Source organism: Daphnia magna, linkage group LG5 (genome assembly GCF_020631705.1).
Source record: "Daphnia magna isolate NIES linkage group LG5, ASM2063170v1.1, whole genome shotgun sequence".
Taxonomy (NCBI): domain Eukaryota; kingdom Metazoa; phylum Arthropoda; class Branchiopoda; order Diplostraca; family Daphniidae; genus Daphnia; species Daphnia magna.
Genome location: NC_059186.1, coordinates 3731016 through 3803104, shown reverse-complemented (window position 1 = coordinate 3803104; position 72089 = coordinate 3731016). Strand labels below are relative to the sequence as shown.

The 72089-nt window shown below is 40.4% G+C and overlaps 5 protein-coding genes and 2 pseudogenes across 5 annotated transcripts; 4 read left to right on the top strand and 3 right to left on the bottom strand.

Annotated features, from left to right (window-relative positions):
* Positions 1 to 22931: 22931 nt before the first annotated feature.
* LOC123472604 lies at positions 22932 to 23938 on the top strand (annotated as a pseudogene).
* Positions 23939 to 23950: 12 nt separating this feature from the next.
* Positions 23951 to 25774, top strand: LOC123472603. Its single transcript, XM_045174465.1, has one exon. It carries the CDS (start codon positions 23951 to 23953, stop codon positions 25772 to 25774), a length of 1824 nt encoding a protein of 607 aa, XP_045030400.1.
* Positions 25775 to 25828: 54 nt separating this feature from the next.
* Positions 25829 to 27038, top strand: LOC123472602. Its single transcript, XM_045174464.1, has 2 exons — positions 25829 to 26242; positions 26313 to 27038. The coding sequence occupies exons 1-2, from the start codon at positions 25829 to 25831 to the stop codon at positions 27036 to 27038; spliced, it is 1140 nt and encodes a 379-aa protein (XP_045030399.1).
* Positions 27039 to 41773: 14735 nt separating this feature from the next.
* LOC116936052 lies at positions 41774 to 44803 on the bottom strand. The gene is made up of 3 exons (XM_032943267.2): positions 44389 to 44803; positions 42581 to 44343; positions 41774 to 42535 (listed from the first exon to the last, which is right to left on the bottom strand). Exons 1-3 carry the CDS (start codon positions 44801 to 44803, stop codon positions 41774 to 41776), a joined length of 2940 nt encoding a protein of 979 aa, XP_032799158.2.
* A 4796-nt stretch (positions 44804 to 49599) lies between these two features.
* Positions 49600 to 51556, bottom strand: LOC123472367. Its single transcript, XM_045173766.1, has 7 exons — positions 51489 to 51556; positions 51032 to 51382; positions 50848 to 50965; positions 50670 to 50761; positions 50383 to 50611; positions 50134 to 50316; positions 49600 to 50075 (listed from the first exon to the last, which is right to left on the bottom strand). The coding sequence occupies exons 2-7, from the start codon at positions 51365 to 51367 to the stop codon at positions 49639 to 49641; spliced, it is 1395 nt and encodes a 464-aa protein (XP_045029701.1). The 5' UTR covers positions 51368 to 51382; positions 51489 to 51556; the 3' UTR covers positions 49600 to 49638.
* Positions 51557 to 51642: 86 nt separating this feature from the next.
* On the bottom strand, positions 51643 to 53249 carry LOC123472601. The gene is made up of 5 exons (XM_045174463.1): positions 52821 to 53249; positions 52400 to 52753; positions 52227 to 52337; positions 51920 to 52158; positions 51643 to 51855 (listed from the first exon to the last, which is right to left on the bottom strand). The coding sequence occupies exons 2-5, from the start codon at positions 52713 to 52715 to the stop codon at positions 51643 to 51645; spliced, it is 879 nt and encodes a 292-aa protein (XP_045030398.1). The 5' UTR covers positions 52716 to 52753; positions 52821 to 53249.
* A 3223-nt stretch (positions 53250 to 56472) lies between these two features.
* On the top strand, positions 56473 to 59105 carry LOC123472314 (annotated as a pseudogene).
* The last annotated feature ends 12984 nt before the right edge of the window (positions 59106 to 72089 follow it).

Sequence of the window (72089 nt, the reverse complement as noted above, 5' to 3'; positions counted from 1 at the left end):
ATGAGTTTTTACTTCTATATGTAAACTGCATGGAATATACTTGTATTCAATGTGAATACACTGTTATACCATGAGTTTTTACTTCTATATGTAAACTGCATTGAATATACTTGTATTCAATGTAAATACACTGTTATACCATGAGTTTTTACTTCTAAATGTAAACAGCATCAAATATACTTGTATTCAATGTGAATACACTGTTATACCATGAGTTTTTACTTCTATATGTAAACAGCATCAAATATACTTGTATTCAATGTGAATACACTGTTATACCATGAGTTTTTACTTCTATACGTAAACTGCAAGCATGAAATATACTTGTATTCAATGTGAATACACTGTTATACCATGAGTTTTTACTTCTATACGTAAACTGCATGGAATATACTTGTATTCAATGTGAATACACTGTTATACCATGAGTTTTTACTTCTATATGTAAACTGCATGGAATATACTTGTATTCAATGTGAATACACTGTTATACCATGAGTTTTTACTTCTATATGTAAACAGCATCAAATATACTTGTATTCAATGTGAATACACTGTTATACCATGAGTTTTTACTTCTATAGGTAAACAGCATCAAATATACTTGTATTCAATGTGAATACACTGTTATACCATGAGTTTTTACTTCTTTATGTAAACAGCATCAAATATACTTGTATTCAATGTGAATACACTGTTATACCATGAGTTTTTAATTCTATACGTAAACTGCATGGAATATACTTGTATTCAATGTGAATACACTGTTATACCATGAGTTTTTACTTCTATACGTAAACTGCATAAAATATACTTGTATTTAATGTGAATACACTGTTATATCATGAGTTTTTACTTCAATATGTAAACTGCATGGAATATACTTGTATTCAATGTGAATACACTGTTATACCATGAGTTTTTACTTCTATATGTAAACAGCATCAAATATACTTGTATTCAATGTGAATACACTGTTATACCATGAGTTTTTACTTCTATACGTAAACTGCAAGGAATATACTTGTATTTAATGTGAATACACTGTTATACCATGAGTTTTTATTTCTATATGTAAACTGCTTGGAATATACTTGTATTCAATGTGAATACACTGTTATACCATGAGTTTTTACTTCTATATGTAAACTGCATGGAATATACTTGTATTCAATGTGAATACACTGTTATACACCATGAGTTTTTACTTCTATATGTAAACTGCATGGAATATACTTGTATTCAATGTGAATACACTGTTATACCATGAGTTTTTACTTCTATATGTAAACTGCATCAAATATACTTGTATTCAATGTGAATACACTGTTATACCATGAGTTTTTACTTCTATATGTAAACAGCATCAAATATACTTGTTTTCAATGTGAATACACTGTTATACCATGAGTTTTTACTTCTATATGTAAACTGCATGGAATATACTTGTATTCAATGTGAATACACTGTTATACCATTAGTTTTTACTTCTATACGTAAACTGCATGGAATATACTTGTATTCAATGTGAATACACTGTTATACCATGAGTTTTTATTTCTATATGTAAACTGCATGGAATATACTTGTATTCAATGTGAATACACTGTTATACCACGAGTTTTTACTTCTATATGTAAACAGCATCAAATATACTTGTATTCAATGTGAATACACTGTTATACCATGAGTTTTTACTTCTATAGGTAAACAGCATCAAATATACTTGTATTCAATGTGAATACACTGTTATACCATGAGTTTTTACTTCTATATGTAAACAGCATCAAATATACTTGTATTCAATGTGAATACACTGTTATACCATGAGTTTTTAATTCTATACGTAAACTGCATGGAATATACTTGTATTCAATGTGAATACACAGTTATACCATGAGTTTTTACTTCTATACGTAAACTGCATAAAATATACTTGTATTTAATGTGAATACACTGTTATATCATGAGTTTTTACTTCAATATGTAAACTGCATGGAATATACTTGTATTCAATGTGAATACACTGTTATACCATGAGTTTTTACTTCTATATGTAAACAGCATCAAATATACTTGTATTCAATGTGAATACACTGTTATACCATGAGTTTTTACTTCTATACGTAAACTGCAAGGAATATACTTGTATTCAATGTGAATACACTGTTATACCATTAGTTTTTATTTCTATATGTAAACTGCATGGAATATACTTGTATTCAATGTGAATACACTGTTATACCATGAGTTTTTACTTCTATATGTAAACTGCATGGAATATACTTGTATTCAATGTGAATACACTGTTATACAATGAGTTTTTACTTCTATATGTAAACTGCATGGAATATACAGTACCCACGCCAGGTATTGGATCACCTCGGTCCAAAAACGGCGTTTTAACCCGCGCGAGATAGGCCTAACGGTGTCTCGCGCGTGAATTTTTTTAAAATACTAAGATTGCTCGTACGAGGTTAATTTTTTTTAATCGGAAAGATAAAGAATTAGTCTTTATCTTTCTGATTTTTAATTTGTAAAAAGTATAGTTGTTATATGGGAAAAAGGATCATTTTGAAATATTGGATCACCCCCGACATGTGTTGCATTCGTTGTCCCTACCCGCGGCTATGCCGTCGGATATGGGAGAGGGTCAAATGGTGAAAAAGGGACCCAAATTACAATCAAGTTTCCCGACGGCATAGCCGCGGGTAGGGACAACGAATGCAGCACATGTCGGGGGTGATCCAATATTTCAAAATGATCCTTTTTCCCATACAACAACTATATTTTTTACAAATTAAAAATCAGAAAGATAAAGACTAGTTCTTTATCTTTCTGATAAAAAAAAATTAACCTCGTACGAGCAATCTTAGTATGTAAAAAAAATTCACGCGCGAGACACCAGGCCTATCTCGCGCGGGTTAAAACGCCTTTTTTGGACCGAGGTGATCCAATACCTGGCGTGGGTACTGTACTTGTATTCAATGTGAATGCACTGTTATACCATGAGTTTTTACTTCTATATGTATACTGCATCAAATATACTTGTATTCAATGTGAATACACTGTTATACCATGAGTTTTTACTTCTATATGTAAACAGCATCAAATATACTCGTTTTCAATGTGAATACACTGTTATACCATGAGTTTTTACTTCTATATGTAAACTGCATGGAATATACTTGTATTCAATGTGAATTCACTGTTATACCATGAGTTTTTACTTCTATATGTAAACTGCATGGAATATACTTGTATTCAATGTAAATACACTGTTATACCATGAGTTTTTACTTCTAAATGTAAACAGCATCAAATATACTTGTATTCAATGTGAATACACTGTTATACCATGAGTTTTTACTTCTATAGGTAAACAGCATCAAATATACTTGTATTCAATGTGAATACACTGTTATACCATGAGTTTTTACTTCTATATGTAAACAGCATCAAATATACTTGTATTCAATGTGAATACACTGTTATACCATGAGTTTTTAATTCTATACGTAAACTGCATGGAATATACTTGTATTCAATGTGAATACACAGTTATACCATGAGTTTTTACTTCTATACGTAAACTGCATAAAATATACTTGTATTTAATGTGAATACACTGTTATATCATGAGTTTTTACTTCAATATGTAAACTGCATGGAATATACTTGTATTCAATGTGAATACACTGTTATACCATGAGTTTTTACTTCTATAAGTAAACTGCATGGAATATACTTGTATTCAATGTGAATACACTGTTATACCATGAGTTTTTATTTCTATATGTAAACTGCATGGAATATACTTGTATTCAATGTGAATACACTGTTATACCATGAGTTTTTACTTCTATATGTAAACTGCATGGAATATACTTGTATTCAATGTGAATACACTGTTATACCATGAGTTTTTACTTCTATATGTAAACTGCATGGAATATACTTGTATTCAATGTGAATACACTGTTATACCATGAGTTTTTACTTCTATATGTAAACTGCATCAAATATACTTGTATTCAATGTGAATACACTGTTATACCATGAATTTTTACTTCTATATGTAAACAGCATCAAATATACTCGTATTCAATGTGAATACACTGTTATACCATGAGTTTTTACTTCTATATGTAAACTGCATGGAATATACTTGTATTCAATGTGAATACACTGTTATACCATGAGTTTTTACTTCTATATGTAAACTGCATGGAATATACTTGTATTCAATGTAAATACACTGTTATACCATGAGTTTTTACTTCTAAATGTAAACAGCATCAAATATACTTGTATTCAATGTGAATACACTGTTATACCATGAGTTTTTACTTCTATAGGTAAACAGCATCAAATATACTTGTATTCAATGTGAATACACTGTTATACCATGAGTTTTTACTTCTATATGTAAACAGCATCAAATATACTTGTATTCAATGTGAATACACTGTTATACCATGAGTTTTTAATTCTATACGTGTAAACTGCATGGAATATACTTGTATTCAATGTGAATACACTGTTATACCATGAGTTTTTACTTCTATACGTAAACTGCATAAAATATACTTGTATTTAATGTGAATACACTGTTATATCATGAGTTTTTACTTCAATATGTAAACTGCATGGAATATACTTGTATTCAATGTGAATACACTGTTATACCATGAGTTTTTACTTCTATATGTAAACAGCATCAAATATACTTGTATTCAATGTGAATACACTGTTATACACATGAGTTTTTACTTCTATACGTAAACTGCAAGGAATATACTTGTATTCAATGTGAATACACTGTTATACCATGAGTTTTTATTCTCTATATGTAAACTGCATGGAATATACTTGTATTCAATGTGAATACACTGTTATACCATGAGTTTTTACTTCTATATGTAAACAGCATCAAATATACTTGTATTCAATGTGAATACACTGTTATACCATGAGTTTTTACTTCTATATGTAAACAGCATCAAATATACTTGTATTCAATGTGAATACACTGTTATACCATGAGTTTTTACTTCTATAGGTAAACAGCATCAAATATACTTGTATTCAATGTGAATACACTGTTATACCATGAGTTTTTACTTCTATATGTAAACAGCATCAAATATACTTGTATTCAATGTGAATACACTGTTATACCATGAGTTTTTACTTCTATATACGTAAACTGCATAAAATATACTTGTATTTAATGTGAATACACTGTTATATCATGAGTTTTTACTTAATATGTAAACTGCATGGAATATACTTGTATTCAATGTGAATACACTGTTATACCATGAGTTTTTACTTCTATATGTAAACAGCATCAAATATACTCGTTTTCAATGTGAATACACTGTTATACCATGAGTTTTTACTTCTATATGTAAACTGCATGGAATATACTTGTATTCAATGTGAATACACTGTTATACCATGAGTTTTTACTTCTATATGTAAACTGCATGGAATATACTTGTATTCAATGTAAATACACTGTTATACCATGAGTTTTTACTTTTAAATGTAAACAGCATCAAATATACTTGTATTCAATGTGAATACACTGTTATACCATGAGTTTTTACTTCTATAGGTAAACAGCATCAAATATACTTGTATTCAATGTGAATACACTGTTATACCATGAGTTTTTACTTCTATAGGTAAACAGCATCAAATATACTTGTATTCAATGTGAATACACTGTTATACCATGAGTTTTTACTTCTTTATGTAAACAGCATCAAATATACTTGTATTCAATGTGAATACACTGTTATACCATGAGTTTTTACTTCTATACGTAAACTGCATAAAATATACTTGTATTTAATGTGAATACACTGTTATATCATGAGTTTTTACTTCAATATGTAAACCGCACAAGGAATATACTTGTATTTAAAGTGAATACACTGTTATACCATGAGTTTTTACTTCTATATGTAAACAGCATAAAATATACTCGTTTTCAATGTGAATACACTGTTATACCATGAGTTTTTACTTCTATATGTAAACTGCATGGAATATACTTGTATTCAATGTGAATACACTGTTATACAATGAGTTTTTACTTCTATATGTAAACTGCATGGAATATACTTGTATTCAATGTGAATACACTGTTATACCATGAGTTTTTACTTCTATATGTATACTGCATCAAATATACTTGTATTCAATGTGAATACACTGTTATACCATGAGTTTTTACTTGTATATGTAAACAGCATCAAATATACTCGTATTCAATGTGAATACACTGTTATACCATGAGTTTTTACTTCTATATGTAAACTGCATGGAATATACTTGTATTCAATGTGAATACACTGTTATACCATGAGTTTTTACTTCTATATGTAAACTGCATGGAATATACTTGTATTCAATGTGAATACACCTGTTATACCATGAGTTTTTAGTTCTATATGTAAACAGCATCAAATATACTTGTATTCAATGTGAATACACTGTTATACCATGAGTTTTTACTTCTATATGTAAACAGCATCAAATATACTGGTATTCAATGTGAATACACTGTTATACCATGAGTTTTTACTTCTATAGGTAAACAGCATCAAATATACTTGTATTCAATGTGAATACACTGTTATACCATGAGTTTTTACTTTACTTTATGTATAACAGCATCAAATATACTTGTATTCAATGTGAATACACTGTTATACCATGAGTTTTAAATTCTATACGTAAACTGCATGGAATATACTTGTATTCAATGTGAATACACTGTTATACCATGAGTTTTTACTTCTATACGTAAACTGCATAAAATATACTTGTATTTAATGTGAATACACTGTTATATCATGAGTTTTTACTTCAATATGTAAATTGCATGGAATATACTTGTATTCAATGTGAATACACTGTTATACCATGAGTTTTTACTTCTATATGTAAACAGCATCAAATATACTTGTATTCAATGTGAATACACTGTTATACCATGAGTTTTTACTTCTATACGTAAACTGCAAGGAATATACTTGTATTCAATGTGAATACACTGTTATACCATTAGTTTTTATTTCTATATGTAAACTGCTTGGAATATACTTGTATTCAATGTAAATACACTGTTATACCATGAGTTTTTACTTCTATATGTAAACTGCATGGAATATACTTGTATTCAATGTGAATACACTGTTATACAATGAGTTTTTACTTCTATATGTAAACTGCATGGAATATACTTGTATTCAATGTGAATGCACTGTTATACCATGAGTTTTTACTTCTATATGTATACTGCATCAAATATACTTGTATTCAATGTGAATACACTGTTATACCATGAGTTTTTACTTCTATATGTAAACTGCATGGAATATACTTGTATTCAATGTGAATACACTGTTATACCATTAGTTTTTACTTCTATACGTAAACTGCATGGAATATACTTGTATTCAATGTGAATGCACTGTTATACCATGAGTTTTTATTTCTATATGTAAACTGCATGGAATATACTTGTATTCAATGTGAATACACTGTTATACCATGAGTTTTTACTTCTATATGTAAACAGCATCAAATATACTCGTTTTCAATGTGAATACACTGTTATGCCATGAGTTTTTACTTCTATATGTAAACTGCATGGAATATACTTGTATTCAATGTGAATTCACTGTTATACCATGAGTTTTTACTTCTATATGTAAACTGCATGGAATATACTTGTATTCAATGTAAATACACTGTTATACCATGAGTTTTTACTTCTAAATGTAAACAGCATCAAATATACTTGTATTCAATGTGAATACACTGTTATACCATGAGTTTTTACTTCTATAGGTAAACAGCATCAAATATACTTGTATTCAATGTGAATACACTGTTATACCATGAGTTTTTACTTCTTTATGTAAACAGCATCAAATATACTTGTATTCAATGTGAATACACTGTTATACCATGAGTTTTTAATTCTATACGAAAACTGCATGGAATATACTTGTATTCAATGTGAATACACAGTTATACCATGAGTTTTTACTTCTATACGTAAACTGCATAAAATATACTTGTATTTAATGTGAATACACTGTTATATCATGAGTTTTTACTTCAATATGTAAACTGCATGGAATATACTTGTATTCAATGTGAATACACTGTTATACCATGAGTTTTTACTTCTATATGTAAACAGCATCAAATATACTTGTATTCAATGTGAATACACTGTTATACAATGAGTTTTTACTTCTATACGTAAACTGCAAGAATATACTTGTATTCAATGTGAATACACTGTTATACCATTAGTTTTTATTTCTATATGTAAACTGCATGGAATATACTTGTATTCAATGTGAATACACTGTTATACCATGAGTTTTTACTTCTATCTGTAAACTGCATGGAATATACTTGTATTCAATGTGAATACACTGTTATACCATGAGTTTTTACTTGTATATGTAAACAGCATCAAATATACTCGTTTTCAATGTGAATACACTGTTATACCATGAGTTTTTACTTCTATATGTAAACTGCATGGAATATACTTGTATTCAATGTGAATACACTGTTATACCATGAGTTTTTACTTCTATATGTAAACTGCATGGAATATACTTGTATTCAATGTAAATACACTGTTATACCATGAGTTTTTACTTCTAAATGTAAACAGCATCAAATATACTTGTATTCAATGTGAATACACTGTTATACCATGAGTTTTTACTTCTATATGTAAACAGCATCAAATATACTTGTATTCAATGTGAATACACTGTTATACCATGAGTTTTTACTTCTATATGTAAACAGCATCAAATATACTTGTATTCAATGTGAATACACTGTTATACCATGAGTTTTTACTTCTATAGGTAAACAGCATCAAATATACTTGTATTCAATGTGAATACACTGTTATACCATGAGTTTTTACTTCTTTATGTAAACAGCATCAAATATACTTGTATTCAATGTGAATACACTGTTATACCATGAGTTTTAATTCTATACGTAAACTGCATGGAATATACTTGTATTCAATGTGAATACACTGTTATACAATGAGTTTTTACTTCTATATGTAAACTGCATGGAATATATTTGTATTCAATGTGAATGCACTGTTATACCATGATTTTTTACTTCTATATGTATACTGCATCAAATATACTTGTATTCAATGTGAATACACTGTTATACCATGAGTTTTTACTTCTATATGTAAACAGCATCAAATATACTTGTTTTCAATGTGAAAACACTGTTACACCATGAGTTTTTACTTCTATATGTAAACTGCATGGAATATACTTGTATTCAATGTGAATACACTGTTATACCATTAGTTTTTACTTCTATACGTAAACTGCATGGAATATACTTGTATTCAATGTGAATACACTGTTATATCATGAGTTTTTATTTCTACTATGGTCTATAAACTGGAGGTCTACGGACTGTCGTCTGCTAGACCGATTTTGACGATTCGTCTGCTAATTTTTTGAAGCAAAAATCCGGGCATCCACTAGAGGCGCTGACTGTCCGCATCAGTCATCAAATTACATTGGTAAGCCCGCGGAAAATAAGAAATTTTGCTTAAACATTTTGGTTTCAACTTAATTTTGTAATACATCTGGATATCTTACACTGTGTAAATCGATACACTGATATTGCACGTTAATAAACATTTTACACAACCAATTTTGACATTTTGCGGTGTTTTTGTTGCTTTTTTCAATTTTTGATTGTGACAGAATGTTGAAAGGGGGCTACTCAATATCGTTGGAAAGAGAAAACCGAGGCTTGTCCCGCCACCGTCTGTTAAGAAAAAGTATAAGTTAGCAGCCGATACAAGCGCTTGAATCCTCATAAGCTCTGCTATTTAGAGGAAGACAACAGAAAACAATTCCGCCTTGGCTTTTTCCATTGAATTGATTTCAGAGGACGAATAATATCGGCAAGAAAAAGAAAAAGAAAACCTGTTCTTCTTCTTCTTCTTGTTTCGCATCAGGAATGCGCGATGCTCTTTGTCGTATGGCGAGGACAGGCCAAAGAGGACGGCCTCGTTATCGTCGATGTAAATGCGCCTGAGCAGAAAGCCCTTGAACAATCACAATTCGCCATTAGATTTCCTGATTCTTGTCTGATTGTTTGTCTTTCGCGCATTCCGCCCTCTGCGTATAAAATAGGCTAATAATTGTTTTGAAAATATGACAAAGTCTATAAATGAGCTGGGTGGGTTAGCGTGTTACGCAAACGCGCACGGAGAGATCAGTACGTCCGTCTGCGCGTTTCCATTGCTGCAATAGGTTGTATAGTTATATTGTCGCATAACAACCAGTTATGCGACGGGGCGCTGGTCCATCGAGCCATTTTTGAGCAGAACGCGCATCTGTGTGTTTATATAAAGAGGTTTATTAGATTCGGGGTATTCTTATCAAGAACCGCGTGCCGTCTATATATAGTAAGGGATATTTCCAGCAACTCTTTGGGCTGTCACACATTCCCAGTCACTATATTGCCGGCCAGCCAAGAAGAAGAAGAAGCAGAAAAAGAAAAACGCAGCGAATTTATCAAGAAAGGGAAAATCGGCTTTGATTCTTGTGTAAGAAGACGAAGACACGGCGAACGTCACCGCTATAGCCGATCGTTATTTAAAGAGAAGAAAGAAATGGTCCTGAAAGTCCATAATAAACATGTTAACACATTTCACACAACATAGTTAACTTGTAGACTTGTCAGAAAATAATTAAAACCAAAAACTTACTTTTCCAAATGATGCACCAGGTCCTAACCATGTCCTAACAATGAATTGTTATGACTGATGCGGACAGTCAGCGCCTCTACCGGATGCCCGAATTTTAGTTTCAAAAATAGCAGACAAAATCTGGAGCAGACGACAGTCCGTAGACCTCCAGTTTATAGACCATGGTTCTACATGTAAACAGAATCAAATATAGTTGTATTCAATGTGAATACACTGTGATCTTATGAATTTATACTTCTACATGTAAACAAAATAAAATATAATTGTATTCAATGTGAATACACTGTGATACCATGAGTTTTACTTCTGTACGTAACCAGGATAAAATATACTTGTATTCGATGTGAATACACTGTGATATTATGAGTTTATACTTCTACATGTAAACAGAATCAAATTGTTGTAAACTAACCGTAAGATAACGATCGTTCGAAAGGCGATGCGACAAAACGATCAAAACCGAACGGGCAGGGCGCAAGAGAAATTTATTAAACTTTAAAACTCAGACGAAAGACAATAAAAAAAATGAGGTGACAAAAAATGGCGACGAGACGCTACCGTTGCAAAATTGTGACTGCCCTTCTTGCCTGACACGTCATTCCCCTTGTAGCAGACGGCCCATTTATCTCCTTACCCATTCCTCTCAGTTCCCTGTTTGCACCCCGAAGCCCTTGCGTAGCCTCATTAGAGGGCGCAAGCGGCCCAAAAGGATTGTCTCTCAAGGGTGTGTAGCAGTAGTTGTGTGTACTGACGTGTAGCTGAACGTCATCTCGTTTCACGTGTGTGAGATCGAAACCTAAGGAAGGGTTGCGGCGTATGCCTGGCCACTTCAGCGTAAGTGTCAATATATTTTGTCCCTAGTCATTTTTGTAGTCTTTTATTATTTAGCTTAGCATAAGTCCCTTTTCCACATTCGGCTTGTTTAACTGAAACCGCTCGCCAGTCGACGAGCCGCTCCATTTACCATCAGAGAAGGACTGATTGCAACATTTGGTGTCAGGAGTTGGGCACGGGCCATTGAATAGTTCTCTTTTCTTTTTTTCATAATCTCTTTGTTTCGTAAAATCATTATTTTTCTGTTAGAACTGCCCGTGCGAAATTCACGTAGTTTTTTTCTCTTTTTTTCTTGTCGCGTCACCAGCCCCCTCCCCAAATTTTTCACATCCCTTTCTTTTTTTTTTGGGTTGAAAACGCCCCCTCCCAACCCCCAACTTTTCACGCGTAAAACCACGTGGCCTGTTGAGGCCTTGGAATAATTCGTGTCATTTTTTGTGTGTGTGTGTGTGTGTATGTGTGGCTTATATAATCTGCGTGATAGCCGCCATTTCTTTTTTTCCTTTCGCGTTAATACGCTTTTTGCTCCGGTATTGAGCAGAGTTGGTATTATTTCGTTTCTTTTGCTCTAGTATTGAGCAGAATCAGTATTGATTCTGTCCTTTTTTGTTTTGTTTTGTTTGTTTGTTTTTTTTCTCTTTCCTCGATAACGCTGTCCAGTTGTCATGTGTCGTAACGACAACCACCACCCGTATCTGTATTTCGTCTATTTATTTTTTTTCTTTTTTTTTTTTTTTTTTTTTTGTATATTTAACTAACATTTGTTAGTAAGTAAGTGTGTGGAGTCCTATCGATAGTTCTTGGGAAATCATATGCCGCCTAAGCGTACAGATTCTTCAGTGCCATTTCAAATAGTAACGCGTTCAACCACCAGGACGGTAGCCACGCCGTTGAAACCTGCACGAGTAGTAGTGCCGACCACACAAGTACCGTCACCGTCCCTGCGTGGTGGCGTGAGTAAGCTCACTTATAATTTACCAGTTTCAGCAACTGCAGTTTCAAGGGTACCAGACATGGCGCTGCCCCAGGATCTAATTGATGCGCTGAGAAATCTCACAACGGCAATAGGCCAAGATCGACTAGCTGCCCAAAATCAGGCGGCAGATCTTTTGAACGCGTTGGACCAACAGCGTCAACAGTCGGCGAACTTGGTGCAACAGCTGGCCAACAATGCAGCAGCCGGACAGAACTAGCAGCAACAGCAAAATCTTCCCCAAGCTCCAGTTTTACCCATTCCACGTATAGCAAATGCGGCTGTCGACTCCATTCCATGCTTTGAAGGTAAGCTGATGGATTTTCCGCAAGATTTTATTGATTTCGTTGATAGGGTAGCCGTGGCCGAGGGTTGGACAGATGCGCAGCTTATTCAAGTAGCAGCAAAGCGTCTGTTGAAAACAGCGTTGGATTGGCATATTCACACAGGCCATACGCATGCAACCTGGGCTGACTGGTCTGGAGCGTTCACCACGAATTTTTCACCACGTTTACATGTTAGTGAATGGCTCAGGTTGGTAGAAGAGAGACGACAGAAAATCGATGAATCAGGTATTGAGTACGCTTTAGATAAGCATAAATTGTTACGTGTTGCCCCAATCCCCCTTAACGAAGAGAAGATGGTAGCTTTTCTAATAGATGGCCTGGCAAGTTGGCAACATGTGGCCGCCATGACAGCGAACCGCCCAGCCAACGTCGCGGAATTTATCCAGCGGATTCGTGCTTTGGAGACCCTCTGTGTTGCATCACGTGTCTTCCCCCACCAGTAGCGCCACCAGTAGCTCCACCAATAGCTCCGCCAGCAGCTACACCCGGAACAACGACTACACCTACTGTTCTTGATCTAAACGCCACTCTAGCAGCATTTGGCAACCAGCTAGTTAACCAACTGACTGCACAGTTCAGCAAGATGGCTATTGGAAATCGTGGTGCCGGGCGTGGAGGAGGCGGAATTGATCGTGGTGGAGGAAGTGGAACTGGACGTGGCGGAGGAGGATGGGTTGATCCAAGCAAAAGAAAATGCTACAACTGTGGAGTGATTGGTCATATCGCTCGCCATTGTCCAACAGCATCGGGAAAAGGTACAGCCGGAAGCTAGGAGCAGGGACCGTGCACACCGGCTACGCATATATACCCTGCCGACCCCTACTCCCGCTTGTAAAGGTATTTATTGAGAATATTGGTGAAGTAATTGCACTCGTTGATTCCGGTGCAAGTATGTCTGCTATCAGGATAAGTGTAGTAAGAAAGATGCTCCCCTCAAATAGAATTAAGTCATCGTTAAAATTAACTGGTGTTGATAATAGAAAAGTAGTTGTTGATTCTTTGTTGCCTTTAAAAATAAAGTGGAGCAATCGGGTAGTAGAATTAAAAGAAGTTGCAGTAGTAAAATCGTGCCCATTTGCGACGATCCCCGGGTCAGATTGGATTATTAAAAGCAAAACAAATTTAACAGTAGAAAATGATAAAATTGTGATGAATTCCAGCTATTCTTGTTCGTCGGGAATTAAGAAAGTTCGTTTTGCTGGTATCGAAGAAGCGAATTTTGTTTGTAATGAGGAAGAAAATCCTATGTTTGTGTCGGATGAGTTAATTGAATCGCTGAAACAAGAGAATCAACCGGGTAGGCGCTCAACAGGCAAAACAGTGAAAGTAGTTCAGTCAACAATTATACCACCCGAATCACTTTGTTTTGTACGCGCTAAGATGGCAAGAAATTTTTCAGGTAGTGCGATGATCAGAGCAAATTTGTGTGCCCAGCCGGGTAGTGAATGGGTTATCCCATGTTGTGTTGTTAAAGTAGAGGCCGGAAAACTTAAAGTTCCTGTTCTTAATCTGCAAACTTGTTCTCTCAATCTACACCGTAAAGATTTTTTAGCATTTATAGACAGCATCGGAGTCGATCCGGATAAAACTTTCGTCGTTCAAGAGGATCAGCCGGATATGCTAGCCTGTTCACTTATACATCCGGAGGAAACGAATGTATGGAAAAATGCGCGTGTTGGCGAAAACTTGTCAGCGGCGGAGAGAAATGCGGTGTTCAAGCTTTTAACGCGACGTCGACGGTGCTTTCCACCAGCAGATGGCATTTTGGGATCAACAGACATGATGGAACATGCCATCGACACCGGCGATGCTCGACCAATAAGCTGCGTGCCGTACCGCGTTTCTGCTGTTGAAAGAAGAATCATCACGGAGAAAATAGCTGAAATGCTCACACAGCACATCATTCGTCCTTCTTCTTTAGCCCTTGGGCTGCTCCGGTGGTATTAGTTAAGAAGAAATCAGGTGACTATAGGTTTTGTGTAGACTATCGGCGTCTGAATGCGGTTACTAAGAGAGATGTATACCCTCTACCCCGCATGGACGATGTATTTGACCGTATCGCCGGTGCAAAATATTTTTCAAGTCAAGATTTAATGTCTGGGTACTGGCAAGTACCTGTAGCAGAGGCTGACACATGTAAGACTGCTTTTGTAACACCAGACGGCCTGTATGAATTCGTTCGTTTGCCTTTTGGATTGAACAATGCGCCGTCTACCTTTCAAAGGCTAATGGATCGCGTTCTGGCCCGTCTAAAGTGGCAAATTTGCCTCGTATATCTAGATGATACTCTAGTATTTGGAAAGTCTTTTGAGGAACATCAAGAGCGGTTAGACTGTGTGTTGAAAGCTCTAGAAAAGGCTGGATTAACGTTGAAAGTTTCAAAATGTATTTTCGCAACTAATATTATTTTCATTTAGGCCATATCATCGACGAAAAAGGCATACGGCCCGACCCAGCGAAAATCAGTTCCCTCGTCAACTTTAAAGTCAACAACATCAAGTCGCTGAGAGCATTTCTTGGCCTCGCATCATTCTACCGTCGGATCGTCCCGGAATTCGCGTCGATGGCGCATCCATCACACGGCTTGTTGAAGAAAAACGCCGTATGGAGATGGACTGACGCACAAGCAGCCGCCAAGGAGAAACTCGTGAAAATATTGGTATCATCGCCTGTGCTGGCTGATTTCGATGAGAACATCGATGTAATTGTGCAGACGGATGCAAGCCTGGTAGGCCTTGGAGCCGTCGTGATGCTGGACGGAGGTGAAGGACTACGGCCTATTGCTTACGCCAGCCGGAGACTGACCGATGCCGAAATGAAGTATCACGCAAACGAGTTGGAATGTTTGGCTATTGTTTGGGCTTTAAAAAAGTTTAGATCGTATGTATACGGTCGACGGTTTTCAGTGTTGACGGACAGCTCAGCTGTTCGATGGTTGTGGTAAAAAAAAGAAGTCAATGGGAAATTCGCTAGATGGATTCTTGCTCTGCAGGAATTTGATTTTGAAATACGCCACGTTAAAGGAGTAGATAATTTGGTGGCCGATGCCCTATCTCGAAACCCTGATGAATCCTGTATTGGACCCAGTGGCTCCGAGATCGGTCATGTAGTATGTATTCTGGATAGTAGAAAGCCTACGGGCATGAATAGCGCTGAGTTGGCGTTCCAACAACATTTGGATAGCCAACTGCGTCCCATTATTAATTGGTTGAAATAAAATACCCCTGGTAAAGTGTCAGAAAACTTCAAACTCTGTCGTAAAGGATTATATAAGAAAAATCCCTCCCAAGGTCGTAAATTTCTTTTGTGTGCCCGTCCATTTTACGTAGAGAAATTATTGAATTCTGCCATGATGACCCTTCTTCTAGTCACATGGGCATAGATAAGACAATCGCTCGTGTATCTGAACGCTATTGGTGGCCAAAGTTTCGCAAAAGTGTAAGAAAATTTGTGTTATCATGTAATTACTGTCAATTCCATAAGTGTATCCCTGGTTTTCCTGCTGGACAGCTGCAACCTATTCCCCCACCTGATCGTCCGTTTCATACTGTCGGGATGGATAATCTTGGTCCCTTTAAAACTACCACTGGAGGAAAGAAACATATTTTAATGTGTATCGACTACTTAACTAAATATGTGGAAGCGGCGTCCGTAGCAGACACTACCACCGCACTTGTGGTCGAGTTCGTGAGAGAAAACATTAATTTCCGTCACGGTGTGACCACTAGAATTATAAGTGATCAAGGCACCGCATTCTCTTCGCATCTTATGGAGGATAACGTCAAGGAGTGGGGAACGCATCACGTGTTTGCTACAGCAGAACATCCTCAAACATCTGGATTGGTCAAACGAGTAAACAGGACGATGACGCAAGCTCTGGCAGCGTACGTCAACACGGATCACGGTGATTGGGATCGCCATCTGCCGGCAGCAGTGTTTGCAATTAACACAGCTCGACAAAGTACGGTCGAAATTTCACCATTTCAGCTCGTGTATGGCCGACTTCCCTTCACAACATTGGAGAATCATTTCCCGTGGCCGAAAGAACGACCGGAACCTTTCGACATTTTTCTTGCTCGTGTCGGAGAACTACGAGAAGCCGCACGTCTCAACATCATCAGAAAACAGGAGAAGTCAAAACGCCTGGTTGACCAACGGCGCCGAATTGTTCGAGACCTCCGACCTGGTGAGCTGGTGCTCGTTAGAAGAAAATTGAAGGAGAAAAACAAGACCAAAAAGTTCCTGCCTAAGTATGTTGGTCCATTTAAAGTCGTGAAAAAGATCTGGGTCATTCCGCTGAAATTGAATTAATTCTGGCGCTCGACATCACCGATTTTTTAATTTTTTTACAGTGTATTCATTGTGTTGGTATAAAATTTTCTGTAAAGGGAAAAATTTTTCCCGTTTACCAAATTCGAAATAAAAAATCTAAAAGATTCAGTTTTTTTATTTTAAAAATGCTTTTTTTCTTAAAATTGTAATTGTCACCTCTTCCTTTTGCGCTACAGGGTTAAAAAGTAGTGAAAAGATAGAGAATTTTTTTCTCTTTTTAATGATCTATTTGGATCGGGAATTTTTGAAAATAAAGTTAGGTAATTGGGGTTTAAACATTTTTTTTAAATGAGCCTAGCGGAAATATGTTAGCTTCGATTTTAATTTTTTTCACTCCTCGATAGATCTCGAGTATGCGCATTCTTTTGTAAAAATTTTGAGTCTTACCCGTTTCCCGTTTATTATTTATAAATTTTCAAAGTTTTTATTATTCGCCCTATCTCTTACACGGAGAACCTGTTCATGGTCATAGGGTCGTCTCTAGAGACTTTCAATTGGCAACCGCTCAGGGTTGCTGGGTAAAGGCGCGAGGCTTGAATTAGCTTTCGTAAATATATATGATTAAACGCAAACAAATTTTTGTTAAAATCCATCCGCCATACGGTTTGTATATTTAACAGAAATTTCATTATATTCTTCTTGGTTAATTTTTAAAATGCGGGGTAGGCGGGTAGTATGACAAAGAGAATCAATTTTCAATAGAACACTATGCAGTGACACCATGGCAAAATCATTCGTTGGTTTGTACCCTCTCATGAAGCCTGACTCACCATCAGGGGACATGAATTTAATTTTAAATTCGTTGTTTTCTTCATCAACTGTACAGATTTGCGCAATATACCATAAACCGTTATCTTCATATATACAAGCAATAAAATCATTAACATGACATGTTTCAAATGTGAAAGTGCTTTGATCAGGCAGTACATCACATACTTTAAAGTCTGAATCCATTCCAGAAAGGGGAGAAGCTTTAAGCTGGAAGGAATGAAGCGGAACATAGCAATGAAGAGAGCGGGTTCCCTGAACTACGGAAGCTTGCTCCATCCTCCTCTCAATTGTAGCCGCATTACTTTGAACGGAATGGGAACTCACATAAAAGGTCTTTATATCGACATTCTCCGTTGCCCAATTAAAAAGTTGTTCAGGGGAAGTTATGTGATTGTTGCTGTGTCGTTGCAGGCTAGCTAATCTAGCTAAACGTTTCAATGTGCCCCCAATGCCGTCACAGGCACTTTTGCCATGACATGACGCAAAAAAATGCCATTCGGCCATCAAACCAAAATCTGCTTCATGGCTGCACAAATTAGCAAAATTCTTTTTGTTTTTGTATTGGCTGGCTGCTCCATCGGTAAAGTAAATCACTTTTTTCAATAGAGGATTGATTGATTTCAAGTGAGTCAGAACCGGTCGCAGAAACGCGTGAACGGCAAGCGTGTCGTGCGTCGAATGGTCACTTATTACGCAAAGAGGCACGTTAAAAGCAGAACCATTTTCATTTTTCATGTATGCCATAAATGGCAGTAAAGTTGCGCTATCGTTCATCCAATAATAGCCCTGAATAGCATCTTGAATTATAAATGCGAAATTTTCCGAAAAATCACTTACTAGTACGCAAGAATCGATGCCGACGTTTGCCTTGCTCTGAGCGAAAAAAGAGCTCTGAGAGCGCGCGATATAGTGATGTTTTGTTAAATTACTAATTAATTTAACGAGTGATTGAATGAATTCTTCTTTTTCTTCCGTGATCGTTTCAAGTTTGCTGCCATCAGTCTGTGTCCATTTCTTATATATAATTTGTTCCTCTTCTTCATCTGATAAGTCACTGAGAAATTGGCGCAAAATTTCCGTCCCAGGACAAGATGCGCAACGTGTCATCATACATTCCTATTATAAAAAAAAAAAAATATAGAACTTTGAAAACAATAATTTAAAAAATAATTGATAAACCTTGTTGTAAACGTTGCAGACTAATTTGTCCATAAAGTAGTATCGCTCGTCAATTATATGAATTGCAGCCAATCTTAATTTGACGTTCTGGTGATAGACGCATACGCATACGGAATGCGTACCGCTTGATCCCACGGTGATAACATTCGGCGGCCTTAACGACGCAAATACCGACAATCCAAAGGCTCTCAATCCATCAGAAGTTAGTTTCTTTTTGTAATCTCGATGTAGTTCATCGATGTTAACCAACAATAACCGTTTTTGAACATTAAGTCGTTTTCCGTCTGCTTGTTTTACGCTCTTCACGTTTTTCATACCAGGCAGTTGCCTACTGAACTCGTCCGACGTATAGAACTCCACAATTCTCTTTTCGTCATCTATAATTAATGCAAAGTATTTTTTTATTATTATTTTTATATTAATAAAAGAAGCGTATAAAGCAAGTAATCGTCTTACCTTCTGTTAGACCGCCTTTACGCTTGTTACCACCTTCAGCTTTAGGTAAAATACCATTCTCACGATAAAGAGCGGATGCCTTAGCAGCGGCACGCAAACTCACGCCAAAATATGAAGCAGTTTGAGATTGTGTCCAGCTTGACGGTGCCAAGGTCAATAAAGAATATTGCTCTTTGGAATTTGATGCCGAGTGTATCTGAAATGTAGACAAACGATACAGTTAATACATAACGCTCGAATTTTAATCCCAATTAATCTCTTTGCGGAGAAAACTTTTACCTTCTCACGAAGTTCGCTCATCAATCGCGAATAATCTTCTACTTTGAAGATAGGAGAATCGTCTGATTCAGTCATAACATTCCGTTTAACGGAGTCAATGGCTTTCTCAAAAAGATTCAAGCGCCTTTTTTTAGAACACCTGTTGAGATTTGCGACTGGGCTTATAAAAGATGCATCCACCAGGGCACTTATTACTTTTCGGGGGTTATGTTCACACTAAATTCGTCATCAACACATTCGGGATAATGCGGCTCACTGTTTTCGTCAATCGAATTAAAATCTTTCGCCTGTTTGTAACATCGCGGGCAGAGTTTTTTACCAGGAATCAGACGAATATTTCCCGTAGCTTTTATGACGAAATCACTTAGTTCAATACTTATAACTTGAATACCCTTACTCGTCTTTTTATCGTGTTTATCAAAAGGATCACAACACTTTTTATTTTTTTGCGCGTTCGCATAGTGAATAAAAAACACGTAATAATGATGAGCACAAATTGTTTCAATGTTCTCGGACTGAACGCGCAATTTAATCACACGTTGATCAGTCAATGGCAAATCACTAATCAAGGCGTTGGATTTTTTGTCGTATGAATTAGCTGATGGCAATCGCGATTATGAAAAATATTTCCAACGCAACAATTCGGAAGTTTTTGATTTTCTCCCATATCGACACAGAACTAAAGAGAAACATCTCAAGACAAAAACCAACAGGAGACTGAAGAACTTCCTTGCCAAAAGTAATAGGCGACGGCATAATCAAAGAGAATTGGGTAACCATCTAAGACCGCAAACAAGCTTGATTTTTTGCATTTGAACCATCCGCTGGTTACATTCCAACCCCGCGCTTTTACTCGGAAACCCTGAGCGGTTGACGATCAAAAGTCTCTAGAGACGACCCTATGACCATGAACAGGTTCTCCGTGTAAGAGATAGGGCGAATAATAAAAACTTTGAAAATTTATAAATAATAAACGGGAAACGGGTAAGACTAAAAATTTTTACAAAAAAATGCGCATACTCGAGATCTATCGATGACTGAAAAAAAATAAAATCGAAGCTAACATATTTCCGCTAGGCTCATTTAAAAAAAAAATGTTTAAACCCCAATTACCTAACTTTATTTTCAAAAAATTCCCGATTCAAATATATCATTAAAAAGAGAAAAAAATTCTCTATCTTTTCACTACTTTTTAACCCTGTAGCGCAAAAGGAAGAGGTGACAATTACAATTTTAAGAAAAAAGCATTTTTAAAATAAAAAAAAACTGAATCTTTTAGATTTTTTATTTCGAATTTGGTAAACGGGAAAAATTTTTCCCTTTACAGAAAATTTTATACCAACACAATGAATACACTGTAAAAAAATTAAAAAAATCGGTGATGTCGAGCGCCAGAATTAATTCAATTTCAGCGGAATGACCCATCTGCCCAACAAAGTATTTGGTGGAGGATTTGCCAGCGAAACGTCAGAAGAAGCGCTTCCGTCGCTTTAATGTTCATGTCGTCCAAATCCGAATGTTCCACCCAAGAGAAGACGTCGAGTGGGACGATTGGCCGGATGAGCCGGAGGAAAATGCGGTTCAGCAACCACCCGAAAATGTGAGAGCTGCACCACCCGTCCGTCCCGTACTTCAACCAATCGATCCGCCAGAAGCAGTAGAAACTCCTCCTCCTCCAACAAGAACAAGATCAGGAAGAACAGTAATCCCCCCGAAAAGATATAGAGATTGATATGTATGTGTGTATGTCTCTTTAATATCCCTTCCCGTTTCCTCTTCCTTTTTTTTTTTTTTTTTGGTTGTGTAGTTAGTTCACACCAGGTCAAATTCGAACATAATGTTGTGTGTGTCCAACTTATTTGTATTTCGATTTGATTCCTCTGTCTGTGTGTTTATTTTAATTCAAATCGAGTCAGGAAAGGCCGAATGTAGAAGACGGCCCATTTATCTCCTTACCCATTCCTCTCAGTTCCCTGTTTGTACCCCGAGGCCCTTGCGTAGCCTCACTAGAGGGCAAGCGGCCCAAAAGGATTGTCTCTCAAGGGTGTGTAGTAGTAGTTGTGTGTACTGACGTGTAGCTGAACGTCATCTCGTTTCACGTGTGTGAGATCGAAACCTAAGGAAGGGTTGCGGCGTATGCCTGGCCACTTCAGCGTAAGTGTCAATATATTTTGTCCCTAGTCATTTTTGTAGTCTTTTATTATTTAGCTTAGCATAAGTCCCTTTTCCACATTCGGCTTGTTTAACTGAAACCGCTCGCCAGTCGACGAGCCGCTCCATTTACAATCAGAGAGGGACTGATTGCAACACCCTAATCTTTAAAAACAAATGAATAATGACGAGTGTGAAACAATAAGCATAAAAGGGGGTGGTCCAGTGGATTCGCAATAATTTTATATAGGTGGCGCTGATCATTACTGTTTAGCCCTAATTGCCGTTTTTCCATTCCCCTGTCATTTAATAGTCGTCTGTGGGCCTAATGGCCGGCGTTTGTCAGTCTATTTTTTTCTCACATTGTGAATTGGATTTTACCCGACTTCTCGTCAGTGATTCGTTTGGTAACTTGTATTATAGAATGATGTATGGATCTTGTATTTATAGCCTATGTATTTTATTCAGAATATTTGCATTGTCTTACCCACGACTGATCTGAACTGTGGCGTGAGCTGGGCATGAGCCCAATTGATCCTGATTTTATATTCCCTCGTGGTAATTCTTATTTATAATGTATGATTTTGTGTGTCTTCCTGACCCGATGGTATTTATGTAGGGATTTCGATTGTAAGAAGTATTGTTCCCATTTATCTCAGTTAAGACCCATTAGTCGACCTGACATACTCACCCAAGATTGAGTTAACCTCAGGTAAAGCCGTAAACTCTATTCCCCTACCTCATGTTTCTAACATGTTCTTTGTCTCTCAGAATTGGTGATATTTGTGCTCGAGAGAGTTTGCATGTTCTCAGAGATTGACAATCTAATACAGTCACACCACTTGCTCTCTACCGAGTTATCATCTGGTCCTTCGAACCGGAGCTGAACTGATTTGAAAGTATGTCCAACCTGAATGACATCCCAGCATGGAGTTTGGATGACTGTAAGGCTAGGCAGAGGGTCGTGCGGAGGAGGATTACCAGCCTACACACTCGAATCAATGCCAACGTGACGGGTGGATTGTCCCGAAGAGATGCAGAGAGACATCTAGCCGACGCACGAACCTTCCTTGGGGAATGAAAGGCCATCCATGATAGGATCATCGAGTTTTTGGACGAAGATGATGACGCAGCTGTGCATACTCAGACCACGCAACATCTTACTTATGCTGCTACCGTGGACTCTGCCTCGTCTTTGGTCGAGAACTATTTGACCCTACGCCTAGGTGACCCTGCCTCAGTAATTGTTGAGACGCCCGAAGAGATTACAAGACGACAAGCCCTGCAGGCAGCTGAACAGCGACTCCGAGACGCACGAGTGGAGTTGGAGGAGGCAGAGAAGGCTTACGTCGATTTAGGAGGTCAGATCACACCTCAAGATGGATCAGAGATCGGGCCCTCGGATTCAGCCTCACAGATCGGTGCTCGTCCAATTCACAAGTTTGAGCACTATCCGATTCGCCCTGCCCTTCCCGCTGATGCATGGATTGAGACGTATCTGGCTGGTCAAGAGAAGCCTTCGTTCGAGAGGAAGGCGATCGGTCTTCCGTGAAGGTCCAGTTGGAAGACTATTCTGGCCGGGCACTCGACTGGTTTAGCTGGATCGGCATGTTCTATGCCCTAGTTCATATTGCACGCAAGACAGCAAGGGAAAAGCTGGCCATTCTCAAGAATTATCTGAAGGGAGACCTAGCAGACATCGTACACGGCCACGGAGGTGGAGATCAGGGATACAAGGAGGCCCTTCAGCGTCTCAAGAGCCCTTGCGGTAACCGTACGGTCATTCGTGCAGCTCATTTGTAGGTGCTTGACAGAATGGAGGCTCCCCGAAACGATCCGCAATCTTTCCAACGATTCGCCGAACGAGTTCGGACCCATCTCTTCAATCTCGCCACTATAGGAGAATCAGGCCACGTAGACATTATTGAGAGGTTGACACTGAAGCTGCAACTTACCGACCGCTTAGCCTGGAACGACAAGCGAGGGTTAGAGCTAGATCAACGTACGATCAACGATTTTGGGCGTTGGCTGACGACACGGGCGGTGTCATATCAGAACGCATATGCCATCACCGATGAACAACATCATCTAGCCTCCAAGAGCGACCAACACTGGCCACAAGGACAGCAGCGGTCACAACACAGGAGAAGCGCCAGGACTCATCATGTAATGTCCAGCGTGCGTGGACAGACGGATCATGGTTCGACTGAACTGAAGGAGAGGAGGCCGGCGGATGCTTCACAGTGTTTCAAATGCAAGGGAGTTCATCGACTAGAAGAATGCCAGTTCTTTAGGGATCTGCCGGTTAGTGACCGGATGACTTTCGTACAGCGGCGTGGACTATGCTACGGATGTTTCGGAATCCGGCACGGAGCAATGCACTGTACCTTTAAGAAGACCTGCGGGGTGGAAAGGTGTAGATTGAATCACCATCGTCTCTTACATAGGAACCAGGGGCATTCAGATCGGACAGTTCGGCCCCACACTCTACGCTCTACGCCACGAAAGATCGGCTTCAAGATTATTCGCTTGGATACTCTCGACGCGGAAGGAGAAAGGGTGCCCGTCAATGTTATGATGGACGACGGAAGCGACGCCACCTTGTTCCGTGAAGGATTGACACATCGCCTGCGACTCAAAGGAAAACGACAGACCCTACTGGTAGAAGGAGCGACGGAGGGATCAGCACGTCACGAAGATTCGGAGTTTCTTGCTCTTCGTTTGGTGACAGCCTCCGGCGAGGAGTTTTCGATTGAAGGATCCACGGTCCGCTCCATTACCAGACCGGTACCCGTGATCCGGTGGGACGAACTGAAACGACGGTGGAGCCACTTGACAGACGTCCCTGCTCAGCGAGACTGCGGTGGTCGAGTCGACATTCTACTGGGGTTGGATTATGCGCCCCTCATTACTCCGAGTGAATCTCGGATTGGGGGAGCTGACGAGCCCGTCGCATCAAAGACCCGTCTTGGTTGGACCCTGCAGGGTGTAATAGGCTTAGATGGAGGATGGAACGCGGCCCGTATTCATCGCGTATGCGCGTCTACTGACATCACCGCGCAGTTAGTTGCGCAATTGAAACGATTCTGTGATACTGAAGCTTTCGGAACTGAATTCCGAGGCGATGGGATGTCAACCGTGAACCGGAAGGCTGTGGAGAAATTGGAAACCGAGACAGTACGACTGGAGAAGGGATATGCTGCTCCGGTATTGTGGTTGGACGGCACGCCCCCTAACATCTCTGATAGCCGTCGCATGGCGGAAAACAGGCTGCAGAGCCTATGCAACAAGTTCAAGAGGATACCCGGATATGAACAGCATTATCGGGCAGCCATGAACAAGAAATTTACGGAAGGATATGCCCACCGCCTTTCAGCGGGTGAAGTCCAACAGCAGCCAACCAAGTATTTTCTACCCCATTTTGGAGTCCCGAAGGTGATTGGCCAACCCGAGCTGAGACTAGTGTTTGACGCGGCCGCCAAGTCAGGTGGCAAATGCCTGAACGATTTCATCACGAGTGGTCCAGCACTTCAAAATGCGTTGGCAGCAGTGTTGGTGGGGTTCCGGGAAGGAGCCATTGGATGGTCGGCCGATATTAGCGCGATGTTTAGCCGGATTCGGCTAACAGATGTGGACTGACCCTATCATCGATTCCTATGGCCCGAAGAGGACGGGAGGGTGACTATCTGCGAGATGACGCGGGTTACGTTTGGCGTTTCCTGCTCTCCCTACGTGGCCATTCGCACCACCTGGCGCGCGGCAGAGGATGCTGGATCGGAGATGGAGGAGGCCCGCGCCCCCGTCAGAAACAACATTTATGTCGATGATTACCTGGACTCTGCTGGGGGTCTGGACGAGGCCATCCGAAGGGCAACTGCAGTGCAGAAGGTGTTGGCGGGAGGCGACTTCCACCTCAGCCACTGGGTGTCAAACAGCGCTCAATTACTCAACGAGGTCCAGCCCCGTGACGATGCAGGTACGATGGTCGAGTCAACCACGATCCAGTTAGGAGCAGACGACCCAGAGATGGTTTTAAGAATCGTGTGGAGGCCGGGCAAGGACACTCTCGGCTTTCAAGTGAAGCTGGACTATATCGTTTACACTAGAGTAGGCCTTCTGGCCAAGGTCGCCGGCCTTTTTCGACCCTTTAGGCACCGCCTCACCATTGACTGTGAAGGCGAAGATTAAGTTGCGGGAGCTCGGTGTAAGGGGACTCCACTGGGACGAGCCGGTCACAAAGGAGGACCGACAATGGTGGGAGAAATATTTCCGGACGATTGATGGCCTTAAGGAGGTGGAGTTTCCGCGCTGCCTATTTCCGGATGCGGACGAAGTGAGAGGTTTGGAGCTACACACATTTGCCGATGCGTCCGAGGAGGCTTGTGCAGCATCCTGCTACGTTCGCTTGATCTACAGCGACCAACGGGTATTGATCCGACTGGTCAAGTCGGCCATCAAGCTGGCACCATTGAAGACTGTGTCAGTTTGTAAGCTGGAGCTAAATGCTGCCTTGATGGGGGCCAGGTTGGCTCATTTCGTCCAGGGCGCGTTGAGGAGAAGGTGTGACGCCCGATTCTTCTGGACTGATAGCAGCACGGTGCGGAGTTGGGTCTGTGGAACGTCATCGCATTCCCAGATGTATGTGAGTCACAGGATCGGCGAAATCCAAACACTGACCGAGCCGGGGGAGTGGTGGTTTGTTCCCGGACGCTACAACCCAGCGGATGCTGCCACGAGATCACAGCTGGAGGAGGAGAGTATTCCGCCCTGGTGGATAAACGGGCCTGAATTTTTATACGACAAGGAGGAGAGCTGGCCAATTGATTTGCCGTGGACGGTGGCAAAAGAGGAGTTAAGGGCTGCCCACGTTCATCTGAGCGTCACGGAACCGGCATTTGACTGAACAGTGATTAAGATTACCGCTCGCGACCTCCCCGCTCTCATCCGCCTAAAGGCTCCCTACGACGAACTGCTGAAGAGGGGCCAGCAGGAAAGTTACCACTGCGAGCTTGATCGGTTGAAGAGGAAGAAACCCATCCGGCCAACATCGGCGCTACTCCAACTAACCCCTTTCCTAGACGAGAAGGGTGTGCTCCGTCTTGGTGGACGGTTGCCGGGTCATAGGGCCAAGTTGCCCTATGATATACTCCATTCCCATTTTACCGGGTAGACACCCATTTACCCGAGGTGTTATTCAGGCATTTCACGAATCAATGCACCATGCGGGAACCGATTTTGTATTAGCTCATGTGCGGCAGCATTTTTGGGTCACTTCTGGACGGGAGGCGGTCAAGCGGGTGCGAAACAGCTGTGTACCTTGCCGACGCTTCCGCCCCAAGGCTGCAATTCAAATGATGGCGGATGTTCATCGCGCAAGGCTTGGAGTTGGGCAACTGCCCTTACATTTACCTCGGTTGATTACTTTGGACCTATCGACGTTACGCACGGACGGGGATGTGCAAAGCGGTGGGGGGCACTTTTTACGTGCCTCGTCACTCGCGCAGTATATGTAGATGTGGCGATATCTTTGACCGCTAGTGACTTTTTATTGGTGCTACGACGTTTCGTCTCAGTTTACCGCAAGCCAGCCCACATGTTTTCCGACAATGGAACAAGTTTGACCGGAGCGGAGCGGCTGTTAAGGGAGGAGCTGGACCGACTGAAAGGAGATGGAGATCTGGAGGTGGAGCTGAGAGCTCTTGGAATAGAGTGGTTCTTCCAGCCGGCCCAGACGCCCCATTTTGGCGGCTCTCACGAGTCAATGGTGCGGTCTGTCAAGAATGCCTTGTATGCGGCACTGGACTCGGAGGGGGCGGTGCTGCGGAACACCAGCGACGAGATTCTAAGGACCTTACTTTTTGAGGTGGCGGGATTACTTAACACCAGACCACTCACTTATACCAGTTCCGACCCAGACGATTTTCGGGCCCTTACCCCGAATGATTTTCTGAAACGGGCTCCAATCGCCGATCTTCCTGCAGGAGATTTCAGCAAGACGCTGCCGAGGGAGCACTATGGTTATGTGCAACGCATGACGGGCTTTTTCTGGGACCTTTGGCATGGACCGTTTTTGGAGTCGATGAACAGCAGGAAGAAGTGGCAAAGCTCAACCCGAAACCTCGCAGTCGGTGATTTTGTATTAGACGACTGGAAGAATGTCCCCCGTGGGCGTGGCGGACCGGCCGAATCGTTCGGGTCTTCCCTGGTGCGGATGGATTGGTCCGGGCCGCCGACGTCCAGTTTCCGACTGGGATATTCCGACGCGGGACGAATCAGCTGGAGGAGTCGCCAGACCCAGCTGAGTCTGCAGGATCCGGCTCGGGGGAGGATGGTCCAGCGGATTCGCAATAATTTTATATAGGTGGCGATGATCATTACTGATTAGCCCTAATTGTCGTTTTTCCATTCCCCTGTCATTTAATTGTCGTCTGTGGGTCTAATGGCCGGCGTTTGTCAGTCTATTTTTTTCTCACATTGTAAATTGGATTTTACCCGACTTCTCGTCAGTGATTCGTTTGGTTACTTGTATTATAGAATGGTGTATGAATCTTGTATTTATAGCCTATGTATTTTATTCAGAATATTTGCATTGTCTTACCCACGACTGATCTGAACTGTGGCGTGAGCTGGGCATGAGCCCAATTGATCCTGATTTTATATTCCCTCGTGGTAATTCTTATTTATAATGTATGATTTTGTGTGTCTTCCTGACCCGATGGTATTTATGTAGGGATTTCGATTGTAAGAAGTATTGTTCCCATTTATCTCAGTTGAGACCCATTAGTCGACCTGACATACTCACCCAAGATTGAGTTAACCTCAGGTAAAGCCGTAAACTCTATTCCCCTACCTCATGTTTCTAACATGTTCTTTGTCTCTCAGAATTGGTGATATTTGTGCTCGAGAGAGTTTTTATGTTTTCAGAGATTGACAATCTAATACAGTCACGCCACTTGCTCTCTACCGAGTTATCAGGGGAAATGGAAATCGCGTGCGCGAAGCCCGGCCGAGTTACCACGGTAACTCGGTAACACAGCCGGTCCTGCAGCGGTAAACATTAAGCAGCACTAAAGGCTTTCAAGCGACCTAATCGCACAACTGGGCGGGTGTAGGTCTTGCCGGACTTCGTAATGATTTCGGCCGCGCGTACTACACCATTAGGGCCAGGTAAAACTCTGGCAACACGACAAATTGACCAGTGTCCGCGCGGCGACTATGGATCCACCATAAGCATGTCTATGCCATGCATACCTGCCAAAAAGGGGGCTCTACTTTTATTATTTCTTGGGGTTCTCTCCTCGGCAACTTTCTCGCTTGACACAGGACACGGACGTAACTCACTACATGTTGTTTTCGTTGGTGCCTGTAGTACTTTTCTTCAATCCGGCTTAACGTCCTTCTTGTCCCAATATGCCCTGCTAACGTGCCGTCATGACTTGCTTTCAGTATTTTGTCCCTTTGCTCTGGAGTCACGCACAGCCCTAGTCGCATGCCATGCTTACCAAGTGTCTTTACGTGCAGCAGTCCGTCGACCGCCATGAAACTTTTGTACGGGATGCCGTGATTTCCCTCCATTTTTTTCATGGCCATACACCATTTTGGCACGGGTTCTGCTCCTCCATTGTTTGTTGACGTGCTTTATCCCAGACCGTTACCCAAACGAGTAGACATTCATCTTCTGCTCCCTCTTCATCTATCATATCTACCGGATACCTGGATAGGGCGTCTGCATCCTCATGTAGTCGACCGCTTTTGTAGACGATTTCTGGTTCGTATTTCTGGATCGACAGTGCCCATCGTGCCAGCCATCCTGCAAGATCCTTTTTTGTCGTGAGCCAGCAATGTGCATGATGGTCCGTCACTACCCGTACTTTTGCTCCCCAGATGAGGCTATGGAAATTTCTTATGGCCCACACGAGGCAAGGCACTCCTATTCCGCAATGGAATGGTTCCTCTCAGCGCCGTTCATTAGTGTGGTTGCAAAGGCCACGGGGCGTTCTCCAGTTTCACCTTTTTGGATAAGCACTGCCCCAATACCATAATTGCAAGCGACGGGATGAATCTCGAACGGCTTATTGTGGTCGGATTAGCCTAACTGCCTAGCCTCTCCGGGTCCCCTTTTCAGGGCGTTAAAACTTCCTTCCGCCTCCTTCCCCCATCGAAAAGGTGTCACTGCCTTGGTCAGGTCATGTAGCGGTTTAGCCAACTGAGAAAAATTGCTGATTAACAGAGCTAGGGCTTTCATGTTATTACATTTTTTTTATTGGCTCTAAACTTATGCAAACTTAGAAATGTCGGCATTTAACATCAAGGCGATGCGAAAACCGGTGTTTTTATTTTACATATATATGCATATATTCCGATTTTTTATTTTAAGACCATATTATATGTATTGATGAATATTTTAAATATTTAAATACATATTTTGAGGTTTTCACATGAAAACAGCTCGTTTTTGCAACAATGAAAAAAGAACACCCCCCCTTTAAAAAAAAGACCGACCTTGAAAGAAAAAGAGGAAAATTCTCCCCTTTTTTTCTTAAGATTCCTTCAGGGCTTTGTTTTACTGACGTCTGATGAACTGCTGTTTAGTCTCTTGTCAACAGTCCTCAGAGTTATCTACTCATTAAGTCATTTCATTCGCTACTCATATAGTCGCATGAGAGAGAATGCCGAAAGTCAAAGTCCCAAAATCGGCCCAATTAAGGCAATTTGTTAAACAATTCGGGGATAATTTATTGGCACTTGATGGCATAAAATTGAATTGCCTTCCCTGCGGAATCAATATCACCAGTGATACAAAATTTCAAGTTGTGCAACATTTTGCATCAAAGAAGCATGTCAAAGCAGTCGAAAATCAAAAGAATCCTAAAGAGAAACAGTTGTTTGTTAATGCTGCATTCGAAACCCAAGGGAAGCTTTCTCAGTTTAATTTGGATTTGGCCCTGGCACTTACATCTGCCGACATACCATTTTTTAAAATTCAAAACCCCGAATTGCGTACATTTTTGGAAAAGTACTGCACTAATCAGTGGATTCCGCATGAATCAACTTTGAGAAAACGATATCTTTCAATATGTTACAACCAAACTATGAAGAATATTGCTGACGAAGGGAAAGGTAAAATGATTTGGGTGTCTGTTGATGAAACCGCCGACGTAATGGGCCGAATGAATGGAAACGTGGTTATTGGAATTCTATCAGCTGAAGAAGCAGGCAAGACTTATTTGCTAAACTCTGTGCATCTTAAGCACACATTCCACGCTACCATGGGCACTTTATTTTTGGACTCCATCAAGCTTTTGGAAGATTCTTTCGACGCCAAAACCCAAATTTTGCTCTTAGTAACGGATGGAGTCGCCTACATGCTTCTTTTTGGGAAGACCATCAAAGATATTTATCCAAAAATTATCCATGTAACATGTTTGGACCACGGGTTGCACCGTCTCTGTGAAACAGTCAGATTATTGTATTCTGATGTGAACGAACTAATTTCGAACGGGAAAAAGATTTTCAGAAAAAGCCCTTCTAGGATCCAAAAATTTAAAACACTTGCTCCGGGTGTACCCCTTTCCTCCTAGACCAATAGTCACTCGTTGGGGTAAATATTCTAAATTTCAAATCTCTGGTAGTTTTTCTAATATTTAAACTTTGTAAAGGCACCTGGATTGATGCAGCGAAATATTACGCCGATTATTTAGACAACGTGCACGAAGTTATTTTTAGTCTGAAGGATGACGCTGCCGAATCGATTGGAATTGCACAAGGCATGCTGACAAAGCCCAACATTAAATCCCAATTGACTTATATTTGTTCAAATTTTCTCCAACTCAAATTTGCCATCCTTGAGCTCGAGAAAAAAGGTCTACCTCTTGTTTCTGCTGTTAACACAGTTTTGAACATTGATGACAATCTTAGGCGGTACAATTGGGCTTGCTGTTAAAACCAAGTGGAACTATTTGTTAGAAAAAAAATAAGGGCTTTAAAACAATTCGAAACATTGCTAAAGTCTTAGAAGGGGACGAGTCAGCTCACACCGAAATTGAAGAGAATTTAAGTCCTTCTGATCTTGCTTGCTTTAAATTTGCCCCAAATTCGTCGGCCGAAGTACAGCAATCATTATCCATCTACAAAACCCTACTTGCTGACAAACGGCAGTCTTTTACGTTCGAACACCTTCGTGAAACGTATGTCACGAAATGTAATGCTTATTAGTTGTCTCCTTAATAAACCCTTGGTAATTTGAGTCATTTCTTTATAATTTAGCCTTTTATATGGTTTAATTTAAATGCACATATTTTTCCTTTATCGTGCATATTTTTCATATTTTAAGAGCATAAAGGCATATATTTAAATACATATTTTTAAGTTTTTAAGTACAGTATCCTGCACAAAAAGGTGAACACTGATTTATTTTGAAAAAGCCATCTGTGGGTAGAAAATATTAATAGTTTACCTTTTTAAGGAGAGGTAGGGCGGTTTTGGCGCAAAATCATCATAAGGGGGTTGGGTAATGTCAGTCCAGACACTTTTTTTGCCCTAGGTATTAAATGTCTGGAAAAGTGTAGACTGTATCATCGGTAGACTCCACTACCCCCCGGCTATGTAGAACTATTTTTGCAATACAAAATAGAGTCTTTCCATTACTCGTTATTGTCACTATCGGGTCGGGTAATCGGGTAGCATATGGAAACACAAAATTATTTTTATCAGTATGCTAGCTGTTAGTTATCAAATTGTTAGTGGCTTGTTGGATACTTTTCCGTCAGCGACGCGGGAGATCCGCGTTCGAGACTGATGAGATAACTGTATACAAAATTATTACGTTCATGAAAAAAGTGTAATTGATTACGTAGTAAATAATCATTAATCGTATATAAATACTTTTTTCAAAATTTTAAATATTATATATCTCATCAAAATCTTACTTATTAATATTCATTAGTTAGATTTGCTCTGAATATTATTAACGCTAACAAGCTTTGAACGCTCATTTGATACTCCTACAGTATCCTGCACAAAAAGGTGAACACCGATTTTTTTTGAAAAAGCCATCTGTGGGTAGAAAATATGAATAGTTTACCTTTTTAAGGAGAGGTAAGGTGGTTTTGGCGCAAAATCATTATAATTTTATCAGTATGCTAGCTGTCTGTTATCAAATTGTTAGTGGCTTGTTGGATACGTTTCCGTCAGCGACGCGGAAACATATAGCAGACAGCTGGAACATAAGCTAAATTGTTTCTGTAAGCAACATTATCAAGCCCAAGCCCTAAATATCCAACTGTCGTTTTAAAAAACACACCACCCTGGGGTTTGCAAAAATGTCCCGACCTGTAACTTACCTTAAAGCGTAATACCTTAAGGCACTTTTTTTAAATGTCTAGACTTACCCAACCCTGCCCTGTCGTGTCCATCCCCCGTCTACCCTCCCCCTTAAAGAAAAACCAACAAAAAACCCACTACCCCGCCAATAGGTGGCTTTAAAAAATTAAATCGGTGTTCGGATTATTGTGCAGGATACTGTACATGAAATCCTGGGCTTTGCTGATAAATCTGCGGTAATACGAGCATAATCCTAAGAACCCTCTTAAGTGCTTCACCTTCCTTGTATGGCTGGTCTCAGCTACCAGATATGGAATTCTTGCACCGCAGTTATCTTTTTAGGATCTGGAGCAACCCTTTTCTTGTCTACAATGTGTCCCACCGCTCGGAGTTGTGGCTCAGCAAATTCACGTTGCTTGAAATCACCTTGAAGTTGCCCCTCGTAACCGGCTGAGTACCTCCCTGATCCCTTCCACGTGTTAATTCAGGGTTCGCAAGTACACTACAAAGTCGTCCAGATAAACGAGAAATGTTGTCCACCGCAGGCCACTTAACACTGCGTCCATCATCCTCTGGAATGTCCCCAGTGCTAAGCAGAGTCCCATTGCCATAACCATGAACTGATAGAGGCCATCAGCTGTGACACAAAGGCCGTCTTAGGCCAGTCACTTTCCTTGATGGGCACCTGCCAGTAACCTGTGTGTAGATTTATTATTGAAAAGAATACGGATCCATCTAGCCGGGCCAGAGTCTCTTCAATCCTAGGCAGCACATCATTTAGGGTAACTGCGTTCAGTCTTCTGTTAGTTCTGTAGCCTACGTGAAAACGAAACCTACCGTCCTTCTTCTGGACTAGTCCGACTGCTGCTCCCTAAGGACCGTTTGACTTTCGATCACGCCTTCTCTCTCAATTTCCTGGCACTGCAATCCCCACTAGCATCCTTTCTTTCAAGACGCTCTCGTACGGTGCCTGCCGAATCGGGCGAGTGTTCCTGGTTACGAATATGTTTTCCACTGCAGTACACCCCCCCAATGGATCTCCTGGCCCCACGAAGCAGTCTCTCCATTCAACAAGTACTCGACGAATTTTTCTTTTGTTGGTCGTGAGTAGATCCCCAAAAATCTGGCTGTCGCTGTCTTGCTTGTGTCGTTCCTTTCCTTACATGGCAATTATGGCTACTGGATCCCCTTCCTCCATGCTGTTGTCCATACCCTCGAGTTGGCCCAGCATCGTTCACGGCTCTAACCATTTCTCCCGCTCAGACAGGTTAGTGATGGTTATCTTTAAAATGGTTCCGTGACGTTCATCATTGCTCTACGACTGGTTTGATTTCAACCACCATCATTGTCCGTTCTGGGATTCACTGCCCCCGTTCCATAATAAGGTTCGATTCCCCTTCCATTTTCTCTTCTACCGGGGTCCCGATCGGTAAATCACCGATAAAAAATTCGGGAGCCATCCAATTTGCATTCAAGTTCCCAGCTTTTCTAGAGTGTCTTTCCCTAGAAGTAGATCGATGTCCCCCTCCAATTCACGTTTCCTGTCTTCGTGGGCAATTTGGACGAATATGCCCCAGTTCGTTGCAGTCAAAGCAGATGACCTTCCCATCAGGTGTGAAATTGGTACTTCCCCTCCCATCTGGCCATTCGCTCGTTGTGGGCCATTCAACTTCATTCCATTCTGACGTCGAGTAGAGCTGAATGGGAGCCGCTGCGTTTGGGCTTGAAAAGAGTTTACCGGGACTGGAGCTGCTGCACGGCAATAAAGTTTACAAAACTAAAACACACTATGTTAAACTACTTCACACGATAACTACGGGGTAACTAACTCGACGGACAAAATGATAGAGGGTTTTGTACCAGATCTCAACCCGAGGACGTTAAGGTTGGCGTGGGTTGAAAAAGATGAAAACCTATGTTACCAGTTCAGGAAGGAATGTTAACTGGTGAGAAAAAGAAACAAGGTCACCCGATAAAGTCGAGTCACTGATACCTCGGTTAAGCGGAAGATAAAATAAATAGCGGGGGAATGAAGGTCAACTAAGAGGGGAAGTAGCGAAAAAAAAGCTTTAACTAAATTTTTATTTTGAAAATGCCCCTCATAAAAAAAGAAACACGGATTCAGCGCCTCAAGTGGAAACGAGGCTGTTAACCACCGAAATAAACGAGACGAAATATGGCTAACTCAGTGGCCAAGAGGTCCACGCTGCGATGTATTAAACACGAACACGAGGTTACAAACGAAGAAAACGGGAACAACAGTTTGCGACTGCAGCTATGACGAAAACGATTGAGACTGACCTCGTTGCAGCATCTCCCTCCGTCTTCGACTACGGCGGAAATGCATAAAAAGGGAAAAACAAAGAAGGGCGCTAACGCGAACAATTAGCTTTAGGTGTAAATGGGGTGGCGGAAGTGTAAGGGAGAGTAACTTTTTAGCAAAACCAAAGGGTATTAGTTTAGCCAAGGTCAGACAAGTTCAGACTTTTCTGCCCCTCGGCAATGACACGAACACACACACACACACGTACATACAGACACAGACACATGAAGACGAAACGTAAATTAAATTAAAATAAGCCCTAACGACTTCTGTCGTTAACAGCGGGGCCTGTTACTGATTATAGAGAGAACACACAATCATTCATCAGTAACATCCGATTCTAATAAACATAATTTTGACCCCGGATGGTGGTATTCTCCAGTAGCAGTCTTGACGAACACCGATCGGACGATTCCATCTGGACTGAGGATGATTCGAGTTATTCGACCAATAGGCCAATGTCCTCTAGGAGAATTCGGGGCGACCAAAAGCACGGTATCGTCCACAGCCAAATTTTTCTTATCGAAAAGCCATTTTCGACTGTCAGTGAGTGTGGGGAGATATTCTTGAAGCCATCGGCGCCAAAAGTGGGTCGTCATGACTTGCATAGCCCCCTAATGTTTTCGAGAATACAATTTCTCGTCCTCAATGACGCCGTCTTCTGTATTTGGCGAGTTCTGCGCTAACAGAAATGATTAGGGGTAAGTGGTTCTGGATCTCGAGGGCCCACGCTGACGTAAGTCAGTGGACGTCCATTCAATAGTGATTCGGCTTGAATCACAAAACCACGCAGTAATTCTTCAGTGAGCGGACGCGATTCAACGATGGCTTCCAGAGCCACCTTTGTCGATTTCGCAAGACTTTCTCAACCTCCTCCGAAGTGCCGCGCTAATGGTGGTGAGAAATGATATTCGATTTCTTGTTTCACCATTTGACCAGCGATATTCTGCTCCTTGAGACGCTCGATGCCTTGTTGGATTGCCTTGTCCCCAGCAACAATTTGAGTTCCATTGTCGCTATACACGACTGACAGACGACCTCTTCGGGCGGTGAACGAAGCAAAGGCGATCAAAGAAGACGATAAGTCAAGTGAGGCTGCAACTTCCAAGTGTACCGCTCTAGTATTGAGACATTTTATCAGCAAAACATATCGTTTTACTTTACGGCGATAAATGGTGATGTTGCACGGTCTGAAATAGTCCAATCCCACATGAGTATAAGGATGCTGGAACGGAATAAGACAATGACGCGGAAGCGGGGCCATTAAAGGAATGCAGGGAGTAGCCTAGGGTGTTTCATTTTTGATTTTTTGATTTTTTTATTTGAACGAACTTTGGTTTTGGGGTGTATAATAATACAAAAAAAAATCTCATCAAGTTTGAACGTTCAAAAAAAAATTTTAGTCCGCCCCCCATCGAAAAAACATGAAAAACGCGTGAAAAAGCGTGATATTTAATTTTTTTTCACGAACCGCTCGTTTGATTGAAGAAAACTTGGGATATGTTTGAGATGTATATTAAAGGAACACACACACCAAATTTCAACGCTCTAAACCAATAATGAATCCCCCCCCCCTTTAATAATAATAGCGCCAGCAGCTACGTAATAGGCATTAGGGGATTACAGGGGCACTACAGGGAGGTCTGTGAAGGACACTCGCCTTAGCCCTTTCTTTTGTTTCATTGTCAGTTTTGATTACTCTGTTGCTGCAACAGTCAAGGTTTTTGTTCTCGTTTTTCCCAAGTTGAATTCCAGTGAGAAATATTGAGAGTGAAAAGTCATGTCCAAGAACACGAGAAGTGCGGTGCGGTCTAGTGTGGATTGGTTACTCGGAGACGGTATTAACAGAAGCTTATCATATTCCAATAAGCTTCCACTCAATCGGGTAGTCATGAAGAGATTTTTATTTCTACGACACGAAAACAAAACAATGCCGATTCGCCAATTGTTTACAGTGATATTTGAAGAGTTGAAAGAAATTTGGAAGAAAGCGTTTCTACCAATGAAAGAACACAATAAAGGTCTGGATCAACTCGTTTTGCTACACAAAGAGTGGTTGATTCTTAGTAAAATACAAGTGTGTAGGCGGAAAACAACAGCCACGTTAACCAGAATAAAACTATTTCAAGATAACATGAATAAACTTTGCGATTTTTGTCCAAAAGATGTGCTGGAAAGACTAAAATCTAAAAGATACCAACATTGGCAAGAAGACTACGATTTTCTTTTGGGACAACGGAAGTTTCCACAGATAGGATTTATTGCTGGAATTGATAAACTTATGCTTGAACAAGAGAAAAGAATGGATGAGCGACAACAACGATACACTAGGAATTCAAAATCAAACAATCAATCTGAAGACGAATCAACATCCAGGGAAATTGATGACGACTCATCAATACCTGACACTACCGAAACCATCGACGAAGATTCCCGTCCACCGTCTTGTTCTAGACCGAGCTCAGTAACACTTGACATAAGCACAAATTCGATGGCAAAACAAACAGCACAAGTAGCTTTGAGCCGAGGTTTAAGTGTAAGAGACCATGTTTCAATGCAAGCTTCATTCGTGAAGTCAGGTGGCTGTAACGTTAACGACTTCGTGATGTCTGTATCCACAACTTGGCGTCATAAACAACAGAACCTCAAGGAAGTTTATGAAAAAATAAGAGAAGAGTGGATAAAGCCGAATTTCTCAGTAATTCATTTCGATTCCAAGCTAATCAAGTATGTATAATATTTAACTCTGTATAACGAGGAAGTAATATTATTATATTTACTATAGATATCTCAGTGGCTTAGTTGATGATCGACTCGCAGTTTTAATTAGCGGATACCCCCTCAACACGCCCAAACTGCTGGGCATTCCAAGCATTCCAGATTCAACTGGGGATTCCCAAAACAATGCGGTGGTTTCCCTCCTTGAGGACTGGGAAGTAATGGGTACTGTCGATGCTATGTGTTTTGATACAACTTCCAGCAACACTGGAAAGTGGAAAGGAAGTGTTTCTCTCATCGAACGCAGACTAGATCGCTCCGTGATGTGGCTTGCGTGCCGGCATCATGTGTATGAGCTCCACATTAAACATGTTGCTGAAACGGTGTTGGGCAAACGGAATAGTCCGTCTGAAGGGTTGTTTCGTCGCTTTAAAAAAGAATGGGACCAACTAGATCAAGATGTTAATGGTCTTACGTTGTTTGACTACACTGGAATAAGCAGTGACTGCCGAAAACAAGCAAAACATGTCCTGTCGTGGGGAGAAAAGTGTATAAAAAAAAATACTTTCCCTAGAGAAGACTATCGAGAACTTCTGGAACTGACTGTTATTTATTTAGGTGGAATCATCTCACGAAAATTTAAGCTGCGAAAACCAGGAGCTCATCACCATGCACGCTTTATGGCGTATGCCATATATTTCTTGAAGATAGAACTGATGTCTGAGCGTTTTAAACTTGACCAGACGGAGCGAAAACAATAAAAAAGAATGGCTCATTTTATTTCTCTCTTTCACTCCGAGGCCTTTCTACGATGCCGACTCAGTTCTATTTCACCAGCTCAAGATCTACGATATTTACGGTTGATGCAGTATTACAGAGAAGAAGACCGTGATGTTGCTGATGCAGCAATTAAATCCATTTTAAACCACCTATGGTACGTCACTCAAGAGGTGGTAGTCTTTTCTCTCTTCGACTCCGAACTGCCTGCTGATTTACGAAGGGACATAGCTCAGAAATTGATGTCTTTTCCTCGTCTAAAGAACTTAGTCTCCGGTAAACCAAAATTTCCTGTCGATCAACTAAAAAAGGAAGAACCTATCGACATATCAACTGCTCTACTCTCCTGTGTTGGTGAACGTTCATGGCTTTTCTTTAATCTTCTTCAGTCATTCGATGAATCAGTTGATTGGATGTTTGCCCTCGTTGAGTGCTGGGATAAAATGATAGGTTACCAGAAGCTAAAACGATTGGTCAGCACGGTAGAAGGGGTAAACGATTGCGCTGAACGCGCCATTAAATTAATTTCTGATTTTAAGGACGTTACGAAGAGTCAAGAACACCAGCAATATGTTTTTCAAGTGGTTGAGGCACATCGTCAAAATTTTTCATCTTTCACCAAAGAAAATCTGAATAAAATTTAAATATTCAATCTGATTCCCGCTGATTTGGTTATTTTTTTACTTTATTTTGGAGGGGGGGGGGATTCATTATTGGTTTAGAGCGTTGAAATTTGGTGTGTGTGTTCCTTTAATATACATCTCAAACATATCCCAAGTTTTCTTCAATCAAACGAGGGGTTCGTGAAAAAAAATTAAATATCACGTTTTTTCACGCGTTTTTCATGTTTTTTTTATGGGGGGGGGGGGTAAAAAATTTTTTTTTAACGTTCAAACTTGATGAGATTTTTTTTTATTTATTATTATACACCCCAAAACCAAAGTTCGTTCAAATCAAAAAATAAAAGTCAAAAATGAAACACCCTAGGCCTCCTTACACGAGCGAACCAGACGCTCCCATACACCTCCGAAATGCGGGGCTGCAGGCGGGGAGAAGTGCCAACGAATTTTTTTCTGAGCAAGTTGGTCAGCGATTTTCACGTCTTTAAGGCAGGCAACCGCCTAACTTAGCTCACGCTCTCCTGCTGTCAGATTGGTACCATTGTCGCTAAAAACATCGGTTGGGGCACCCCGACAACTGAGGAAACGGGTAAAAGCCATTAAAAAGGAATCTACATCCATGAACGGGGTAATTTCGAGGTGGATAGCACGGGTGCAGAGGCAGGTAAAAAGTGCAATCCAACGATTTTGTGTTCGCCAGCCAATTGAAATAGGGAAGGGACCGAGGTAGTCCACTCTAATACGGGTAAATGGAGGGCTTAACGGTTAAACCCGCTCCGCTGAAAGCGGGGCCATCATCGGCTAAAACGGCTTGGCTTTCATGCGGGAACAGTACAGACAAGTCGTGATGACCGACTTTGTCGCTTCTCGTCCTTTCAAAACCCAGTAACGAGCACGAACTTCCGCAAGAGTGCGATCAGCTCGTCTATGAGCCATGGAAATATGCGCCCAGCGTATGAACAATAGGGTGAGCGGATGCTTGCGTTCCAGAACGGCTGGATGACAGGCTTCAGCGCTGACGGGGGCATTTTCAAGGCGGCCACAAACACGAATGATTCCGGCGTCATCTAGATAAACGGCCAGTTTCAGCAACCGAGACTCAGGGCGAATGGACTTCGCCTTCCGCAAACTGCTTAAATCGCCAGGGAAGGAGTCGCGCTGCGAAACATGAATTAAAAGGAGACGGGCTGACTTCAGCTCGCCCCTACTCTGCTGCCGGCCCGTTTTCGACTGCTCACTTTGTCCGGTTGCTGCTTCTTCATGATTGCCATCCAGAATAGACCTTTCTTTGGCACGTCTCCGGTGAACGAGGATCTGGATGTTGCAAACGAATCTTTCAATCCAAGCGGCGACGCGATCTAGGCGATGTAGATTATCGGCTCGTGCCACAACGTAATCTACTGGCCCACTAGGATTGGCGATTAGGAAACAGCCAATAGACTCGTCTTCGTGGTCGATCAATTCAGTCTCTGGAATCTGGGCCGGCCATTGCTCGGGTGGCAAAACTAGAAACTCGGGTCCACGGTACTAGCGATGATTTGGATCGTTCTCGGACGGACAGAGACCACGGCTGCATTCGTCTGCTGGGTTAAGTACACCAGGAACATGTCTTCATTGCCGAGAGGTCGTTGAATCCAGGATCTCAGCTATTCTGTTTGCGACGAACACGTTGTAACGACGATGGCTGGCGTGGATCCACCGAACAACAGTCATCGCATCAACCCAGAAAAACACATTCGACATGGGCAGAGCCAGCTCCTTCAACAGATAGTTTGCTAACCTGACTCCTAGCAAAGCACCTTGATGCTCCATCTTCGGAATCGAAAGCTAATGGATGGGAGCAACTCTTACTTTTGCCATTACGAAAGAGACTTCGACTTAGCCAGGAGTTTCGCCTCGAAGATCAATTACAGCACTGAAACCGTCTTTCGATGCGTCCGAAAAAGCATGCAACTGAAAAGAACGATACACCGACTGAGGACTAGTCAAGAAACTTCTCGGAATATTCAGCAGTTCGAGCATCGGCAGATGTTCCACAAAATGCCCCCAATGATTCAGAATATCGGCGGGCAGAATCTCATCCCAGCCACCTTTAAGTCGCCAGATGTCCTGCAGGATGACTTTCGCCACCAAAACGACGGGTGCTAGGATACCCAGGGGATCCCAGATGCTCGAAATTGCAGAAAGAATTGAGCGTTTCGAAAAGGCCTCTTCTGTCTTTTTAAAACGAAAAACGAACTCGTCTCGCTCACAACTCCACAGATACCCCAAAGTAAGCTCGGTGGGCCAATCGTCGAAATCTATATCGAGCTCGGGAACCAGACGAGAGGAAGACGGAAGTTGGTCCAACAACGAACGCGAAGATCTCAGAAACTGGACGAGGTCGAAACCACCGAGTTTGAGTAGTTCAACAAACTTCTGACTGATGGAAACGCCTTCATCCACTTCGTCGAACGACGGCAACAAGTTATCCGCATAAAAGCTGGAACGAATACGCCTCGCGACTTCCTTCAGATGTTTGGGTGCATCCTTTTCGAGACGCTGAAGCGCAAAGCTGCAAACCATTGGCGACGAGACAGCACCGAAAATGTGCACCGTCATCTGAAATTCCTGGATAGGATCTCCGGTTCCAGGCTTGCGCTACAAAAAACGAAACATCGTGCAATCTGACTCACGAACCAGCACTTGATAAAACATTTTCGCAATGTCCGCAGTAAGGCCCATTCTCCTTTCACGGAACCGAAGCAGCACGGCCAATAACTGCGTTGTGAGATCCGGACCTTTCAGCAGGATGTCATTGATCGCGGTTCCTTTAAGCCGGGCAGCAGCGTCGTAAACGAGACGAATCTCGATGGGCTTCGTTGGATGTCGAACCGGGTGATAAGGTAGGAACCACACCTTGGAACCGGGAGCTGTAGAAGTGACTTTCACTGCGTGGCCGCTGCGAAACACCTCCTTCATCTGCTCCGTAACTGCTTGGCGAAGGTCGTTGTCTAAAAGCAGTCTCCTCTCCAGTGCAAGGAACTTGCGACGTGCAAACTCTTTGTTGTCTGGCAACTTCGGACAATCCGGGCGAACAGGCAAGCTTACTTCGTAACGCGTTCCAGTGTGCCGAATGGTCAACTCAAGTTGGTCCATTGCGGCACGGTCTGACGACGACATAAATGTACTGGGGGCCTCACGAACTGGAAGAGATTGGGTTTTCCAAAACCTTTCGACGCACTCTTCCAGCTGCTCGATCGTTCCCAGCTTAACGAAATTTATGCTTGGATTTTCCACTGCCGGTAATAGATAGGTCATTCCAACAACGCACCAGCCAAATGGGGTGAGCACAGCATTAGGGTCCTGAACTCCAGTTGGAGAGCGACGAACCTCGATGTTTAGATGGGCGTCTTGAACGTCCATCCCGATCAAAATCTGGACTTCACTAGCGTCTCGAGCAGGAAAGTTGAGATCACGAAGATAATCGAACGAAGCGAGAACATCTTTTGTCTTGCGTTGCCCAACATTTAGACGAGGCACAACAAAGGCGTCGGAAACCTGGTAGCTTTGGTCTCCCTCTAGCGACGAAACGGAAAAGCCCACGAGACGAGTCTCGACAACCGGATCTTTCCCATGGAAGGTTCGAAAACTAATTTTGCGTAGCCGACCCGTAAGACCAAGCACATTAGCCGCGTCTTCACGCAAAAGGGTAGCTTGGCTCCCGGTGTCGAGCTGGGCGAAAACGTCCAGAGTCCGGCATCCAGCAGGAAGTCGAACGGGAACCACAGCCAAGAGAACATCAGATGTCAGGCGGGGAGCAATGGCGAGTGTTTGAGGTCCTTGAAAACATTCTTGGCCTCCGACGGATGAACGGGAACTGACGAGGTGTACTTTTCTCAAGAAAACTCTCCGCACTATGCAGCAGCGAATGATGACGTACACGGCATCCGGGGGATTCACAAGCGGGTTTGAACGACAACCCACACTTCGATGCTTTCCTCCATGACAGTTGAAACATACACCTTTCTCCTTCGCAACCAGCGCTTGTTCACTCGGTGACTTCCTCTGTAATTCAGGGCAAGAAACAAGTCGATGAGCGCCGCCGCAACCTGGACACTCGACATCTACGTCTTTCGCTGTTTGGGTGGCTAAGACGGTAGAGGGTGGCCGAACGGTTGGCGGTTTCAGAATTGCAGGTCTGCTTGAAGGGTGCTTTTCAACGGCTGGCTTGGGAAACGTAACACGCCTTTCACGAAGATCAATCTTAGGCGCCAACTCGAATGCCGAACGAGCCATCCGCTCCTCTTCCACGACCTCTTCTATGAACCGATCCAAGTCGCTAAGGTCGACACCTTTCGGTAAACTCTTACGTGCGTAACGGGCCCAGCGATGTCGAAAGACAGGTGGCAGCTTCTGTACTGCCTGATCACGATTAGCAGCACTCTTAAGATCGTGCTCCAATCCCCCTTGTTCCAACACCACAACAGCTCCATGCAGCTAATCAGAAAAACTTTCAAGCGCTTGGCGATCACCCGGCTTGAAGAAGGGAAGACTAAGAAGATCGTGTATTTGACAGCGAGCGATCTGCTCGCTCGAACCATAGTGATTCTTAAGATAGGCAAGAACTGCAGTGTACCCACGAGGAGCCTTTAACAATGGGGAGATGCGGCGAAAAACGCTAGGACCAACCCACTCGCTAAGAATGGCATCGTTCGGAATGACGTCGTGAACGAGGGCTCGAAATCTTGAGGCAAAGAGAAACCAATCTCGAGGGTCGCCATCAAACGGTGTCCTACACGTGAACGGGGCCGAACCTCCAAACATCCAAGGCATGGGTGCTGCAGCGGGTAAGGCCTTCGGTTTTTGTCCCAGATTGTCGATCCAGCTATCTACGCTCTTGTCGGACGGCCCGGTAGGAAGCAGCATTTTGTCGCGAGGCTTACTCTTCGGTAACTGAATATGGATATCGTCATCTGGTTTACTGACAGAACTCAAGGAGGTCGGCGAAGGGGAACGAACAGACCTCTTTGACAACTTCTCGTTCATACGAAGACGTGCGATTTCTTCCTCGATTTTCCGTTCCTTTCGTTTGGCCCCGATACGAATCTTCTCCTCACGTAGCTTACGGGCTAGCTCGTTCAGAAGGTCATTTTCATTCTGTTCTTCTTCTCACTGCTTGCGTGCCAGTTCAAGCTCGAATTCGGCAGCACGGCGTTCTCTATTCAGAGACGAAAGGGAAGAGCTCCACAAACGATGAGAAAACGAAATGCTGGTAGCAATAGAAGACCTTGAGCTGGCCAAAGAAGACGAGTGGCTACCCACGGCCTGATGACGACTGCCACTAACGGGATCGACAATTACTTCGGTGTGAGAGACATCTTCCTCACGGGAATGGTGGGATGTACTGGTAGGCACATCCCGCGAGGCAGATTCGGGTTGACGGGTCGACTCATCCACACCGGGGCGAGATGTGCTGGCGGGCACATCCAGCGGGGCGAACTCGTGTTGACGGGTTGACTCGACCGAACCGGGGCGAACTTGAGCTCTCGTGCAGGTCGTTGCTCTAGGCGCTGGTTGTTCGGTATCATGGTCGGGGCGACGGGCTGTGGCAAATTCTTCATGAGCCTTTTTATAATCATGACGCAAATTCTCCAACCAAGTGTCGTCGGAGACACCCAAATTTGCACAATAACGATGATTATAATAAATACATTGCTCATAATGATCGTTGGCCTTCATAATGAGATCGTTTGAGTAGATAGAAGGACCTGTCTCGTGAATCACCATCTTGACTTTATTCACGTTGCGGGTGAAATTTCTTCGATGATGGGAACGTTTGCTGATCAAGGTTGCAGGATCGAGACAACTTGTCGAATCCGAGGCGAAAGACCTCGAATAACAGCATCAGGGGCGGCAACGATCAAATCAGCATCACGAAGCTCATCTTGAGTAGCCATGATGAATTCAAGAGAGTGGACACGATGCTCGGAATGAAAAAGAAAGGCTTGGAGAACTACTTAAACGCTGACACGTGAAGAAAGCTTTTGCTCAAAATCCGGGAACCGTTACCCCTCCTGGGCTGGCGGTTGATTCAGCGTTGGGATGTAAAGAGACAAAAGCACAAAGGAAATACACAGTGACGAAAATGAACGACGAAAACTTAATGACGAGAATGAATGGCGAAAATAAAGGGCAAAAACGAATGGCGAAAATAATGTCGAAAAACGAATGTTGCGTTAAAGTTACCTGGGTTGAATGTTCCCGGGTTTCGGAACCAATAATATTGTAAACTTAGATAACGATCGTTGGAAATGTGATCATCGTGAAAGGCGAAATAACAATCAAAACCGAGCGGGCAGGGCGCAAAAGAATTGTATTAAACTTTCAGACTCAGACGAAAGACCAAAAAAAATGAGGTGACAAAAAAATGGCGACGAGACGCTACCATTGCAAAAACGTGACTGTCTTTTTTACCTCACACGTCATTCCCATAATCTTTTAAAACAAATGAATAATAACAAGCGTGAAACAATAAGCATAAAAGGGGGGAATGGAAATTGCGCGCGTGAAGCCCGGCCGAGTTACCACGGTAACTCGGTAGAAGTGAACACAATAAAATTATGAGCAAAAATTATATTTTACGATATTTTTATGTACTATTAGTTTCTTTTCTCTCTATTTGTAATACATTTTTAAAAATTAATTTTTGGGTTCTAATTTATGGGGTTTAAGCCCCAAAAATTTCGTGTTACAAAAAAAATGTATTTTAAATCCCAGTTATTTCGTATCGAAGTATATTCAATGTGATAAGTATAATCATTTTAGTTTAAGTATGGTAAAAACGAATAAAAGTATGCTATTTTCTTATTTCAGTACGCTAAAATCCCTACTTAAATTTTAAAGTACTGTTCAGTGTACAGAAAACACTTAAATGGCGAAAAATAAGTACTCTTCAACCGCTGTGTGGCTCTCGCTTTTAGGATATAACAATTCTTTTTTTAGAAAAAAAACTATATTTGGTAACACTTACCAATTTTTAGATAAAATTGTTTAAAATAGATAGTTTTTCACAAATTTCGGTAATTAAAACTACCTCTTTTTGAAAATATGTATTTATTTCAAGGAGCACTACCTAAATTAATATACAGCTACCTATTTTTAGGAAACCTTATATGCCTATTTAGTATTTCATAATATGTTACCTAAAGTAAGTAGTTTTAACTACATATCAGTTCGTTAATGTAAGGTATTTGTGGATTTTAGAACGAAATATTTAGAATTTTTCGGGTGTTGATTTTGTTTATCTGCGTGTTTTCTAAATATTCGAATAAATACGCCAATTTAACTTAAAAAATTAATGTTATGTGGGATAATTAGCACTCTAAAAGTAAAAATTAGCTTTAAAATGATATTCTTCCAAATGAATTAAAAGTTTTTCAGAAAATTGTCAATCACCCTACGCATCTTACTAACAAGTATTTCAAGAGAAGTTAATTAATTTTATGAAGTATAGTGTGAAGCAGCCGTAAAGCACGAGATTCCGAATACAAAGTTCAATGGTTAAAGTCCTGTCGCATGCGGATTTTTTTTTCCAAACTAACCTAAAAATAGTAAAAAAATAACCTTTACCTATTTCACCGTTTTGGGGGCCATTACCTAAATTGAAATTGGGTAATTTTTAATTTCTAAATAGGCGGATTCTGTTTACATGTAGAAGTATAAATTCATAATATCTCAGTGTATACGCATATAATATACACGCATTAAATCACCAACATATGCTCACCGACTTAAGACATACCTTTGTCTTCATTTTTTCAAAGTAACAGACAAAGCATTGTCTTAAGATTCGGCTTTTTTAAATACGATATTATTCCTTCCGCTAGTGATTGGTAGCTGTATTTAAAGTTGACTTATTCATATTTTTGTCATTATATGTTAAGTTTAATTTTTTTTTGCCGGCCTTACCAAGAGGTCTGATTCTTTCTTTTGTTTAGACAAAGCATTGTCTTAAGATTTGTCTGTTTTAAATACGATATTATTCCTCCCGCTAGTGATTGTTAGCTGTATTTAAAGTTGACTTATTCATATTTTTGTCATTATATGTTAAAATTAATTTTTTTTGCCGGCCTTACCAAGAGGGCTGATTCTTTCTTTTGTTTAGACAAAGCATTGTCTTAAGATTTGTCTGTTTTAAATACGATATTATTCCTTCCGCTAGTGATTGGTAGCTGTATTTAAAGTTGTCTTATTCATATTTTTGTCATTATATGTTAAGTTTAATTTTTTTTGCCGGCCTTACCAAGAGGGCTGATTCTTTCTTTTGTTTAGACAAAGCATTGTCTTAAGATTTGTCTGTTTTAAATACGATATTATTCCTCGCGCTAGTGATTGGTAGCTGTATTTCAAGTTTAATTTGTCATGTTTTTGTCATTATATGTTAAGTCTAAGGTTTTTCGGCCTTACCAAGAGGGCTTATTCTCTCTTTTTTTTAAGACAAAGCATTGTCTTAAGATTAGCCTGTTTTAAAAACGATATTATACCTTGCGCTAGTGATTGGTAGCTGTATATAAAGTTAACTAATTCATGTTTTTGTCATTATATGTTAAGTTGAATGTTTTTTCGGCCTTACCATGAGTGCTGCTCCTGTTTGTTTTTTCTTCAGACATAGGCAAGTCTTAAGTTTTTTTCAATAGTTATTTAAAATTAAATTTTAAAAGTATTTATCAATTTCATCAAGGAATTTTACAAATATTAATTTGAAATAATTTATGATTATAAATTTGTGAAGTCAAGCAGTCGACATTTTTTCCCCTCCCCCTCCCTAGACGACGAATTCGACTGCGCTGATCCTTTCGGCGAGCTCCGGAAGCATTGCTCGACTTGGCGGTATGGGCAGTATGGTTCAAAACACGGTCTAACAGGAGAGGTAGACTAACGCCATAAGAGCTTTTTGTCTCAGTAGGGTGGGAGGGTTATACATTTATTTTATCCCTTTTCAATTCACAGCATAAACGTCCAAACGTTTATATTCCCTTTCATAATTTTCTAAAAAATGTTCTGTTTTAATGGTATGGGTGTCATTTAAAATTTCAGACACAGCCTTATCTTAAGTCGCAGAGCATATGTTGAGGGTTGCACATTTTGAGAATTTTTTTTCTTTTTAACTTAGCATTTCTTTAAAAACTTCTCAAATCCAAGAATCTTTCATTTAAAAAATACTTCAGACAAAGCAACGTCTTAAGATTTTATCTATTTTTACGAAAGCGCTATTACCATGTAATTTTGGGGATTATGCTAATTTTTACTAACTAAGAATTTTTTTAATTAACTAAGCCAATCTTCATAAGGAATCACAATCGGAAGCATCTAAATTAACTCTAAATAGTACCGAAGTAGAAAAAATTATGTAACTAAACAAGGAAAATCTTATTTTTTTTGTAATTTAAGTTTTATTTAATCAAGAAAAACACAAATTATTTCTTTTTTAGTCAAAAGATCTTTATTGTTTAATATTAAAAGCCAAAAAAGAAATTTAAAAATTTCAGACAAAGCCTTTTCAGAAGAATTACCTTGGTGTTTCGATTCGTTTGTTCGGTTGACGTCTCTCAAGCACCACAATTAGTTATTATTTTAATTTTGCAACGGGACGGATCAGAGAAAAGGTTCTCTTACTTTTATTAAATACAATATTTCTTTAAAAGAGTCGAACATTTATTTTTCATAACTTTTAGTAAGAATTATGCAATTTGTATTCTAAATTATATTGCAGATTCATCATCTTCCGAATAGCTAGATGAGCTTTCTGTTTCTTCATCAGAATATTCGGATTCTGAGAGAGAATCGTAATTGTCTTCATCAGATGTGTCAAACTCAAATTCTGGTTCAGAATGATTTGTTTGTGTTTCACATACGAAATCTGAAAAATCCTGGTTGCACTTTAAATTAAATGTTGTTAGAACCATTTGAATTTTTAAATTAAGATGATGAACTTCAGAAACTTTCATGACGGATTTCCCTTTCGCAAATTTCTCGTCTTCTCCGGTATGTTTTTGACTTGGTTGTTGTAGTGATGACCGTTTATCAATGAGGAATCGCATGTAGTTTATCATTTCATTCTTACTCAATGTAATTTCCTCCCTTGCTCTTTTCAATAGCATCCAACAATCAACAATATTATATTTGTCGGCAAGGGAAACTGCAAAAACGACGAAATGAAGTTTTTACTTAAAAAAGTACAATTTTTTTATTTTTACGTGTGGGAAAGTGCGTGTCATCCCGATCCAGAACTGTTTCCCAAGGAAAGACACCTTCATTGAAATCCTCGTAAGAAATTGGAAGCGTTGTATCCTTAGAATTAATTAATTCAATCGTTTCCAAAGCCTTTCGTTTAGTTTCCGTCAAAACCCGCCTTAATTTAGTGCGACTCTTCGAATTTTCTCTTTTAGTACAAGTTCGATACTCTGAGTAAGTAATGCGGTCTCAATTTATTTTTTGTAATATACCTGCTTCTTTAGAGATAGAAATGGAAGTAGTCTTTAAATGAGCATGTAAGCCCTCCAGCATTCTTCTCAGTGTATCAACTGTAGTCTTTTTGGTTTTTCTTTGGTCAAGAATTGCCTTAGCTTTTGTCTCCAGCTCCTTGTGAATCAGTGGAAGATCATTATATACGAGGTTATGGGTTTCCAACAATTTCTCGAGTTTTGGAGTGCCTTGTTTGATTTCCTTTCTTGCCTAAGAAATTTTCGTTATTTTCAAATAATTATTCAACCTGTATTGCAAAGTTGTTTACTTTTTCTAGCTTTTTGCGTAGAAGGAAATGCATATTTTCAATTTTACCCCAGTTCCAATAAAGAATAGCTAATGTTAAAAAATCGTTTCTGTCTAAATGAAGTAAGAGTAAAATCGTTGAATTAATAGTTAACAATGCAACAATGTTTGCTAATAAATACAGTAAGAAGCTCTATTACTATGTTTGGCCATATGCTTTAGCACATAAGCATATAGATACAATTTGGAGAAAACTTGCTCGTGCTCTTCTCCTCCAGTTAAGCCCATTCCAGTTGTCCAGCGGGGATTCCATAAAATCTGTTTTGTACATATATATTTCAAGCTTGAGAGAAGACTTTGCTTCATAATTTATTGATATAATACCTTGCATGGCAATTGATGTGCATTCTTATGCATGATAGGCAAGATTCCTGTCATTTCACTTGTTAGATTACGGTATTCAGGAAAATGACGAGCCACTTTTGTTTTCATCCATTTCCAGTATTGGAATACCACGTCGTAGCAGAAGAATTTGGCGTTACTTTTCATGGCTTCGTTGTGCATAAATGCAGTATGGGTCCACGATTCACCTTTAAACATGTTGATTGCGTATGGTACAACGCAGTGCTTGCAAGAGCTAACGACGAGCCCAGTCTCGTCATACTTCTTTTGTTCATTGGAGTCTTCTCTTGCGGCCTTAAAAGCCGATCCCCCACACATCTGTTTCTTTTTTGTCTACAAAATAAGATATGGGAATTAAAAATACTATAAAATTATGATTAATCATATCGTAGTCCAGCATGTCAAATCTAGTAGTTTCAAATGAAATGTAATTGCGTACAGTAGAAACTTTGTTGTAAATCCTTTGACGGAAATTTTCAATTTCTGTATCGGATTTGATAACTAAGTTTCCAAACCTCGCCTGTGGCTGTTCCATTCTATTGAAATAATAAAACTTAAGACCAGTCTTTGTCGTGTTTTCTTGTACACGCATCTTACGTTCTTTCGTTTTCTGGATTGTGCACTTTTCCAGCCGAGCTTAAGCGCCTTAATTTTACGATAGCGTCAGAAGATCTGACTAAAGGTTCTTTCCCACAACTTGGGCAATGAGTTTTGTCTCTTTTCAGCACTTCTTGGTCAATATAGTGGCGACAGGTTTCCCACTCTCTTTCCGCAGTAGTAAATAACGGTACGTTAATCGGTCCATTCTTCCAAATCAACCAAATCATAATTATAACAATTGAATAAATTGTACTGCTTTGTGTCACGTACCCGTCCATATTCTTTAGATACGTCTTCAAGAGTGCGAGCGTACATGTTCTTTGAAGAACCTGGACACTTGTGGGAAATGTGATACCCTAATAGAAGTGCCTCTTCTGAAAAAAGATATGTAACTTTCTCTGATAAACTTGCAGGGAAAAAACCAGAAAATATATAGTCGTCGATAGTGGCTTTCCTAACAGTATGGCAACTATCACAAACAAAATTAGTTCCCTTTAACAGAAACCGACCTGTCCAATTATTTTTTAAATTATTAGATAGTCTTTAGAATACGGTCTACATTGAATGTTATTTTTACCTTGCTCAGTGACAACCACGATTGATTCTGTGAGATTGGGTGTAAGCGACATCGATCCAAGGCAGTTTACATCACAGCATTTAAGAGGCACAAAGCATGGTAAACAAACATCTGTAAAAGAGCATAATAGTTGAGAAACACGTGTGTCTGAATTTTTATTTTTAGACAGATACCTTTTGTTATAATGTTTCCTTCTTCATCGATAAAATGATGGGGCTGTAATGTTTCCAGGGTTTCGCAAGAACACAATAGTCTTCGATGAAATGGCATGCTGGAGTGTGTGTTTGCATCACATTGATGGCAAAGGTGTCTTTTGCAGGTCATACATCTCACAGCGTAGAAGTTCAAATCACCATGACACTGGTCACATTTTGAATGAAATAGTGGCTGTCTTGATACATATTCTGTAAAAATTCTTCTTCTAGCATGCTGTCCCCATGCACCAAATGTTTGTCGTTCTTGCCATGTTCGATGTTGTCTTACCTGCATGCTTTCTAAGTCGTTTTTCACTTCTCTTCTTAGCTTATCTGCAAAGATACAATTTCACTTTATTTATATAACCAAAATAAAATTGTACTGGATTTTCATAGTAACCAAGATCTTCAAGGCTGATAGCTGATGGGAATTCATCAGTCGCTATGTCATGTGCTGAATGATGGGTAGTGAATGATGAAACAGTTTGTGGCAGTTGTACGGATTGCGAAGAATGTTGAAGGGAATCACCACTAAGAGTTGAATTTTTTTTTTCTTCCTAGTTTTTCCAAGATAAGTAAAAGTTTTTCCAGCAGTGGAACTAGACTTTACTTTTACATTGTTCTTCGACTTGGAAAAATGCTCGGATAAATGATGATACTTTCTTTTCCTCTTGGGATAAACATTTTTCTTCTTTTTCTCTTCTGTTGATGAGGTTTCGAAATCACTTTCCACATAATTTTCCGACTCACTCAATGAACTTACTTCTGCCATGACAAATTACGTAAAAATGTATGGTGCATTGGTGCGCCGTTTGTAGCAGCGAAATACAGATACTTTTTTCGTCAATCCAACCTTAGTCTGCTATCGTCGTCTGCTTAACACCGTTGCTATGCTTTCTTTTTTGCTGTGATCTTTTTTTAATTTAATGAAAAATGCTACCTTTTAATTGCAAAATAAATCAACCGAAATAATTAGAATTATTCTTTAATATTATTTTGCATTTCCCCCCTTTTTTACATAAAACCCATGAAAGTTATTCAAACGGATAGCCACCTAGCGGTCCAAAACATAGCCACATTCACTCTCCCCCTAGATGGCTAGGGATAAGTGCTGAGCGGCTGAGCCCTATCATCTCAAACGAAGCGAGGACGTTCTCGCCCGGTTCCTACAAATCCCGGCAAATGTAGAGCAACATATTACGAACGGGAAGCTGAATGTGGCAACGACCACAGCATTCACCACAACCAGACGTGGCCCACGTCATTACGATTGCGAAGACGATCAAAACGTAGGGTCTGAATGCAACGGCAAATTCTACACCAGCTCACCGACGGAAATCGCCTGCCAAAACGCCGTATGCGTAGACAAATAACATCACTGAGACACAAAAAAAACCATTGCGGCGACTGGTTGGACGAATAGCGCGCGCCGTCCGCTATTTGATCGCTTAGTGCAGCCCGTCGGCAGTAACAGTTGGGTATCTACGCGAAAATAATGAGGTTAAATATTTCGCACTAAAAGCTCTACTAAGAGCGCAGGGCACTTTTTATTAAATGGCGCAAAAAAGGATCAATTTAGCGCAATTCATTCCATCATATAATTTACGAAAAGAACAAGCGCTAAAATCAATATTTAACGCTACATATCACGCATTGCACTAAATTTAATTAAACGGACGTGCAAAGTAAACCAACAATTGCGGCGACTAGTTGGGCGAGTAGGGCGTGCCCTTTCGTTATTTCGGCACTTATCGCGGCGCCTTGCGTTATTTTTGCGTTGTCGATCGCCCGTTGTTTTTAGCGGCTCGCACGAAAAATAATTATATTAAATGTTTCACGCTAGATCTAGCGCTATCTAAGCGCGCATGGCGCTAGTGATGTAGTTTTGATAAACTTGCGCGCGAAGCGCTATATTTAGCGCAATTCACTTCATCGCATTATTTATAAAACGTGCCAGCGCTTCGGTTATTTAACGAGTTGCGACAAAAAAACAATTGCGGCCACTTGACTAGTTGCGCGCGTCCGTCTATTATATTAGCGCTAGTCGCTATCGAGTCCGTTCTCTATCTTAGCGCTAATCGTCGCTTGGCCAATGTTTAGGCGGCTCGTTTGGCGAAAAATGTCAAATGGTTTGCGTTGGATATAGCGATATCGTTGCCCGTATGACGTTAGTGATCTATAGATCACTCGACTACGATGCGTTGATTTTAGGCCAATTTTTTCTATCATATGACTTACGAAACGCGCAAGCGCTAAAATAAATGTTTAGCGCTGAATAATGCGCATCACATAAAATTTGATTGAAGGAAAATTCTCGGCTGAAATAAATTGCGTTTATATTTTGCCGTTTAATTCCGGGCTGGCCGGACTGCCCCTTGTCGACGACACCCAGAATATAAACTGATGAATTTGTTGGCGATTGATCTGTCCCATATGAACAGCGGCCCATCTTTGACGGCTTTTCCTATTTACGGACGCATATATGCCTTCGCTGCTCAATAAATAAATTGAAGATGACCCACCTTCAACACCGGAAGCGGTTCGAGCTGGAGTAGCCGCTGTTGGCCAGCGCCAACGAGGTGAAAAATATCAAAAACTCAGGTGACTTAGCATGGTTTGCGGATATTTTTTTAGCCAGATGTATCTGGGAACTGGGAAGCGCCTTCTTTTCGCTCTCAATAGCAAATGGCTGCGAGCGGTGGCCGCTGAGTTTTTCAAATGTTCCGTCTATGTGGTGCGAGCCAGTAGCCGCTGCCGGTGTTGGAGGTGGGCCATCTTCAATTTATTGGACAGCAAGGGCATACGGCTATAAAGGAACGACGGGTCGCTAACGATCAGCTACTCTGGGTGTCGTCGACAAGGGGCAGTCCGACCAGCCCGGAATTAAACGGTGAAAAACTAGCGCAATAATATTAAGCCAAATATTTGCTAGATATGCGCCCGGTTAATTAAATTTAAAACAATACGCTTTAATAAGGGCTAAATTTTTATTTTAGGGCTTGCGCGTTTCGTAAATTATACCATGAAATAAATTGCGCTCAATTGATACTATCGTGCGCAACTTAATGATTAGCACCCTCCTGCGCTCTTAGTAAAGCTTGTTCTAGTGAAAAATATTTTACCTTATTATTTTTGCGTATATATTATAAAAGGTATTGCGCTAAATTTAGCGCCTCGTAGTTTATCACAGGTAAATCACTAGTGCCATACGCGCTTACACAACGCTAGATCTAGCGCGTAATATTTGACTTAATTATTTTTCGCGCTACATATTTATTTTTGCTGCTTATTTGTGTTTGTAAATTATGTAATGAAATTCAATGTGCTAAATTTTACGCATTTCGCGCAAGTTAATCTTAAGTTAATTATTAGCGAAATGCGCGCATAGAGAACGCTAGATCTAACGCTAACAATTTAAAATGTTTGGCCGCGAGCAGCGAGCCGTATAAAACAGTGGAAGGGCGATGATTAGCGCTAATAATTTAGCCAACGGACTCGCGACAAGCGCTTATATCATGTACAGGCACGCTCTTCTCGTCCATTGGCCGCAATCGTTTTCCCTTTCGCAACATTTTATTCGTCGATTTTTTTAAAATTAACGAACCGCTTGCGCGTTTCGTAAATAATACAATGAAATACGAATATTGCGCTAAATATAGCGCATCGCGTGCTACTTTATCGCAAACAAATCGCTAGTGCCACGCGCGCTTAGATAGCGTTAGATGTAGCGCAACAAATTTCAATGGATTTTTTTTTTCGCTTATAATGAGCCGCAAAAAATAGCGGACGGACCAGCGATAAGCGCTGAAAAAACGGACTCGCGTTACTCGTGTGACCAGTCGCCTATGGCACGTTTTTAGTGCCATAAGTAGCACCTGAACCCAGCACCTGAACCCTCAACCTCAACCCAGCACCTGAACCCTCAACCTCAACCCGGCACCTATCTATTTTCCGGCGCTATTTTTTCAAGCTACTTTGTCAAGCTATGCTGACATCTAGCGGAGGGAAAATTAAGCGACCCCGAACTTACATTGTGCCCCCTAGTGACAGAAATGTGGAAAGTTGTCTGCTACACTTTTTTTTGCTTAAGCAGTCGCGTGGCTTTTTCGTTTGTGTTAAATAATATGCGTTACATTAAAGAAGGTAATCCGGTCTCATTTATTTTTATTGAACCGAATGTTATTTTTGGGGTAGAGCTGGTTATCCAGTCCCATTTTTTTATTGTGCCACATCTTTTGTTTAATTTGACATTTTTTCTGAATACTGATGTGACGTGTTGGGGAGCTGGTTATCCAGTCCAATTTTTGTTATTTTACCACATCTGATATTAAATATTAATTATGATATTTCATTTATCAAATAACAAAGTAAAGAAATTCTGACCAGTTATATATTGATGCATACAACCCATTACATCATAGTTTAAACAAAGCTAATAATAATACTCCTGATTACTCATTGCAGAGCTGAAATACTACCTTTTACATTACCTATTCAATGTAATGTCTGATGGGCCAATAATCTGTGTCATATGACTTGCACTTCTTGAAAATTTACTCACAGAACAAAGTACATTGATCCTGTCATAGTTCTTGACTGCAACTCGTTGAACAAGCTGTAAGTACACACATACAGTTTTTGTATCATTTCGTAACTTTTACTGACTGTTTATGTTTGATTCATATGCAGATTTTTTTGGCATTCACAGTCAAACATGGAAGATTCACATTCACTCAGCAATTCTGAAATTGTTCACGATGAAACAGATCTAGCTGAAAAGAGGCTAAATGAAGCCATGGCACAAAGGAAAAAAGAATTACAACACATGAAAAATATAATGGGGAGACAAATTAAACAGAAGAACAAAGAAGATCGAATCAGAATTTCTCAGTTCAAAGTAATTTATTTGTCATTAATTTGGTTACGTATGCCTACTTAAAATAATTATGTTATATTATTACAGGAATCCTTTAAAGGAAAAAAGGAAGTACCTAATCGAAATAAACCATGGAAAACTATCGAATGGCAAAACTATTGGAATTCTTTGGGTAACCACGAACAAAACAACCTTGACAGGAGGAAGTCCCACTGCCACAAGAGTATCTACACCAAAATAGATGAAATGGCTGAGAACTTCAATGCTTCAGTTGTATGTTTAATTCGTTATCCCAACGGAACCCAACATACCAAATATGTTTTAGCCAGTGGTGGGGGAATTCAGTTTGCCCAATCAGAAGATGGCATTCTTATAGATCAACTTTGGGTTCGACATTGGAACAAAAAACAAGGTTGCTTTTTTGCTAGTGTATTCAAATTAGAAATTGTTTTTAAATTAAAATTATGTTTTTCAGAGAAAAGACAGAAGTTGTGTGAAGAAAAGGGCATATGGCAAGAAAGAGCCAGCAAGAGAGAGAGAAGAGGTATTTCTTGTTTCCTACAAATTTTTATAGCTGTGTTAACATTTGTATTCTAATTTAGGACTGAAGAAAGTAATCGACCAAGACAATGAATCACTACTTCATGACAATCCAAAGCAGAGAAACTTCATTGAAAAAGGAGCCAGCAAAAGAAATAGAACAGGTTTTCATGTTTTCTAGTTACTTCTATACCTGTGCTAACATTCATAATATAATTTAGCAAAGAAGAAAACTATCGAACATGAAAATGAATCAGTACTCCTCGAGAATCATGAGCAGAAAAACTCCATTGAAAGAGGTAGAAAAAGCATTATGCTAATAAATTTTGCAATTATAAGTGCTTAAAAAATTTTTAAAATTTTAAAGGAAAAAAGAAAAAGTCGAAAGAGAAAAAAGATTAAAGGACAGGAAACAATAAAATGAAATCATCTAAAGAGAGAGCAGGAGAAGAAGAAGAAGAAGAAAAAGGAGAAGAAGAAGATCAAGAAGAAGAAGAAGATCAAGAAGAAGAAAAAGATCAAGAAAAAGAAGAAGATCAAGAAAAAGAAGAAGATCAAGAAAAAGAAGAAGAAGAAAAAAAAGATCAAGAAGAAGAAGAAGAAGAAGAAGAAGAAGAAGAAAACAACAAAATGGAGAAACAGGTGAAGTGTAGTACAAAATATACTCCTCCGTCGAAAAATGCAAAGCAATATCCTTCACCAAATTGCCACGAAGGTAACAACAAAGATAATATTATTTCCACTCAGGTTGTGTTTAAATTATTGATTTTTCAATGGTGTGTACAGATGTGGACAGTTTGCTGACATTGCAAAATGAGAGAAATAATTGATCACCTCTTTCCTCCGCTCCTCTTTCACCGTCCAGCACAAGGTCTTCGTCTCCCAATTATCAACACCGCGAAGGTATAATTTATATCAGTCTTCTTTCAACTAAAATTCTGATTATTTTAGTATTTACTTCTCTACGGTACAATCAGAAGGGGAAATATTTGGGCCAAGCAACTCTGGAATTCCTCCGCAAACGACATTGAAGCGGGTGGCAGATGGTACGGCGGGTACTGCGGCTGCTTCTCTTATAAAATATCTCGTTTTTAATAAAGACACCAAATTAGCAATTGAGCCATGCGTAAAGGTCAGACGTTTATCTGCGCCTTTCCAAACACAGGGAAAAACAAGAGGAACAAGAGGAAATGGAAGGTTGCCTGGAAGACCGAAAGGACGAGGAAAGGTCCCAGCAGGAAAAAAATTATAGAACAGAAGTTCGTCTGATTTGTTCTCCAATACGCTGATTTGTATTTCAATGGAAGTGTAATAATATAAAAGCGTTAATTACCAAGCATCGAAACGTTTTTTTATTTGTTGCGCTATGATAGTCGAAAACCACTTCTTTATTTCCTTAATTTAAATTACAGTTAAAAAATGAACATACCACCTTTTAAATATATAGAGTGGTTCGAGGTAAGGGGCCGGAAAACCCGGGCCACAGCCCGGGCTGAAGAAAAAAAACCCAACTCGACCCACCGAGGAATATTTTGTACGGACCGGGCGAGGGGTTGAACCGCCGGGTTCGCGGGCCAACCCGAGCGGTGGCGCCATCTAGTAGTCACATAGAGAAGCTCGTTATTCACTATGCCTGCGGCCTCAAGAAAGACCTAAAAATATTGCCGCCAAATGCTCTACGAGAATTTCGTTGCATGAAAAGTAGGATAAGTGGTAGAAAAGGGCGTTCGTGTTCAGAAGACATAATTGTCGTGTCAATGTTGGAAGAAGAAGATAATTAAGAAAATTAGGGAATTTTTTAAAGTTTGTAAAAAAAAAGTGTGTTTGACCCGATTTTTTACCCGGGCCGTTACCCGGCCGGTAAAAATTTATTGACCCATTGGCCCGGGCCGAACCCATTTACTCAGTTGGCCCAACCCTCTCCGACCCGCGGAAGAAGAAAACCCCATCTAAAAAAACCATTAAAAAACCGCCAAAAAACGTCCGTACCACAGCCCTAGTTCGAGGTTGCCATCTAGGATAGGTCTTTCACCCAGTTTGGTGCAACCACATCCAAAAAGCATTACATTGTCCATAACAAAAGGGTACGAATGGAAGGACAGTAAAGGAAGGGAAGAATAGAGTGGGGAAGAAAGGGGTTGGTCTCTCTTTTTTTCACTTTCCCTTTGTCTTTCCATTCCTACACTTTTATTATGGACAACGTCAATGTTTTCCATTTGGTGGTTGCACCAAACTGGGAGAAAGACCTATCCAAGATGGCAACCTCGAACCACTCTTTAGAACTGATCGAAAACCATGTGTTTGTTCATAACACATTGCTATTTCTTAAGTAAATAAGACAAGCTCCGTATCAATACATTCTAACTTAATATACGTTGACGGTCATGAAAAAGATTGCTGGGTAGTTAAGTTAGAATGTATTGATACGGAGCTTGTCTTATTTACTTAAGAAATAGCAATGTGTTATGAACAAACACATGGTTTTCGATCAGTTCTAAAGAGTGGTTCGAGGTTGCCATCTTGGATAGGTCTTTCTCCCAGTTTGGTGCAACCACCAAATGGAAAACCAACGTATGCTCACCAACTTAAGACATAGCTTTGTCTTGATCGTTTTTAGTTCATAGTCCTACGTTAATTGCAGTTTCCAATATTTATAACTTAACCTTCACAATATATATATATTACAATACATTTTATTTTTTTGACAAACAATTTAGTTCATAAATTTTAAAATAAATTAAAACAACGTTTTTAATAGAGGAAGGGACTTGAAATAATGTAATGTGAAAGGTAATTGAACAAGTTTTTTTAGTATAAATTGTTGTGACGTATTTAAATGAAAATCCTTCAAATTTTTAATTTTCTCAGTAATTTTTATGGTTGTAGAGACTGAATCAAACCTGTGGATACCTGTGGATTCCACAGGTAATCGGCCTGAGGAAAGAAGAGGGAGAAGAATGGTTACCCTTTTTTTAATACTTTCCTTTCCTCACTTTTCTTCCCTTGGGCCGATTCTCTTTGGATTTGGTAACCAAAACAGTAAACAAAAGGGGAAACATAAAAATTTAACAGATTTCCTTTTAAATACGTCACAAAAATTTATACTAAAATAAAGCTTGTTCAATTATATTTCACATTACATTATTCCAAGTTGTATTCTGTTAACTGGAAAGGTTTCGCGAATATTTGTTTGCGACACCCTCTTTTCCCTATGCGAATTACTAAAGAGAAACACGAACTAGAGGGAAACTTGGCGGATTCAAAAGGAGTGCGTTAAACCCCCCGAAACCAAAGGGGTACACGTCAGTCACTTCCTCTATTAAGAAAAACAACATATCTAAGGCTCGCTTCGTTTCTATTAACAAATTATTATCAATTATTCTTTAACCAATAATTATTAAAAAAAAACAATAAACAATTATCCATTGGAAACTCTCATGATGAAATGATGAAATGATGAAATTAAATTAAATTATTAACAATTATTCATTCAAAAATTAATTGTAATCACAAATTATTTAAAATTATGCATTGTAAAATTTAATTTGAAATTTTCTAAATAATTTTATATTTAATTTTAAATAACTATTGAAAAAAACTTAAGACTTGGCTATGTCTGAAGAAAAAACAAACAGGAGCAGCACTCATGGTAAGGCCGAAAAAACATTCAACTTAACATATAATGACAAAAACATGAATTAGTTAACTTTATATACAGCTACCAATTACTAGCGCAAGGTATAATATCGTTTTTAAAACAGGCTAATCTTAAGACAATGCTTTGTCTTAAAAAAAAAGAGAGAATAAGCCCTCTTGGTAAGGCCGAAAAACCTTAGACTTAACATATAATGACAAAAACATGACAAATTAAACTTGAAATACAGCTACCAATCACTAGCGCGAGGAATAATATCGTATTTAAAACAGACAAATCTTAAGACAATGCTTTGTCTTAAGAAAAGAAAGAATCAGCCCTCTTGGTAAGGCCGGCAAAAAAAATTAAACTTAACATATAATGACAAAAATATGAATAAGACAACTTTAAATACAGCTACCAATCACTAGCGGAAGGAATAATATCGTATTTAAAACAGACAAATCTTAAGACAATGCTTTGTCTAAACAAAAGAAAGAATCAGCCCTCTTGGTAAGGCCGGCAAAAAAAAATTAAACTTAACATATAATGACAAAAATATGAATAAGTCAACTTTAAATACAGCTAACAATCACTAGCGGGAGGAATAATATCGTATTTAAAACAGACAAATCTTAAGACAATGCTTTGTCTAAACAAAAGAAAGAATCAGACCTCTTGGTAAGGCCGGCAAAAAAAAATTAAACTTAACATATAATGACAAAAATATGAATAAGTCAACTTTAAATACAGCTACCAATCACTAGCGGAAGGAATAATATCGTATTTAAAAAAGCCGAATCTTAAGACAATGCTTTGTCTGTTACTTTGAAAAAATGAAGACAAAGGTATGTCTTAAGTCGGTGAGCATATGTTGCAAATCACCTAGATTCGTCTCTATTGTTGAACGTTTGACTCGAAATTTCGTCGGAATAATCCCAAGAAACTACATGTTTTCTCAAACTTGCAGTCACGTGACGCATATGCGTCAGTGTTTAAACAGATGAAGCACAGTCTCCGATAGATCTACAATCGGTCTTTTGTAGTCAGCTGCTTGAAGACTCCAAAGGCTTCCAACTGATGCGACCGTAACATTGAAAACAAAAGGTCTTCCAAATTTCAATCAGCCGCTGGATCCGCTTGCGTATCCTTTGTTGGAATGGGTTCTAGTGGACCTATAAGGCTGTTTGGCAGGTGGAACTTGTAACTGTTTCGAAGCAAGGCTATAAGCGTTTTCATAGGATGCAGCCCGCCTACACAACCATCTCTTAAACGTGAGGATTCCTTTTCTCCACACAACTAAAACGTTATTCGTTCCACGCGAGTCGATCTGGAAACTTAAACTAAAGGCAAATACGCTCAACCCGGGTAGGAAACAACACTGACCATTCTTAATCCGATGTGGAATTTAGGTCGGTTCACGTCGTAAATGCGTTATAAGTTACATGAGATTGGTCCATGGTTGGAAAAATATTGGAATGTGGTTTTTAAAAAATCAACTCATTTCCATCCTGGGCCATCCTTAGAAAGTTGAGTTTTAACGATGCATGTATCCCGATACTAAACCAATGTCGATACAATTTCGAACCTTTGCTGTTGTTTGATATTGACTAGCTAATAATAATCCAATGTCCAGAACCCAAATTTCAACGATGTATATATCCCAATATTTATCCAATGTCAATACAATTTCGAATTTTTGATGCTGTTCGATATCAAAATGCCAATAGTACCCCAAAGTCAAAACCCAAGTTTAAACGATATATATATCCACGTACAAATCCAATGTTGGTATAATTTCAAATGTTTGCTAACGAAATTTTTGTTACCCGTTGCTAACGAACGTTGTGCTGCTCTAGGTTGTAGACGATGCAGAAAAAGCCAAATCCACGCTTACCTAGTTTTCCTTGCGATCCAAGTAGACGATTCATCCAGAACTTTTTTCAGCAGTCCTGATAAACAATCAGATTCAGGATTTGAATCCGAAGCAGATTCAAGTCAGCACACGCATCATGTTGTTCCTGTGATAGTTCAACACCTTTTTCAACCTCCAAGACATCAGCAGCAACTTCAAGGCGCAGCTATGGCAGCTGTCAGAAAATTCATAAGCCCACTTATTTTTAGGGGTAGCCCAACGGGAGACGCTCGTCAATGGTTAGAGCGCTACGAAATGATCTCTACCCACAACGGTTGGAACAATGCTGAGAAACGAAATGATTTCAGTATGTATTTGGATTATACTGCCAGAAATTGGTTCCGGTGCGCAAGAATCACAAATGACTGGGAAGACACAGCAGCACAACCGGCTGCTGGAGGAAACCCGGCTACGCCTGCAGTATCCGGTCCACGTTCGGTGTTTTTGAAAGAATTTCATGCCAGATAACTACGGTCTTCTTCAAGAGACCAGGCTCAGAAGTAGAACCCAAGGAGTGAAGGAGTGGATGAGCCAATCACTAGGTAGTACTACGAAATTTTAAACCTTTGCAGTCTGGTCGACCCGAACATGTCAGAAACGCACCGATTGGAACATCTTTTTCGAAGACTTTGACCAAAGCTTTTCAGAAAACTTTATCCGCTGAAGCCCAAACATGCGAAGAATTTTTTGCGCTAGCGAAATCCTATACAGAGGCATCACTCTTGTCAGACACATGAGGATTGAAAGATAGGACAGCGAAGTCGCAGAAGCCTCACGAGCAGTTGCCAAACCTTTCTGTGGTCTATCCAGACCACCAAGCAGATTTTATGAAGAAAATGCGTGAATTAATTCAAGAGACTGGCGAGAAGCAAATTTCAAAAGAGAAAAATGAGCAAATGAAATCAAAGGGACCTTTTAAACCAACAGGTCACCCTGTAAACGGAAAACCGCAATGTTTCTATTGCAATAAGTCAGGACACATTGCTCGAAACTTCTTCAACAATCCGGAATCAGAACAGTACAAGGGTTCGGCAAAAGATTCAGCCACAGGAACGACTTCAGAGGGAAATCTTTTCATCAATTTAGCAGTTCCAGATACGTTGGACGAAAAATCGGACCACCCAGAAACGTGTTCAACCTGAATCCTACAAGATTATTCAAGGAAGCAGTAAAGTGGGGAAAGTAACTGCAATGGCACCGATTGATAAAGGAGCTGCAGTCACAGTAATTTCGCCCGAATTACTAGAGAAAACGGAAATTTTCAAAAAAAACTCTTTGTGGATCGAAGATTCGTCTTGTAAACGGCCAAACCCTGTCACCACAGAGTACGGCAGATATAGTAGTAGCCCACAGAGGAAAAATTATAAAAGGAAACGCAATAGTTATGCCAATGCCAGGTTTTGAACTACTGTTAGGAAATGATTTCCTACAACAATTTCGAACTATCCCCATTGACTACGAATCAGAAGAGTCATCATTTCCGATGGGGAATTTATGCCGTTTGCATAAATCATTTCTCTCCACGATGAACAATCACAAGAAAGCTAGTTTCAAAAGATGGTCAAGAAATACCAGCATACACGGTCAAGCGAATTCCAGCAATTATTTCCAGAAAAATTGGAGGTTCGTGTATCGTGACACCATCAGGTTCACTGTTAGCGACAACAAGCCTGTCTACTGGTCCCGCGCTCGTACAAATGGATTTGGAAAGTATTCCAGTGGCCAATCTATCTCCAAAAACAGTATGGCTAAAAAAAGGAGTGACATTGGGGATCCTTGAAAAACACGCCGAAGCTAAAGAGATGGAAGAAAGTCAAGAAATTTTTACAATAGATGCTTCAGTGGACGAACAAGATACAGACGCAGAGAAAAAAGAATTGTTGAACAATCTCGAAAGGGGGAATTAGGGAAAAACCAACAAAAGAAGAGAAAAAAGAGACAGAAGGCATCCTCAGGCTATTCATTCATTGCTTTGCGCTAAACGAGGATGATTTGGGATACTGTTCAGTAGTCAAACATAACATTAATACCGCTAATGCTCTCCCAATACATAAACTTCCTTACAAGAGTGCCTGGAAAGAAGGAGCTGTTATTTAAAATCAAGTGGAAGGAATGCTGCGTCGAGGAGTCATCGAACCTTCTGATAGCCTTTGGTCTTCCACAGTTGTTTTAGTCAAGAAAAAGGATGGCACTTGGCGCTACTGTGTGGAAAACCGCAAGCTTAACACAGTAACAGTAAACGATTCTGTTAACGACAGAAGTCGTTAGGTATAAATGTAATTTAATTTTCGTTTTGTATGTCTGTGCGTGTATGTGTGTGTGTGTAAGATCGTGTCATTGCCGAGGGGCAGACAAGTCTGAACTTGTCTGACCTTGGCTAAACTAATACCCTTTGGTTTTGCTATAGGTTACCCTCCCTTACACTTCCGCCACCCCATTGACACCTAAAACTAAATGTTCACGTTAGCTCTTTTCTTTTGTTTTACCCTTTTTCTGCATTTCCGCCGTAGTCGAAGACGGAGGGAGATGAGGCAACGAGGTCACTCTGATTCGTTTTCGTTGTGGTGGACAGTCGCAACCTGTTGTTCCCGTTTTCGTCTTCTGAAATCACAAATTTGGTAGGCTCTCCTTCCTTTATGTGTTTACCTTAGCTATTTCTATTTTTTTAAATTAAATGTTCAAGTTTCGAAATGATAAATTTATTGAATAAATTATATTTACTTCAGGAAGGTTTTCACTATTGGCTTTTTCAAAGCTTTCCAACAACTTGTTAGCCCTATTAGCCATTTTCACAGCAGTAGGGCCAAAATTTGTGATTTCAGACGAAATTTGTCTGCACTTTGATCACAAATGAAGGACCACCCACCAAACATGGTGGAAGGTCGGGTTTGAAAGGGGAGGGGCTTATCTCAACTTTAAATAATAATTTAAATTACTTAGAAGCTACTAAAAAAAAATATATACCACGTGACTCAGCATGAAAAACTGTGTATACCCATAATTTTTTTTACCGTATTTATTTTTGGTGCAACGACCCTATTTTCGGTGTCCACTACATCATGCTCAATCGTCGATACCTTTTCAGGGCCGTCGATTGATCCTTTCGTTTTCGTCTGTGCATATTTCAATCGTCGATACCTTTACAGGGCCGTCGATTGTTAATTTTCGTCCGTCATATTTTTCAATCGTCGATACCTTTACAGGGCCGTCGATCGTTCATTTCGTTTTCGTCAGTCTCTTGCCTTTACAATCGTCGATACCTATACAGGGCCGTCGATTGTTTATTTCGTTTTTCGTTTGTGCACATTTACAATCGTCGATACCTTTACAGGGCTGTCGATTGTTCATTTCATTTTCGATTGTGCATATTCACAATCGTTGATACCTTTACAGGGCCATCGATTATTCGTTCCGTTTTCGCCCGTCTCTCTAATTTTCAATCGTCGAAACCTTTACGACCCGTCGATTGTTAATTTAATTTCGCCCGTCTTTCTTATTTTCAATTGTCGATACCTTTACAGGGCCGTCGATTGTCAATTTAGTCTTCGTCCGTCGTTTCTATTTCAATCGTCGATACTTTTACAGGGCCGTCGATTGTTAATTACCTTTTCGTCCGTCTCGTATCGTCGATACCTTCTCAGGGCCGTCGATTATACAGTGGTGATTCGCAGAGGAAACTTTCAGTTACCGAAAACTTATTTGCCTAGTGAAATGGCTCAACCACGGACACGTGACGGCAGCACAACTAGTATGCCAGATATTGGTATTCCTGTTCATCGTAACAGAAATGATACTGGAGTTGGCAGTCAAAGTGGATCATCAGATTCCAGAAGTCAAATATCCCTTACACCAGAAGAACGACTTCGAGCAATTGAGGTGGCACGTGTCGAACGAGACACATTAGTCGTTATCCTTGAGCAACAGTGTCGTGAGATAGAGCAGCTGATTAGTAACCATGGTCGCCGTTCCATATTAAAACACCTGAAGACACAAATCCATAGCCGTTTGGAGCAAGTGCGAAATGCCCATTTCTTGTACAATCAACGATTATGGGAAGCTAACAAGCCGATGACAGATGCCTATACTTATATTATAGGCATAGAAATTCATGTCCGAGGAGCATCACAACAGGTGAATCATTACCTTTGTGATCGACGTGATTCGCCAGTTTCAACTGTCAGTCGTGCTACTCTTAGCCAAGCTGATGAAGACTCTTTCGTTACGGCATATGAATATCGTTACAATTCATGGCCGCAAACGCTTGATCCCACGTTAAGGCAATCAATGGATAGAACTAGCGATCGATATAGATTCGATACCTCTCGACCTGTATCAACGATTGGGAACCCGCCAACGTTTGAGTATAATCCTAGACCATTAGAGCAATCGGGGAGAGGCGGTCCACCACCTCCTTTAATGCAATCGTTCAGCAGCGATGATTGGATTAACAGGCGTACACCTCCACCAAGGGGAGCTTCACTGGGGTTCAGCCCAAATTGGCTAATGAATGCGTTACCCCAGATAAAGACAACGCCATTCAATGGTGATCCAAAGGAATGGCCAAACTTTATCTCTTGGTTTAGGGACATGATCCATAATGTGGTACCATCGGACGCCCAACGCCATGCTTTCTTAAAGCAGTTGCTCACTACAGAAGTTCGTTCCTACATAGCCGAACACTTGGACAATCCGTCCACTTATTATGATGCCTTAGTAGAACTGAAGAAGCGATATGGTCAACCACAAGTGGTTGCTCGGAGCCACTTGATGGCTCTTATGAATCTTCCTTCGATCCGAGATGATGATTCAGAGGCACTAGCTAAGCTCAACCGAACTCTTCATGGGGCCATGCATGCCCTGATGACCGGCGGATAGGAGCAAGACTTGGAATCAGGAATGACTCTGGAACACGTCGTCTCCCGTTTACCTCCGCGAATGAAAAGTAGCTGGGGCGTGAAAGTGTATCGGATGACTCCAACACGAGCTACTCTCAAGGATCTAGCAAAATGGATAGACGACATCGTGATGGGCGAATTGATGACCAGACCTTCTACTCATAGATTACCAGCTCCAAAGAAGGAATAGAAAGCGGGAATGCTAAGCCTTCCACCAAACCAACTCCTCTCTTTGGTAAAGATCCTGTTGTTTTTCACACCTCCACAACTCCACCAGTCAAGAAACCGCAGCAAAGTCCTCCCTCTGAGAGTAATTCGTCATCGCTCAAGAAAGGCGTTATTAAGAAGCGCATTTATTGTGATAACGACCATTCGATAAAAACCTGTTCCACATTCAAAGATCTAGATCTTACAGCTAGAGTGGAGTGGGTAAAAGAGAAACAATTATGTTTTAGGTGTCTGATTGGAACACATCGGGGAACTGAGTGTCCCACCGAAATCGTCTGCAACATTGGGAACTGTGGTCAACGACACCACCCTCTATTGCACGGAGCACCTCGAGTTTATCCCGCAAATGCTTCAACCACTAAAAATGCAGGTCAGCCATCAGCAAAATCATCTGACGGTCGCGCAATGACCATTAAAAACAGGGATACGGCTATCAACCCTTCCCTAGCTATCGTTCCTGTGTTACTTCATGCTAACGGGGTAGAAATAGAAACTTTCGCTTTTCTAGATCCAGGAGCAACCGTTAACTTAATTCGAGAGGATGTAGCTAAACAGCTCAAATGCAAAGGGAATGCAAGGAATGTATCCTTTGGCTCGTTTCACGGCCAAGACCCACAGTTTCAATCAACTACGGTTAGTCTGACTGTAAAGGCTCGTGATAGATCTTTCGAATCGGATTTAAAGCAGGTCTCTACTGTGCCGACTCAGTAACTAAAATTACCATGTCCACCGAAGGAGTTAATGGAGATCCAAAGTCGTTACCCTCATCTCAAAGACGTAAAACTGGTTGATGTTGGAGAACCAACCATCCTTATTGGAGCGGTAAACCAATAGCTGCACTTACGTCTCGATGAAAGACTACCTCCTGTTGGAACCGACGCTCCGTTTGGTTTATTGACGCCATTTGGTTGGACTTGCGTTGGCGATCTAACATTAGGGACACAGCGACATAATTCAACGCTTTGTCTTTCGAACAAACCCTTGCTGACGGTGCAAAAACTCTGCTACCATGTACAAGAATCACCAACGGAAGCATTACTTTTGCGCCAAGTTGAGAAATTGTGGTAAACGGAAAGCTTTCCAAATGTAACTCCAGCTCAACCGCTAGAATCAACCGAGGATAAACTAGCGAGGAAGAAATTCGATGCAACTTTTCAATTCGACGGAACCAGGTATGAAGTAGGTCTACCATGGGTTTCAGATGAAATCGCACTACCCGATAATTACAATAGTGCATTGCATCGACTTTTTTCTATCGAAAACAAATTCACGCACAATTCTAATTTTGCTGAGAGATACAAAGCCGTAATCGATGACTATGTGGCAAAGGGATTCGCACGGCCTCTCAAAGAAAGTGAATTGAAGGGCACCTTTGGGAGAAATTGGTACCTTCCCCATCATGCAGTCGTAAATCCTCGGAAACCTGAAAAGGTTAGAGTGGTCTTCGATGCTTCGGCGAAGTATCAAGGAGTCGCGCTCAGCGAAGTGCTCTTATAGGGTCCCAATCTCATCAATGACATAGGTGCTACCCTTTTACTCTTCAGAGATAAGTCGGTGTCCCTATCTGGGTATATTCAACAAATGTTTTTTCAAATTGGCGTGAAGAAAGAAGACCGTTCCGCCCTACGATTTCTATAGCGTTCACCTGGCTCTCGAAAAAGACCCACCGTATATGAAATCCAGCGACAAATCATTGGATCATTTTCATCCCCTTTCATCTGCTCCCAAGTCCTACGACATATCGCTGACCTACATCGTGAAGAATTTTCTGAAGCCGCTGAACGAGTCTACAAGAACTTCTATGTAGATAACCTTCTGGATTCTTTTTTCACCGAAAGAAGAGGCTAGTCGAGCGAGGAGGTCAAAGATTCTACAGCATTGCTAAAAAAGGGAGGATTCCATCTGAACCAATGGCTCTCTTCATCTCGACGGGTATTGTCACGTGTACCAGAAGGTGATCGTAATCAGCCTCGCCTGAATTTGGATCTAGAGGATTTGCCCACGGAGAGAACCTTAGGTGTTTTATATGACAGCGAAAGTGACAGCTTCATCTTTGATGTTAAAATCGACGTCGAAGCGAGTACTAAGCGTCGGATCTTGAGTGCTGTGTCTACCTTGTATGACCCACTGGGTTTTTATCACCAATGATCCTTAGCGCTAAAAGAATTCTACAAGAATTGTGGCTTGTCGTTGTTGACTGGGATGACCAAGTTCTCGAGGTAATTCAACACCGGTGAAATAAGTGGACTACTAATCTTAGCCAGCTCGAAGCGTTCAAGATCCCACGAGCTTTAACTTCATCTAGTGACATCCAAGACATTCAGCTGCATGCCTTTTGCGATGCATCCACCGTTGGGTTTGGCTCTGTGATATATCTACGAGTAACCTATCGCAATAATATCATCGCCATAATTTTCGTTACGTCAAAGTCCCGCGTGGCACTCCTTCGTCTGCTGACCGTTCCGAAATTAGAACTCCAAGGAGCAGTTGTGGCACTACGCCTTGTGAAGCTCGTCAAATCGACCCTTCGTATTCCAATCAATCAAATCATCTATTGGTCTGACTCTAAAACTATCCTTCAGTGGATAGCCTCAAAAACATGTCGCTTTCAGACGTTCGTCGCAAATCGAATATCCGAAATCTTAGAGCATTCTCAACCAACTGAATGAAGACATGTCCCAGGAATCGAAAATCCAGCTGACGAGTGCAGCAGAGGACTTTTCCCTGATGAGATGATGGAGAATTACCGTTGGGTTAATGGCCCAGACTTCTTGCAGCAAGAAGAAAATGCCTGGGAGATAACCATTAAACTTCCCGAACCTTCTGTCGAAGATCCAGAGGTATCAGCCACCAACTGGATTGGGCTCGTTTACGGCCCCGCTGAAGAAAACAGGCTCCGCTCACTTTTGGATCAAAATTCCAACTATGACGTAGTGATGCATGGATGCATGGAATTGTTGCATGGATCGTTCGTTTCATTTCCAACTCGAAACTAAAATTGCTGGATCGTGACAAATCACGCATTGGTGTCAAATGCATTCAGCACGCTGCTAATCATTGCATGAAATCTGCGCAATTGGAGATATTTTCCGAAGAAATAGAGGCTTTAAAGGATAAAAAGCCTTTAAAATTGAGTTCGACGCTGATTATTTTATCACCATTTCTGGATGAAGAAGGAATACTGCGAGTAGGAGGACGCTTGCATTACGCCCTCTTTTCGTTCGACATCAAGCATCCCAAAATCCTGCCTCACAATCACCCACTCACGCATTTAATCGTCATGAGAGAGCATGATCTCCTGTTTCATCCATCTCTAGAAAGACTGCTCAGCTCAATAAGGTCTCAATATTGGATCATTAAAGGGCGAGTGGCTATCAAAAGGTATCTGCACAAGTGCTTTACTTGCAAACGCCATAGAGATACTCCCTGCATTCCTTTAATTGCCCCGCTTCCACGTCATCGTCTTATTTCGTTCCAACGTCCATTCAATCGTGTGGATTTGGACTATTTCGGCCCGTGCAACATCACCATTTATCGTCGCAAAGTAAAACGATATGTTTTGCTGATATCCTGTCTCAACA

Bases quoted from the DNA above. Each gene is read 5' to 3' on its own strand.
- LOC123472603 (XM_045174465.1), top strand. From the start codon at position 23,951: ATGGAGGCTCCCCGAAACGATCCGCAATCTTTCCAACGATTCGCCGAA.
- LOC123472602 (XM_045174464.1), top strand. From the start codon at position 25,829: ATGACGCGGGTTACGTTTGGCGTTTCCTGCTCTCCCTACGTGGCCATT. The intron at 26,243-26,312 runs GTAGGCCTTCTG...TTGACTGTGAAG, and splicing joins ACTATATCGTTTACACTAGA to GCGAAGATTAAGTTGCGGGA.
- LOC116936052 (XM_032943267.2), bottom strand. From the start codon at position 44,803: ATGCTGCTTCCTACCGGGCCGTCCGACAAGAGCGTAGATAGCTGGATC. The intron at 44,344-44,388 runs GTTTTTCTGATT...TGTTGGAACAAG, and splicing joins TGATCGCCAAGCGCTTGAAA to GGGGATTGGAGCACGATCTT. The intron at 42,536-42,580 runs GTGCTGGTTCGT...CGTTTTTTGTAG, and splicing joins TTGCGAAAATGTTTTATCAA to CGCAAGCCTGGAACCGGAGA.
- LOC123472367 (XM_045173766.1), bottom strand. From the start codon at position 51,367: ATGTGTGGGGGATCGGCTTTTAAGGCCGCAAGAGAAGACTCCAATGAA. The intron at 50,966-51,031 runs GTATTATATCAA...TGTACAAAACAG, and splicing joins CACATCAATTGCCATGCAAG to ATTTTATGGAATCCCCGCTG. The intron at 50,076-50,133 runs GTAAAAATAAAA...TCGTTTTTGCAG, and splicing joins TGACACGCACTTTCCCACAC to TTTCCCTTGCCGACAAATAT.
- LOC123472601 (XM_045174463.1), bottom strand. From the start codon at position 52,715: ATGCAGGTAAGACAACATCGAACATGGCAAGAACGACAAACATTTGGT. The intron at 52,338-52,399 runs GTATCTGTCTAA...GCTCTTTTACAG, and splicing joins AGGAAACATTATAACAAAAG to ATGTTTGTTTACCATGCTTT. The intron at 52,159-52,226 runs GTAAAAATAACA...ATAATTGGACAG, and splicing joins CGTGGTTGTCACTGAGCAAG to GTCGGTTTCTGTTAAAGGGA.